This window comes from Malus sylvestris, chromosome 9 (genome assembly GCF_916048215.2).
Source record: "Malus sylvestris chromosome 9, drMalSylv7.2, whole genome shotgun sequence".
Lineage (NCBI taxonomy): Eukaryota > Viridiplantae > Streptophyta > Magnoliopsida > Rosales > Rosaceae > Malus > Malus sylvestris.
This window is the reverse complement of record NC_062268.1, coordinates 15772647-15844735: the sequence shown is the minus strand read 5'-3', so window position 1 is coordinate 15844735 and position 72089 is coordinate 15772647. Positions and strand designations below refer to the sequence as shown.

General features: G+C 36.4%; 4 protein-coding genes and 1 long non-coding RNA gene across 7 annotated transcripts; 3 read left to right on the top strand and 2 right to left on the bottom strand.

Moving 5' to 3' along the window:
- Positions 1-30649: 30649 nt before the first annotated feature.
- LOC126583799 (transcription factor MYB1-like) lies at positions 30650-33803 on the top strand. Of its 2 annotated transcripts, XM_050248323.1 has the most exons (4): positions 30650-31325; positions 31382-31554; positions 31750-31879; positions 32871-33803. In XM_050248323.1, the coding sequence occupies exons 2-4, from the start codon at positions 31419-31421 to the stop codon at positions 33463-33465; spliced, it is 861 nt and encodes a 286-aa protein (XP_050104280.1). In that variant the 5' UTR covers positions 30650-31325; positions 31382-31418; the 3' UTR covers positions 33466-33803. The 2 variants fall into 2 exon arrangements, with proteins under 2 accessions (XP_050104280.1, XP_050104279.1); XM_050248322.1 differs by having other exon boundaries at positions 30650-31554.
- Positions 33804-35998: 2195 nt separating this feature from the next.
- Positions 35999-38214, top strand: LOC126583802 (ubiquitin-like protein ATG12). Of its 2 annotated transcripts, none has more exons than XM_050248325.1 (6): positions 35999-36239; positions 36394-36452; positions 37207-37275; positions 37371-37433; positions 37640-37739; positions 37952-38214. In XM_050248325.1, exons 1-5 carry the CDS (start codon positions 36203-36205, stop codon positions 37697-37699), a joined length of 288 nt encoding a protein of 95 aa, XP_050104282.1. In that variant the 5' UTR covers positions 35999-36202; the 3' UTR covers positions 37700-37739; positions 37952-38214. The 2 variants fall into 2 exon arrangements, with proteins under 2 accessions (XP_050104282.1, XP_050104284.1); XM_050248327.1 differs by having other exon boundaries at positions 37640-37743.
- Positions 38215-41175: 2961 nt separating this feature from the next.
- LOC126583801 (transcription factor MYB3-like) lies at positions 41176-42572 on the bottom strand. The gene is made up of 3 exons (XM_050248324.1): positions 42154-42572; positions 41915-42044; positions 41176-41663 (listed from the first exon to the last, which is right to left on the bottom strand). Exons 1-3 carry the CDS (start codon positions 42329-42331, stop codon positions 41306-41308), a joined length of 666 nt encoding a protein of 221 aa, XP_050104281.1. The 5' UTR covers positions 42332-42572; the 3' UTR covers positions 41176-41305.
- Positions 42573-50874: 8302 nt separating this feature from the next.
- LOC126583803 (uncharacterized) lies at positions 50875-52408 on the bottom strand. Its single transcript, XR_007609830.1, has 4 exons — positions 52210-52408; positions 52050-52120; positions 51728-51815; positions 50875-51146 (listed from the first exon to the last, which is right to left on the bottom strand). It is a non-coding gene; the product is annotated as an uncharacterized LOC126583803 (long non-coding RNA).
- A 5371-nt stretch (positions 52409-57779) lies between these two features.
- Positions 57780-61385, top strand: LOC126583798 (AP2-like ethylene-responsive transcription factor AIL1). The gene is made up of 9 exons (XM_050248321.1): positions 57780-58259; positions 58365-58971; positions 59144-59226; positions 59396-59404; positions 59579-59667; positions 59881-59954; positions 60080-60130; positions 60367-60443; positions 60690-61385. The coding sequence occupies exons 1-9, from the start codon at positions 58070-58072 to the stop codon at positions 61172-61174; spliced, it is 1665 nt and encodes a 554-aa protein (XP_050104278.1). The 5' UTR covers positions 57780-58069; the 3' UTR covers positions 61175-61385.
- The last annotated feature ends 10704 nt before the right edge of the window (positions 61386-72089 follow it).

Sequence of the window (72089 nt, the reverse complement as noted above, 5' to 3'; positions counted from 1 at the left end):
CTGCAAGATTCACATGTTTTAACTTTGTCAGAGCACTTTGAAAAAAGTGGTCTGTGGTATCTGGAAAGCTGATGTTGCGTGTGAAGATTTCAGATAAGCTTTATCCAAGGAAATCTGGCTCTTGAAGTTTAGAGAGTGGTGCCTCTTCGATTTTCAAACAAGCAATCATGTCGGGGACCTAGCTCTCGAGATTCGGAGAACGGTGCCTCTTTAATTTTTGAGAAAGCAATCATGTTAGGAGTTTGGCTTTCGAGATTTGGAGAACGGTACCTCTTCGATTTTTGAGAAAGCAATCATGTTGGGAGTCTGGCTCTCGAGATTCAGAGAGCGGTGCCTCTTCGATTTTTGAGAAAGTAATCCTGTTGTGAGTCTGGCTTTCAAGAGTCAGATAGCGGTGCCTCTTCGATTTTTGAGAAAGTAATCCTATTGTGAGTCTGGCTTTCAAGAGTCGGATAGCGGTGCCTTTTTGATTTTTGAGAAAGTAATCCTGGTGGGAGTTTGGCTCTCGAGATTCGGGGAACGGTGGTGCATCTTCGATTTTTGAGCAAGTAATCCTGTTGGGAGTGTTTTCTCGATGTGAGTAAAGGTTGGGCATTTTTGCCAGTCTGCCTTGCCACGGAGCACGGAGGTTAACATACACAGGGACTTTTCAGTTATCAAGTAGTGGTGCTGTTCCTTTACCCTTATGGGTAATGGTAGGATAGTTGGACCTTCAAAATTTATGTGTCTAAACTTTGTCAGAGATCTTTGGCAAAGTTATATGTGGTACCTGAGGAGCTGATGTTGTGTATGGGGATTGTCGACATATTTTACTCAGGAAAATCTGCTTCTCGAAATCTGGAGAGTGGTACCTCTTCGATTTTTGAAACAACGGCCATGTTGCCCTTTCTTTTATAGGGGCACCAATTGTGTTCAAGAAGTACGTTCAGAGAGTTATTGCTTGCAGGAATTTTCCCCTTATTTTTGTACTTCAGAGATTTATTGCACCTCATTTCTTCTTCATCATTTCTGAGAATGTTTGGCCCATCCGACCGTCGTTTTGACTTGAACTTTGGTGAAGAGGCAGCCATGCCTTCTCAAGACAACATATGGCGCACATCCTTCTTATCCTATTCTGGTCCTCTTACCGTTGAGGACTCTGTGATAAAGAATGATATGACCGTTGCGGTGGTGGCCAGGAACCTTCTCACTCCCAAAGATAACAGACTACTTTCCAAACGGTCTGATGAGTTGGCTGTTAAGGATTCTCTGGCTCTCAGTGTTCAGTTTGCAGGTTCTGTGTCTAATATGGCCCAACGCCTATTTGCTCGAACCCGTCAAGTTGAATCATTGGCAGCTGAAGTGATAAGTCTCAAACAGGAGATTAGAGGGCTCAAGCATGAGAATAACCAGTTGCAAGGCTCGCACATGACTATGCTACAAACATGAAGAGGAAGCTCGACCAGCTGCAGGAATCTAATGGTCAGATTTTACTTGATCGTCAGAGGTTTGTGGGTTTGTTCCAAAGGCATTTATTGCCTTCGTCTTCTGTGGCTGTACCACGTAATGAAGCTTCAAATGATCAACCTTCGGTGCCTCCTCCTTCTAGGGTTCTGCCTAATAATGAGGCTTCGAATAATCACCCTCCGGTGCCTCCTCTTTCTGGGGCTCTGCTGACTGCTGAGACTTCTCCTGAGCAACCTTTGTGAAGGTTCCCTCTTGTTTGTTTATTTTGATTCATGTATATGTACATATTTTTAACTTATCAGAGATATCAATAAACAATCTTTGCTTTATTTCAACATATTGTGTTAAATACACCAGGGCCTTCTTCACTAAGTTCTTTGAGTTTTTTCTTTTGTTGAAGCTTGTATGTTAAAGCTTTGTGAGTGAAGCTTGTATGTTGAAGCTTTGTGAGTGAAGCTTGTATGTTGAAGCTTTGTGAGTGAAGCATGTATGTTGAGGTAGTGCTCCCTTAATTTCCCGAGTGAGGAAAACTTCTCGATTGGAGACTTGAAAAATCCAAGTCACTAAGTGGTCGTGAGACTTCCGAGTATCAAGGTGTAGTAGCTTATGGTGGGAGTCCCCCAAGTCTCCGGTCAAGGGAGTTGACGAATGAGGCATTTCCTTTCTAAGTGGTAGCCCAAAACTCCTCATTCATATATAGTTGTTATGAAAGTTGTTAGGCCCAAAGAAAATGAGGGCTAGGCAATTTTTTTTTCTTTTCGAATTTCCGAATTTTTGAATTTTCGAATATTTCAGAAAAAAAAAAAATATATATATATATATATATATATTTAAGCTTTGTAGGTGAAGCTTTGTTGGGTACCATGAATTGATTTTGCTTCACACTATCTTCATCAAGATAGTGTGAAGCTTTTGTAGGTGATGCTTTTGTGTTGAAGCTTTGTAGGTGAAGCTTTTGTAGGTGAAGCTTTGTAAGTGAAGCTTTTGTAGGTGAAGCTTTTGTGGATGAGACAACATATACAAATTTTGAAAATGTGGGAGAGACAACATATACAAATTTTGCTTCCACACTGTTAAGCAAGAGATTGTGATGTAAGCCACACCTTGTAGTAGTCGAAGGTTTGGACGAACCATATAAATTGAATTTGCTTCGAACAGTCTTGATCAAGAGTGTGTGAAGCTTTCTACGAGTTGTAGTTGCCCTTCATTGATGAAGCTTTTGTTGGCACCATAAATTGGTTTTACTTCACACTGTCTTGATCAAGAGTGTGTGAAGCTTTTAAGAATTGTGGTTGAATTCCTTTTATGAAGCTCTTGTTGACACCATAAATTGGTTTTGCTTCACACTGTCTTGATCAAGAGTGTTGGTTTTGCTTCACATTATCTTGATCAAGATTGTGTGAAGCTTTTGAGAATTGTGATTGAACTCTTTTGATGAAGCTCTTGTTGGCACCATAAATTGGTTTTGCTTCACACTGTCTTGATCAAAAGTGTGTGAAGCTTTTGAGAATTGTGGTTGCCCTCCATTGATGAAGCTCTTGTTGACACCATAAATTGGTTTTTCTTCACACTGTCTTGATTAAGAGTGTGTGAAGCTTTTGAGAATTGTGGTTGAACTCCTTTGATGAAGCTCTTGTTGGCACCATAAATTAGTTTTGCTTCACACTGTCTTGATTAAGAGTGTGTGAAGCTTTTGAGAATTGTGGTTGCCCTCCATTGATAAAGCTATTATTGGCACCATAAATTGGTTTTGCTTCACACTTTATTGATCTAGAGTGTGTGAAGCTTTTGAGAATTATGGTTGCCCTCCATTGATAAAGCTCTTGTTTGCACCATAAATTTGTTTTGCTTCACACTGTCTTGATCAATAATGTGTGAAGCTTTTGAGAATTGTGGTTGAACTTCTTTGATGAAGCTCTTGTTGGCACCATAAATTGGTTTTACTTCACACTGTCTTGATGAAAAGTGTGTGAAGCTTTTGAGAAGTGTGGTTGCCCTCCATTGATGAAGCTCTTGTTGGCACCATAAATTGGCTTTGCTTCACATTGTCTTGATCAAGAGAGTGTGAAGCATTTGAGAATTGTGGTTGAACTCCTTTGATGAAGCTTTTATTGGCATCATAAATTGGTTTTGCTTCACACTTTCTTGATCAAGAGTGTGTGAAAGTTTTGAGAATTGTGGTTGTCCTCCATTGATGAAGCTCTTGTTCGCACCATAAATTGGTTTTGCTTCACACTGTCTTGATCAAGAGTGTGTAAAGCTTTTGATAATTGTGGTTGAACTCCTTTGATGAAGCTCTTGTTGGCACCATAAATTGGTTTTGCTTCACACTGTCTTAATTAAGAGTGTGTGAAGCTTTTGAGAAATGTGGTTGCCCTCCATTGATGAAGCTCTTGTTGGCACCATAAATTGGTTTTGCTTCACACTGTCTTGATCAAGAGTGTGTGAAGCTTTTAAGAATTATGGTTGAACTCCTTTGATGAAGCTTTTGTTGGCACCATAAATTGGTTTTGCTTCACACTGTCTTGATCAAGAGTGTGTGAAGCTTTTGAGAATTGTGGTTGAACTCCTTTGATGAAGCTCTTGTTGGCATCATAAATTGGTTTTGCTTCACACTGTCTTGATCAAGAGTGTGTGAAGATTTCTACGAGTTGTAGTGTTTTCATTGTTACAGATGAGAAATGTCTGAAGCAAATGCCCTTGTTGGCACTATAAATTGGTTTTGCTTCACACTGTCGTAATCAATAGTGTGTGAAGCTTTCTACAAGTTATAGTGTTTGCATTGTTACAGAGGAGAAATGTCTGAAGCAGATGCAAGAGGGCTGAATAGCTTGATCTTCGTATGCCATGCACTGAAGTTATTGTTGGCTTGCAATAAGACTTTGATAGTGACTATAACTCTTGTTAGGCATAAGTGCTCCCCTAGTTGAGTTGTCAAGCTTGAGGGTTTTTGATTATTTGTGAATGTTAAGAGTTCACATGTACAAGTTATACCACTCGTCTTCTGGTAGGTGGAATGAATTGTGAGTTTCTTTCATCACTTGGTTGGTGGTACGAATGTGAGTTCCTTCATCACATTTCATCACATTTCATCACCTGGTTGGTGGCACGAAGTTGAGTTCCTTCTTCACCTGGTTGGTGGCATGAATGGCAAGTTGACAAATGATATTAGAGTACAGGTTATACATTTCATCACCTGGTTGGTAGCATGAAGGAGAGTACGGGTTGTACATTTCATCACCTAGTTGGTGGCATAAGTGGCAAGTTGCCAAATGATATTAGACTACGGGTTGTACATTTCATCACCTGGTTGGTGGCATGAAGGAGAGTATGGGTTGTACATTTCATCACCTAGTTGGTGAGAATAAGGGCAAGGTGTCGAGGAACATTGTAGTAAGTGTCGAATGACACAAACTATGTTAAACCCTTTCGAAACACAATTGGCTTATGTATGAATGTGTTGGAATGTATGATTGAACGAATATACTGTGAAGCTGTTCGTTTATTTGTATAGTCTTGTTGACATATACTTAGACTTTGTTTCATGTTGGAAACATTCATGTTGAAGCTTTGAACCCGAGTGTTTCATTGCTAGGAATGTAAGAGGATTAGGACCGAGTTATCTAAATCACCTCTTTATTGAATTCATGCCAAATAGTCTTCATTACATAGGATGCCGAACGGCTAAAGCTTAACACTTGTACAATGTGAGTTTACTTGTAATAATACTTCAAGTGATCAGCATTCCATGGATGGCCAAGGGTCTTGTCATCGGAGCTTCTAAGCTTGTAGGAGCCAAGGCGACTGATGCCAACAATTTCAAACGGTCCATCCCAGTTTGGACTAAGTGTTCCTTCACTCGGGACTCTGTCACAGAGTAATCTTTTCTTCAATACCCAATCCCCCACTTTGAAAGAACGAGGTTTGACCCTTGAGTCATAGTAGTTGGAGATGCGCTGCTTGTAGGCGACATTCCTTAAGTGAGCCTGGTTTCTGTGTTCCTCGACTAGATCTAAGTTAAGGGTAAGTTGTTTGTCATTTTCGCTTTGCATGTAGTTCTGGACTCGGGACATTGCTTGCTCAAGCTCAACTGGGACAACTGCCTATGTACCAAAGGCAAGTGAGAATAGGGTTTCTCCTGTTGATGTTCGATACGAAGTGCGGTATGACCAAAGAACTTGAGGTACAAATTCTGGCCAACAATCTTTAGCCTTGTCCAACCTGGTTTTCAAAGTTCACTTGATTATTTTGTTGATGGCTTCGACTTGTCCATTAAACTGGGGATGAGCTGGGGAGGCAAAACATAAGTTGATGTTGAACTTAGAGCAGAACATCATGAACTTATTGTTGTCGAACTATCACCCATTGTCAGTGACTATCGCATTGGGAATGCCGAATCTACAAAGGATGTTTTTCCATACGAAGTCTTCTATTTTTGCCTCAGTAATGGTTGCCAAGGGTTCTACTTCAGCCCACTTTGTGAAGTAGTCAACTGCAACGATTGCATAACGGACCTTAACCTTCCCTGCAGGCATTGGGCCGATCAAATCAAGTCCCCATTAGGTGAAGGGCCAAGGGCTGATCATAGGAGTAAACGGCTCGGGAGGGGAGTGAGGATTAGTTGCGTAGCGTTGACACTTATCACATGAGCGAGATATTATGATGGCATCTTGGTGGAGTGTTAGCTAGTAATATCCTTGGCAAAAAGCCTTTTGTGCTAGGGATCGAGATCTAGCATGATCTCCGCAGACTCCTTCATGTATTTCCCGAATGACAATTTCCGCCTCTGCGAGCGTAAGGCATCTTAGGTATGGTAGGTTAAAACCCCGCTTGTAGAGTTGGTTATTAATGATCAAGTAACAGGTAGCCTTGTATCGAATCTGCTTAGCTTAGACTTTGTCATTTGGAAGGGTGCCATAAGCAAGGAATCTATAAATCGGGGTAATCCAACCATCTCCCTGTTGTAAGTTGCACATTTCCACAACCATGGTGCTTGGTGCTGCCAACAATTCGACCTGAATTTTTCTCCCAATCTTGTCTTCCACCGCTAAGGTGAGGCAAGCCAAAGCATCTGCATGACTGTTTGTCACTCGAGGAATTTGGATGATCTGATAGTGGAAGTGTTTGAGCAACAATTGTGTTTGTGCCAAATATGCTGCCATGGAGCTATCCTTAGCGTCAAAGTTGTTGGTGACCTGATTAACCACCAATTAGGAGTCACTGAAGATATCAATTCGTTTAACCCCAAGGTGTTTGGCCAAACGTAAGCCTGCTATGAAGGTTTCATATTCGGCCTCATTATTCGACGCCTTGAATTTGAAATGAAAAGCGTACTCCATTGCCACTTTGTCAGAGGTCGTAAGGACTAGTCCTGCTCTACAACCCTGTTGGTTGGACGAGCCATCAACATATAGACTCCATGCTGAGGCTGTTGGTTCTATTTTCTGAGTTTCCGAGGGCAATGAAACCACTTCTTTAGGCGTAAAAACAATGTCAACAGAATATGTGAAGTCGGCAATGAAGTCTGCCACTACTTGGCCCTTCTCAGCTAGCTTTGGTTGGTAGGAGATGTCAAACTCACCCAATGTTATCGTCCATTTGATCATTCACCCCGAAGTGTCAGGACTTTAGAGTATCTGTCAAAGAGGATGATTGGTAAGCACGATGATGGAGTGTGCTTGGAAGTAAGGGCAAAGTTTTCGAGCAGACATGACCAATGCTAGAGCCAATTTCTCAATGTTGGAATATCGTGTCTCCGCATCTTGTAAGGCCTTGCTAGCGTAGTAGACAGGCCGTTCGACATTACCATCCTTTTGAATGAGAACGGAACTTACTGCTGAAGCCGATACCGACAGATAGATAATAAAAGTGTCACCAACCTCAGGTTTGGAGAGCAGATAGGCTTTACTCATGTAGTCTTTGAGGTTCTTGAATGCCTCGGCACATTCATCAGTCCATGTAATGTACTTCTTACTTCCCTTAAGTGCTTTGAAGAAAGGAGCACATCTGTCTTAGGCCTTAGAGATGAACCTAGTTAAGGCTGCCACCTTGCCAGTAAGGCTCTAGATGTCTTTTGAAGTTACCGGTTCCTTCATGTCGAGGATTGCTCTGATCTTCTTAGGATTAGCTTCAATGCCTCATTGGCTTATCATGAAGCCTAAGAATTTGCTAAAGCCTACGCCGAAGGCACATTTGTTGGGGTTCAACCTCATTCGATAGCTCTTCAGAATGGTGAAAGTTTCAGATAGGTTAGCGATGTGTTGGTCAACATGTTTTCTATTGACTAGCATATCATCAACGTAAACTTCCATGCTCTTCCCAATCTGTTCGGTGAACATTGAATTGACTAGTCTCTGATAAGTCGCTCTTGCATTTTTTAGGCCGAAAGGCATGACTTTATAGCAATATAGTCCCTTGTCAGTAGTGAAGGTTGTGTGTTCTTTGTTCAAAGGGTTCATGAGGATTTGGTTGTATCCTGAGTAAGCATCCATGAAGCTCAGGAGTTCACACCCTGCCATAGAGTCTATAAGTCTGTCAATGAAAGGAAGAGGAAAGCTATCATTCGGGCATCATTTATTTAGGTCGGTGTAGTCGACACACATTCTCCACAAGACCTTTTGGAGCAAGAAACTTTCTTTGGTCGGATTTTTCTTAACAAAGACCACATTTGTTGCCCATGTTGGGTAATTGACTACACGGACAAAGCCTATGCCTTTGAGTTTTTCAGCTTCTGCCTTCATTGCTTCGTATCGTTCAAAGTCATAAGATCTTCGCTTATGTCCGGCTTGGTCTTGGGGTCAATACTCAAGCAATGACATATGATATCGGGAGAGATGTCTGGCATGTCCTCGTATGACCAGGCGAAGACCTCAGTGTTCTCTTGCAAAAAAGAGATCAAAGCCAACCGAATGGGTGGTGACAAGGTGGTGTCAATCTTCACCATGCGATCTGGATAATCTTTTGAGATAGAAACATTCTCTAACTCTTTAGCGAGTTATGCTTGCTGGGTAAAAGAGTTGTCTCAAGGATCGTCGGGTTGATTGTTGCCACCGTGAAGATCCAAGTTGGCTTCGTCTGGGCTGGCCTTTATGACTTTGTCATGTATAGAAAGGGTTTCCTTGGGCACAGGCAGATGTTGTTGCTTGACCGAAGTGTTGTAACATGACCGTGCACTAAGTTGATCTCCTCTGATGTAACCATTGCCATAGGGGGTTGGAAATTTCATCAACAACATATGTGTGGATACCGTGGCCTTGAGATCATTGATGCCTGTGCGTCTAAAGATGACAGTGTATACCGTTGGGCAATCAACCACCAGGAAGTTAGCGGTAATGGTAGTTGTGTAAGGGCATGTACCAATGGTGAAAGGTAAGTGTATGCTCCCTAAAGGTTACACAATATCATCGGAGAAGCTTATCAAAGGAGAAATCGAGGGATCGAGCAAGTGTTCAGCTACATTATGTGCCTTGAAAGCTTTAGCAAACATGATATTGACCGAAGCCCCCGTGTCTACCAGGATTCGTCGTACTTCAAAATTGGCTATGTGAGCTTTCACGATGAATGGGTCATTGTGAGGGTAGATGATACCTCTTTCTTCCTCAGGGTAGAAACATATTGGATCCCATTTATGCTTTTGATACTTGCCTCCCATGATGTCTTCCCCGTGAATCACTTGTAACCAGGCCTTAAATCTCGTTCGCTGTTTTTCATGGCTCTGTTGGAAGATTCAGATATGGGTGTGCCGCTACTTATGGAACAAATCACATTCATTTGGCGTTGGTTACGGTTATCCCTTGAAGGATGAATGAGGAATTGATCAATTTTTCCTTCACGTGCCAAAGCTTCAATATGATCACGAATGGTGATACACTTCTCGCCGTCATTGCCGTTATGCTCGTGGTAGCAGCAAAACATGCCCGTGTTCTTCGTGGGCTTGTAACCCGACTGCCTCGGCATTGGCTTCGGTATCAGGTGTGCTATGCTGGGGTAAATGGCCACGCATGTTGGTGCGAAAATTATCTTAACACACAAATTTAACCCTCTTTTGACAATTGTAGTACAAGTATAAGTAGGGATCATTCTGGACCGGGGATTAGGAGGGCTTTGCTAATAACCTCTAAACTGACTCAAAAACATAAAACTAAATTTAAAAACACTTAACAAGACTCACAAGACTCAAAGCAAACTTAAAATACTCAAAACAGCTTAAAACAACCAAATAAACTTAAACTAGACACTAGGAATGACTTCGGACGAAAATTGACTTTTACTTGAATCAAAACACTTAAGAACACAAACTAAAACAGATTTGAAACACTTTGAAACAAGAAACAAAAAGGGGGTTTTGATTTGGATGAAGTTGAAACAAACAAACAAGTATGAAAAATTAGACAGATTGTAAAACAAATGTGAGAAATAATATGATGGATGGGATAGCTAGAGGCTTTTTCTCCACACATGACATGTATGCAAATAACTCGATTTCTAGTTACTACTTCATTGAATTATGAATGACAATGCTCCAAATTAACCGTGACATCACTAGTTAACTCTCAGATTTTCCTTGTTTTATTGGATTGGATGACATCATTCGACAACCCAAAACATTCTTCAAAAGTTACCTACATGACATCATAATAGAGATACAATCAAAGATCATTACGTTTAATGAAAATCATAAACATTGACAAAGCACTTGAAACTATGACATCATGTCACTCATGCTAGGAATTGAACTTAACGCGATCGTTTATAAGCGACCCCCACTACTTATGAATATAAGTTTGTAACGATTATGTGAAACTTTCTTATATTTTAGCATTGGATTTATGCATGCCAATTAAGTGTCGACCCTTAATCAACAAATACAAATAAGTTATCAATCAAATAGTTAAGTCAATTGCATTCACGATTCAAGAGTTCATAACTGGAATTTATCAAATTATATTGCAATAAACATAGTCATGGCTTTGAAATCACCCCTAGCCAAGAGGGGTTTAGCCACTCATATTTACAACAAAACGAAAGGAAATGAATTTAAACATTAGAAACAAAAGAAAGAAAACACCTAAACACTCCAACGATCCAAGTTGGACAGCAAGCACGTCCAAGCACTTTCCTTCCCTTCCTTTGCTACGGCACAAGGTGTTGGTGAGTGTTTGAAGGTTTGTTTGTGTGGAGGAATGGATGTAAAGATGAATGGATGTGTTTGGATGAAGGTTGTATTGAAATGGGGATGAATGATCAAGCAAAAACTAAACTCTATGGCTGCCACACACACTTCCTTTTATAGAAGAAGTGCACCGCAATTGAGGGAAATTGGTGGTGTGTGCAATGATTCAAGGGTGAAAATGAAGTAATGATGCAAAGCATAGGGGGTAAAATGGAGTGGTGTTGCAGCAATGAGTGCATTGAGTGGTGTTTGAAATGATTCAAAGGTGAAAGTGAAGTGATGATGCAAAGCATGGGGGTAAAATTGAGTGGTGTTACAGCTAGGGAACATGAATGATTGTGCACATGGTAGAGAAAGGAAAGAGAGGTGGAATGGTGTAGAAATGAGTCAAAGGTGGAGCAAGACTCATGATGCACGGCATGGGATTCCAAATGTGGTGGATGGTGCATCAATGAGTGCATGTAGTGAAGGTAAAAGTTGTATGAAATCTGATGGGTGAAGGGGGCAAGAAATGTGCAGCAATTAAGTGCAATGATTCAATGTTTTGATGCATGAAATCAGAAATAATGAAGGAGACAAGGGTGGTGCACGGCATGGGTGGATAATGAGTGTAATGGTGCATGAAATGAGTGTAAGAAATCTGGTGCATGAAGGGGACAATGGTGATTATAGATGGCATGGGTGGAAAGGTGAGTAAGTGGTGAATCAATGAGTGCAATGAGATGAAAGGATATTGTGCACATGGTAGACAAAGGAAAGGAAGTGGAATGATGCAACAAATGAGTCAATGGAGGGAACATGGATGATGATGCACGGCATAGGAATCCAAATAGAGTGCAATGGTGGTGCACGACAATGATGGAAAGGTGAATGGTGGAGTGACACCCCTTTGTGGCTAATCTCCTTATCCTTTTTACATTAATTCTTCTTTCTCTTTAACACATTCCTAGCCTCTTTAGTCTTCAATTTCGTCCATCCACCTTGCTACATGCATGTGTTATCCATTCCAAGCCCAAAACTGCTCCAAAATGCATCTTATTGCTTTATAAGGCCTATGGACCTACAAACACACGAAAATAGCTTAAAGTACATAATTAACTAAGAAATAACAACATAAATGCATGAGAACAAGCTAACTCAGTCGCATAAATATGCTCCTATCATATATGGTGTTCAAATGTCTGAATGTCTCATACCTCGGGGTAGGGTCTGTCCTGACACGTGCTTGGCCCACTATGTTGACTGCCTAAGGGCGGGCATTATCGTGGCAATACTCTTGGTTATCGCGATAGTGTCCCTTACTCCTTTTACTAAAATGAGACTGGTTATGATGGAAATCTTTCTTTTTGCCCTGAGGTTGATATGTCTGTTGACTTGGCGAAGTATTAAGTAAGGCAAGGGGAGGCACCGCTGCTATTTGGAAGGTCGATGTCTTCTCATTTGATTAGATCTGGCTTCCACTCCCTACTTGCTGATAAAGGGTGGCTGTAGAGGGTTTCCCTTGATATGTCATTGCCTCGGCGGAGGCATGGTTGTAAGCATGTGCCATCACCTCAGAGTAAGTCTTCCAAGTGTTAGCATTAATCATGTACTTAAAGAAACAGTCATGTAGTCCTACCGTGAAGGCTTTAAGGGCAGTCTTATCATCTGCCTCGGCACAACGGGAATACTCATAGCTGAAGCAGCCAGCATACATACGTAATGACTCGTCTGGCTTTTGGTGAATAGTGTACAAGTCATCCGCAGAGTGCAAGCGATCGGTCTGAAAAATGTGATAAGAAATAAACAGTTTCCTCAATTCCTCAAATGAGTCTACCGTCGCGGGTGGAAGACGACAATACCAGTTTAGAGCTCTGCCAGAGAGGGTGAAGGGGACAAAAAGACTTTGTTCTTCGTCGGTGTGCATCCGGTATGCCATGGTGGACTCAAAGAGATTAAGGTGTTCAATCAGGTCCTCCTTTCCAGTATAGAGTTGCAAGCCAAGCTTCTGCTTTGTCTTTGCTTAGAGGGGGGTGTCGAGGATCCTCCTTGTAAGAGGGCCAGGCCTAAGTTGGTTCCAATCAGGTATCTCAGCTTGTCATTTGGCCTTCAACTTGTTTACTTCCTTAAGGAGCTGTATGATAAGAGGGTCCTGAGTGGAGTCATGTACCACTGGAGCTTTCTTTCGTAAATCTCCATCTCCTCTTAGAAGTAGGAAGGTTTGATCAAGAACATGGGATTTTTCCCTGGACTCGCCGTACTGACTTCCAAGGTATGTTTGTCGGAACATCTCTAAGTCCCATATACCTTCGTGTTTTTCTAAGACTTGTTGCCCCTTCCCCAAATTGGTAACCGGCCTGGGACATGGGAGGGGACCGAGTCTTTCAGAGACCCCTGGGTTATTGATCTTCGAGCTTACATGCATGGGATTGTCTCAACGTTACTTTAGGAAGTCTCGACAGTCGCGAAAGATGGCTTTCGATCCTTCCACTCCTTCTGTAAGGAGGTGCCTTCCTCCACTCCTCCTGCTTCCGGTCGAAGCAGCTAGGTTGAAAGAAGTCTCATGTTGGTCGCCATTTCAATGAGTAACTCGCTCTTCAACATGAATACCCATGTTGAGGGCAAATGACCCTCCGTGTTGGGGGGCACCCAGTTGATGGTTAACTTCCACAGGGGTGATGAGCTCGTGTGTTTTAGTATATCTAGCCTCGTGGAGCATCTCGAAGACCTTCTCATGCTGCTATTGGAGGATCTCATTCTTCATTACTATCTTATTATTCTGAGCCTCCAGCTCATCGACTTTAGCCTGAAGAGCAAACTTCTTTTGTTCCTTCTTTCGTTGCTTCGCACCAGGTGCAAGAGGGGTGTCATTCTGTGTGTTGTGGCTTCATTAGCTCCCCATGTTGGAAAGGGATGTCTGGTCAAAAGAGAGTGCACGAATGGTGGAAACCAGCTTAACAAAGCTAAAGATAGTGGGAATAAGTGTCGTTCCCACAGACGGTGCCAAATGTTGATGAACAAAATCAGTGAGGACTTTGGTACAACAGAAAGTGTTAAGTTTGAGACCTTCACTAGATTGCTCCGATCACTAGTGTGGATAAGTATGTAAATGGATAGGGACATGGAAGCAAACACAAGATGTACGTGGTTCACCTAGATTGGCTACGTCCACGAAGTAAAGGAGTTCTCATTAATTGTGAAGGGTTTACACAAGTACATAGATTCAAGCTCTCCTTTAGTGAGTACTAGTGAATGATTTAGTACAAATGACATTAGGAAATATTATGGAAGAATGATCTCATTTTATAGAAGAGAGTTTCTAGCTTTGTTTTGACATTGACACGTGTCGTGTTGTGATTGGCTTCTGATGTTGACACGTGTTGCGCTGTGATTGGCCTCCTGGTTGGAAGGAAACTCTTCTGGGTCTTTGACGGTATAACGTTGACCGATGCTCAATAGTTTCAGGATTGGTCAAGTATGGTACAAACAAGTGTGATTGTGTAAATCCTAGATTAGATTTTATTCTAGTTATTCTTCCCTATTAGGACTTGTATTCCTTGGAGAAGAAGGATTGCTTCACTCCTTTATTACTATAAATAAAGGCATTGCGTAGGGTGAATAATACATCCTCTACACAACCCTACAAACACATCTCTCTCTATATTTTCTCTGTGCCGCCAATCCCCTATCCTTGTCAGTTAAATATAGGTCACAACAATGCATACTATTTTGCACCATCATAGTAATTGGCAAATAAATTATTACAATCTGATTAAGAATTCTCAAATGTATTTGCAAGCGCATTAAGAGTTCATAATTACTGTGCGAATGAACATATTGATAGAAAAGAATGCATTGTAGGATATACATGCCATGTTTTTATTTGAAATCTATAAAGAATGATATTTTTTTGGGTCAAATACAAAGAAGGATAATATGGCTCAAAATCACCTTATTATCTCAATACATCATTTAATAGTAGATTCAACAAATTTAATCATCTTACATCCCGTAATCTGGTGAATGGCCATTAGATCGATCACACAATGACCAAAATCGTATACAGCGAGGCTATCAAATTGATGCAGATAAGTAGCATTTACATACATGAATTATTGTGATAAAGTTCATGCACGAGGAAGTCCATACATTGCATTATAAAATAATTATGGCTTTCATAGTAGGATAGTGCTATTCATAATTCACAAATCCATTTTTACCTTCTATATACCCTTGTTAATTTTTTTGTCATTAATCTTCTTCAGTTCATTTGATTCAGCAACCGAAAATTAAGAGTGGTGTTTTTCCCCAATTTGAACCAAAAGAAAGTAGTTGAAACCCGAGACCAAAGGAGTGTACGTTACTTAAGGAAGTGTACTTAACGAGGGGCTGTTGAGTAAGGGAGGGGTCGGTATACTAATATAAGTCTTTGTCTCTACCCTAGCTAGAAGAAAGAAAGGGTATGCCTGCGCGTAGAAGACCTAAAAAGCCTAATTCGGATCAGCCTATGAAAAGTAGTTCCCCGTGGAAAGCGAGAGAGCTGTTGATGGAAGAGGAATCACCGGGTACTTCAGTTCAATGGTTGGGAAGCTAAGCTACTTAGAAAGGATTGACCGAGAAGTAAAAACATGTGTGTGGTTAGCACTACCCTAATAATATTCTATGTACTAGGATTATCTAAGAGTCATTGTATAGGGATTAATTGAGTTCATGAATCACATTAATTTTGGTGATGAGTTTGTATGGGATGAGGGATAAAGCCTATAAACCATTGTAGGCCTAGATTTGTCGAGATCAATTCTTCACCCATTTTGAGTGTGGTTTCTATCATTGATTGACATTAGGGGTAGACACAGTTCAGTTTGGTGCAGTTTTGAATGAACCAAAATCGAAAATTTTTGTGGTTTAGTTCGGGGCAGTTTTGAAGCCATGTGATTTTAAATTGTTTTGGTTCGATTTCAAACCATTTACATACAAAATGAAAAAATTTCTCTCTCTCCCTTAACACCATTAGTATTTTTAAGAAAATATACGATTTCAAACCTTATTTCAAACCATGGATGTAAGGTCAAGGTGTATATTCTAGGTCTGGCCTTAATCTAGTAACATCGAAACCATTGGTCCCTTAGTCAGCAAACCATTCTTGGTTATAGCAACACCTACTTTCTAGTTCACCGACCAATTCATCAAAGCACCACCAGCAAATGCCTTCTCATTCTAATAATGTCACTTAAAGCCAGGTTCCACCAGTTCCTTCCAATCATACGACATCTGCTTCACATCAAACTGGCTCAATCAGGTATGGCTTCCAACCACCACCAACTGTAGCCGTTTTCACAGACACATCAACAACAAAAACAAGCTAATCAAACTAGCAGCTACACTCAGAATATGCACCATGACTTTGGATCAACATCTAATATGAGTATTTAATTAAATTTTTTGTTAGTATTTGAGGCGCAGTTCGGTTTTGGTGTAGTATTCAAAGGCCAAAACAGAAACCAAATTGTTTCCTTACATTGCAGTTTGATTTGTAACTGAAACCGTTTCAAAACCGCAAAAACTAAACGGTTTGGTGCGGTCTAATTTAGTTCGTGTTTCGGTTTTCAATGCAAGTGCCCTTATAATTGACACATGTTAATAAACTTCCTTAATTTTATTGTTATAAACTTAACACATATCAATTAATGATAGAGGCTACACACAAAATAGGTGCAGAAGATTTGATTTTTTGTCAGGAAAGTTTTTCGATGTTAAAGTAAAAGAAAGAGTTTATTCTCTTCTGTTCTATTCACTTTGGTGTAGTGCCAAAAAGATGACACATGGACCTTTTTTCTGAAAAAAGAGACAAGAATGCCCTCATTAAATGGAAAGGGTCCACAAAGACTCTAACACGCAGTCCAACATCTATGCAAGCTAGAGCAGCTGTCCTTGACATCACTAAGCTGCCCTGCTCGTGGCAAGGAGGAAAAGTCAAAGGTAATAAAGATATGATTAATTACTAAATTCTATCTTTAATACCTGGTTGAAGATCAATTCAAACAAGTAAGGAATCCTAATCATATCCAATCAAGGATACTTCCCTTAATCCAATGTGTTATTTTGTTTTGTAGGTACAATTTCATTAAAATTGAAAATGGCGGAAATTTACTACCATATTGAGTATTCCATAGGAATCAACAAGGCATAGATTTTCTTTGTTCTTGGCTATTCTCATATGTGAAAATCAACAAACATTAAAGATTTAGAGAGCTAATCTTCCCACCCCAATGTCTTATCTTCCCACTCACCTTTTTATGAATTTTTTAATTACAAATTTGTCCATTTGTAAAATGACTAATAAGAACCTTAATTACCCCATTTTGCATTACTTTTTTTTTATAAAAAATAAAAAGGAAAAGTTTGGGTGTGATAACTCTCACGCTATGTTTAGACAATTTGTCTCCCTTACACCCTAACTCATCCTTCCCATCTCCTTTCCTTGAGAGAAAGCAAAAAGAATGAACATAGAAGATGACATTTCTATGGAAGAAGTAGATGATTATGTTTCCGTCGAAGAGGTAAAAGAGAATTTTATGTGGGTCAACTTGATTTGCCGACATCGTACAATTGAAGCATAACTCTATGACTTTTTATTTGAATTTGCATTAGGTTAGGGTGCAATTTGTTTCACGTTTTCGTATGAGAATTCCTAGAATTTGTTTTCATTAGGTTAGGGTAATAATTCAAGTGAGGCATGTTTGTCACAACTAACATTGATAATAGTCCAACTTGATGTGTTGTCTCCGAAACCTACACACAAATCCCCTTCTTAATTAGCACTATTTTCAACTTGATGTAATGCCCATTTATTTAAGTATGGTGGAATTCGTTTGCAGCAGGTAGATGAATCTAGTAATAATTCAGCATATAGACATATGGTGGACTGTACTAGTGAATTTACAACAAATAAGGTAATATTTGCTTGTCTACACAATTGATTTACTTATATACTCTTGTATGTTTATTCATAATGTGCAATTTTGGTACATAGTTATTCAAGAGTAGAGAAGAATTAATACAATGGGCTCGAGAAGTTGGGAAGGTCAATGGTTTTGTTATTGTGACGTTATGATCCGATCAAGGTGGAAAAGATAACAGAAGCCCTAGACTTACATTGGGTTGTGAAAGGAATGGACAATATGTAAGTCGAATTCACAAAAAAGACATAAAGGATGAGGATAAAAGGAATTCTGTAACAAAAAAATGTGGATGCCCGTTTCAATTCAAAGATAAAAAGCTAGCAACTAATGATGATTGGATATTGATGGTAGTTATTGGAGTACTTAATCACATAGAACAGGCCAATTGGAGGGTCATTCATTTGCTGGTAGATTATTGTCTAAAGAGACTTCATTATTGGTTGATCTGTCTAAAAGTTTGGTGCAACCAAAGGAGATTTTGACTATACTAAAACGAAGAGACAAACGAAATGTATCTACACTGAGGAAAATTTATAATGCACGTCAACATTTAAGGCTTTTAGAGAAAGGTGGGAAGTTCCAAATGGAACAATTGATGAGTAAGCTATCTGAGCATAGGTACACTGAGTGGCATAGGAGTTGCCCAAAGACTAATACTATTTCAGACTTGTTTTGGACACACCCAACTTGTTTGGCATTGTTACATGCATTTCCACATATTTTGATTATGGATTGTACGTACAATACCAATAGGTATCATATGCCCTTGTTAGAAATTGTTGGAGTTACGTCAATGGATATGACATTTTCTGTTGGTTTTGTTTATCTTTCTACAAAACAAGAAGATACTTACGTTTGTGCCTTGAGTATATTGTGAGGACTCATGGATGGTATTGTTATGCCTGATGTTATTGTGACAGATAGAGAAATGGCTTTGATGAGGGCCATAGAACTTATATTTGGTACAAGTAAGCATTTATTATGTACATGTCACATCAATAAAAATGTGTTAGCCAAGTTCAAAAAATTATATAAGTCCAAGGAAGATTGCGATAGATTTTTGGAGAAATGGAATACAATGGTTGCATCTTCTACTGAAGCCGATTTCATAAGGCAGACAAGACAACTATGCAATGAGTTTAGTATGTATTAAGAGATGCTTCAATATATTTTTATCCCTAGGAATTTGGTTGCTCAAATCAGAACCCACCTCTCTACGACTCCTATCTGCCTTCCCTTAATGAAATTTCAAAAAGCTTTATCCATCATCATCTAGGATAACCTCACATACGTGACACACCCTGACCCGGAATGCCCACTTGGACTTTGAATCAAGTTGTGCTGGCTGACAACTAGAATGTGACATAGCCATAAAGTGTAGTGATGTGGAAAATGTTTGTAAATTTAAACCCAAAAGTGCATAATTTTAAGAGTGCGCTTGTGAGCGGGAATGAACCCATTTCACACGTGATGTCAGAGCATAAGTAAAGTACAGTAAGGTAGGATGAGAATTGTACCAACGAAGTTAATCCCAATACCAAGATTTGCCAAGAATCCTTCAACATGAAAGCTTAGCAACTAAAACCTGGAGAGGCGAAACAAATCTTTGTAAAAACCTTTTTGAAAACATAGTAACCCCTCACTGTAAAACTAGTATAGTTTCCTAAATATACATACTACGTATGGTAAGAAAATACTTACCATAGCCTGCAAAATCTCAAGAATTCATTACGACACAATATCTCGTAAATAAGGCATGACATCCATAATCACAAATGCTGACACACGAGTTCATGCAGAGGTATTTGACATGAACATGACAGGGTGTAATCATAATATATGCTCTAGTGCTACAATCACGTGAAGATTGATGTTATTCGTGGTCATATACTAGTCGGAGTTACCTATTGCAACATGTACAACAGGACTGACACCTACTAGGATCCAAGGCGAGCATACGGTGCTAACGTAAATACACGTGAAAGATTGACCCTGGCCCTAGGCGAGCACTAACACCGGGTGCAGCAAACGATGAGTAGATAACAAAAATATAGTAATGTCATAGTGATTCGATGGTTCTAATCAACATACTAACATTCATAGTCATAGGTATACTTATGACATCAAAGATTATAAGCATACATTTGCATCCCGTAGGATCTAGCATATTTCATAAATTCCGTCATTTTGCTAATTCTTATAAACTTTAGTCTAATCCAGGAGTACGTAAGAAATTCTTTTTCAAATTCATAAATGGAAACTATCAATCACACACACACTATAAAAATGAAAAGACCCACTCACCCGAAGTCCACGTTATAACTCCCTAGCACGAATATCGAGGCGTCACGAACGATCGTTGTCTAGAACAAATATCAAATCACATCTCAGAATTCTTATAACATGTAACTTACATAAAACACATCCCCAAGGCCATTCTAGAATGATTTGTAACCCATTGACCAAAAGTCAACCATCGGTCAAAGGTCGACGGTAGGGTCCACAATCCTATTTAACTCGATTTGGAAGATCCGCATCTCAGATTTCCAATCCGTAACTTCCCGAGTTTCAATAAGCTTCTAGAACAACATCCTAAAGTTTTAGAACGATCCAAAAGTCGGATCTTCGCCAATCGCTAAACTTAAGTGGCAGCCAACATTTAGATTTACAAACTTAGAAAACCCATCCAGGAATATCCGTACGTCAGATTCCCAATCCATTCCTAATATCCTTAAATATTACGTACTATTACGTATTAAAATTTGGTAATGATCTAACGGTCGGATCGTTGTTTGCTACACTATTCAAGTGGCGGACCTTAATAGAACGAGATTCAAACGACAGAATTTCGTCAATTGAACTTCATATATGGAATTGGGGTATCAAATTTAGCCTAAGAAGGTCTAGGGGTGCCTCGGCCCACATGCTGCCACACACCCCGACTAGCCGGAAAATTCAACTATTTTTTAAAATTCTCAAATTTTACAGGAATGAAGATCTCAACGAATAAAGCAAGTTTTATACATGTGGCCAAGTCCAATTTGGCCGAGAAAAGCTTCAAATTGCCACGAACCTTCTGGAACCCTAGAATTTGGGTGTTCCTCAATTCGTTTAAATCGTAGCTCCGCAGCCCCCAAACTTGTTTAGGCTTTGATCCAGGCCTCACAAAGAGTTGAACAAGGGTGGTTATCGACGGTAGCACCTGTAGAAACGGCGGAATTGCCACCGACACCCGTGAATCCCATCGATGAGTTTTCCACCAAATTCCTTCTAATTTTGGGTGGAAATGGAATAGGAAAGGCTAGGGAATTGTTTTTAGGTAGTGGTTTACCTTGATTTTCCGGAAGACCGACGAGAAAGTGGCTGGATAGAAATAAAATATATAAAGAAATAACTTGTTATACATAAAATACTCGAGATAGAAATAAAATATATAAAGAATAAATCAAGGTAGAGCGGTTGCATAAAAGAAAATGTCATTATGTCACGATCGGAGTGCAGTGATCCCTCTTTCATGCCTCCAAACTCAAACTTTCATTCTCCTTCAGTGCAATATTACAATATAAAATCCTTTATGAAAACATCAAGTCAACAATAGATATATAGCAACATATCGTCAAAATACGTATATAATAAAATGAAGTTAAAATAATTGTATCGAAATCAGAATTGAAAATAGAAAAAAATTCACCTACATACACGTCGGGTCACGTACTCCAAAGATATGTATGTAGTAACTTTGGGTTATGTTCAAACCATAAATAAATAATAAATAAAAATACTAAAGTAGACAGTCTAATTGTCTACTTACTTAACGAAACCAACGAATAAGTTATTGATACTACAGTCTGCAGCCCACAATATCGACAACTCATTGTTGTCTCAATAAGTAAGTAACAAATTCCATAGGGTGCAATATTACCATCTTGCCCCTCATTGGGAAATACATATAAATTGTCTGATCAAAGTCTCAATCGTGCTCACGCACTAACCTCACGGGTAACATCAACAATAATAATAATTTTTCTATATCGTAATCTCGATCATTCAAATACATGTTCGTAATACTCCTCTGTCACTCATGTACTATGCATAAATCTCCACATTACGTCTCATCGATGTCATAACTAAACCAAACTTGTAACCGTAGTTACAAGAAACTAAAATAAAGATAACTATGTGTTACACCCATGCTAATTGTAGAACAGACAAAATGCAACATGTCCACTTAGGTTTGAGTAGCTCATTTCAGACTAATCGTTAGTTTGAGGGTGAAATGTCGTACGTGACAAAGTTTAATACATATGGCCTTCAAGAAGGCTTCCCAAGACTTGGAAATGAAACACATGTCACAGTGAGATATAATAGTGACACACACATCATATAACCAAACAATGCAGTTCATAACGCCATAGTGAGCAGGTTAATATTGAATTTCCCTCGAGTTTAGCAAAACGATGCCAAGAAGAACAATCAAGAATTTGAGGGTCAAACAAGTCCATCAAATCTAGAATACAAGGTAATTGAAATTAATGCATGACATCTCGCTACAACGGTAGCTTCTAGAACATTCAATCACCAACAGTAAAAATTCGTTTAGTAGAGTATTTGTTGGGTGATTGAAGATTTACTGATCACAACTAAAATTTCAACATCAGAGTGATTCTTCTAGATGATATGTCTGCCCCAGAAACAATACGAAGTGTAGTAGGGTAGACACATACCCGAGGTTGACCAGAATGCCTTCCAGCACAAAGGATAAATATGGAATCACAATCAAAATAGACGCTGGTCTAAATGCCAGAAAAATCTGATAATTTCAAGAATGAGGAATTTTACCAAGTGGTCTAAACATAGTCCCTCTGGACCAACAGAAAATGAGCTAACTTGTCAAGTTGGTCGATGGTCACTGAAACATCATCATAACCCCACATGTACAAGATGCCTCATACCATGAACTTAGGGTGAGATTTCCCATCTTCATTCGAATGCAGAAAGTGATTATAACCACTCGAACAATTTCTTGATGATTTGTAAGTAACGTCAAACCAATGCTCGTGAATTCCAACTAAAATGGAATAGGACTGGTTGAAAGTATTTCAAGGGTAATTAATGTCTTTTTGCACAACCAGGACGATACACGATAGTACAATCGTAGACGTTGTCCTGGTTCTTCCATTGCCATTATCAGAATCTAACTCTTTTTAAGAGAATGTGTATTTGAGAAGTCTAAGCTTAGTAAAAAATTTTGACAAGTTTCTCCACCAAGAAAAGTCATCCAGTTTTCAAATGAAGATGATATTTGTTGACTTGAGGTCATGGGTAAGATAATTCATTTCGAACAGTTCTAATCGTTGGGAAGCAATATCGATACTCCTTCATGCTGCATTTACACAACCAAAACATCCAGAGAAAACGTCGTCGAGGATTTCGAAATGATTAATGTCATTGAAAGGTGTAAAGCAAAGGTGAGGTGAGACAATAGTTCGGTTGTCAAAAACTTTATTCATATCCACATCACCACTAAACCAAATTTCCTTAATTGATATGTGAAGAAAAACACTATAGCTTAGAAATCGCTAACAAATTGTCGATAAAATTGATAAGATAAAAGATATCTCTAATTTCACAACACTTTGTGAGAGTTTCAACTTCCTTCCACTACAATCTTTTTGGGAAAAGAAAAGAACATTGTCCACTGAGAGCATGTCTCCCAAGAAACATACCTGCTCTAATCAAGTTTGAAAAATTTGGTATAAAGCTGACTATTGATATTTAGAGAATTTGTTCTCACTATTGAGGTAGATGAGAAGGTCATCGATAAGACCACTATGAAATCGTCAGGCCATGGAGAAAAACTCGAGTTACAAAGGTTAGTTTGGTAGACCAGTAATTCGAAGTACGGATATTAACGGTTTTAATCATCACCCGATTGAGTTGCTAAAATCTAAGTACGATCATAAGGTTCGGTCTTTCGCCTTCGCAAATAGGTTCAAGGTTTCCTAGATAAGGTGTTTGGTTGGGTAATATCTAATTAGTAAGCTTTTGCAACTAAGTTCTCTCAATGATGTAGGACTTGTTCAAAAGGATGTAAGGAAAAACTGGTATAGTAGGAGAAAGTGTATCGATGGTGTACTTCACTCCACCATTTGGTGATATCCCAGGTAAAATTTTGGAAAATGACGCCAGAGGCGTACGTCCTCGGACGTACCATACTACTTCCTTTCACTACGCTAAGTGCGAATAGGTCTTCATAGCTTTCTCGATACTCAGTTCACTCTAACAGTGAGAAATTAACTTGTACTTCGATTCTACTGTCTACATGTGGAAATGATCGAAAATGTGACTAGTCGGAAATGTTCTGTTTACCTAGCCAGATGATCAGGTAAAAACAACTATGAGTTTACTGTCCTAATACAAAACTTGCTCCTCAGTTTCCATGATTTAGTTTCTTCGGCTCAGGTAGTCACTATTAATCGGTCTATCAGTCGCGCTGCTAATTAACGCATATACGATATTTTGATATTGTTTGCTACCTTGAAACTATGAAACGACATTCTGGCATGAAGGTATCACTTCCAGATATTAGCATGTATCCGGTATCAGAAATCATACCGCTTGAATATTGGTTGACAGTTCCTAGATATCAGACAGTATCATCAATTAGTAGCGCCACTTTAGGCTAATTAAAGCATGCAAAGAATTGGTCTAGTGAGGTGGTTTCATTAATTTTAGGGAAAATACTTACTAATTCAGGGATTTCTACTGACCGTAATTATAACAACTCGTACACATGTGCCTATGCTCGTCAAAATGACGAGTATAGCACCAAAGGAACCCTGGAACCAATATTGGTTGAAATGTTCCTAGGTTATGAATGGAAATTACTAAAAATATCTACTTCGAAATAGGATTCAACGAAGTAAAATTTTCCTCCCAAAAATCCAGAATGATCCTTAATGCGTTTGAAAAGATTAGTGCTATCAGGGACCAAAAGTGATTCTCTCCCAGATGTTCTTCCGTCGAGTGCTACCACTTTAGCAATAGCTTGTCGCTTAAGACATTTCTGGAATCTTGACGAGGTAAACTTTGTAGAAATTCTAATTTATGGTATGCTAACGGGTACTGCCAAGGAATCAAAACTACTTTTGGTTTCTTATCTCGAAAGGGTTGGTAATGATGACTGGTGGATGGTAAAGTCTTCAGTGGTACTCAATTACCAACATATTGGCCCTGCTTCAGGGCCACAAACTCGTCTCTAAGTTGGAATTTTCCTTGGTAGAAACATTCTTTGTCTAAATTTAGATGCAGTCACCAAAATGTTCTTCTAAAAGGTCGATAAGTTATCTGTGAAACCTAAAACTTAAGAAAAGCTAACACATTTTTCATGATTCGACAAGGTGGCAAGATTCAACATTTAGGCTCAAGAATCAAGAATGCTTACATCACGCGGGTGATGAACACAATACTGCCCAAACTTATGCTCTAATACCAAACTGACACACCCCGACCTAGAATGCCCACTTGGACTCCGAATCGAGCTGTGTTGGCCGACACCTGGAAGGTTCGAAGCCATAAAGTGTAGTGATGTGGAAAACGTGTATAAATTTAAACCTTAAAGTGTCTAATTTTAAAAGTGCGCTTGTGAATGGGAATGAACTCATTTCACACGTGATGTCAGAGCATAAGTAAAGTACATTAAGGTAGGATGAGAATCATACCAACGAAGGTAATCTCAATACCAAGATTTTCCAAGGATCCTCGTCAACAAGAAAGCTCAGCTACTAAAACCTGGAGAGGCGAAAAACAAAGGTGATTGGGCGTAAAAACAAATCTTTGTAAAAACCTTTTCGAAAACATAGTAACCACTTGCTGTAAAACCAGTATAGTTTCCAAAATATACATACTACATATAGTATGAAAATACTTACCGTAGCCTTCAAAATCTCAAGAATTCATTACGGCACAATATCTCGTAAATAAGACATGACATCCATAATCACAAAATCTCACATAAGCAACATATCCTAATGGGTGCTCATCGATACATGCTGACACACGAGTTCATGCAGACGTATTCTGGCATGAACAGGAATAGGTGTAATCATAATATACGTTATAGTGCTACAATCATGTGAAGACTGGTGCTATTTGTGGTCACATACAAGTCGAAGTTACCTATTGCAACCTGTACGATAGGACTGGCACCTACTTGGATCTAAAGCGAACGTGAGGTGCAAATGTGAACATACACGTGAAAGACTGGCCCTAGCCCTGGGTGAGCACTAACACCAGGTGCAACAAACGATGAACAGATAATACAAATATAGTCATGCCATAGTGATTCGATAGTTCTTATCAACATACTAACATTCATAGCCATTGGTATAATTATGGCATCAAAGATTATAAGCATACCTATGCTTCCTATAAGATGTAGCATATTTCATAAATTCCTTAATTTTTCTAATTCTTATAAACTTTAGTCTAATCCAGGTGTACATGAGAAATTCTTTTTCAAATTCATAAATGGAAACTATCATTCTTATATATATACTATAAAAAGGAAAAGACTCATTCACCTGAAGTCCGCGCTACAACTCTCTAGCACGAATATCGAGGTGTCACAAGCGATCGTCCCCAAAAACAAATATCAAATCACGTCTCAGAATTCTTATCGATAGAACAGTAACTTACATAAAACACATCCCCAAGCACATTCTAGAATGATTTGTAACCTATTGACCAAAAGTCCACCGTTGGTCAAATGTCAACTGTAAGGTCCACAATCCTAAGTAACTCGATCTGGAAGATCCTCGCCTTGGATTTTGGATTCCTAACTTCCCAAGAGTTTCAATAAGCTTCTAGAACAACAACTTAAAGTTTCGGAACGATCCAACGGTCAGATCTCCGCCAAGAATGAAGATCTCAACAAGTAGAGCAAGTTTTATACCTATGGCCAAGTCCAATTTGGCCGGGAAAAGCTTCAAATCACCATGAACCAGCCTGAACTCTAGAATTTGGGTGTTCCTCAATTCGTCAAAATCATAGCTCTGCTTACCCCAAACTTGTTTGGGCTTTGATCCAGGCCTCAAGGAGAGTTTAACAAGGGTGGTTATCGATGGTAGCACCTGCAGAAACGACAGAATTGCCGCCGACACCCGTGAATCCCGTCGGGGAGTTTTCCACCAAATTAAAACCAACTTCCTTCTCATTTTGGTTGGAAATGGAAGAGGGAAGGCTAGGGAATTGTTTCTAGGTAGTGGTTTACCTTGATTTGCAGGAAGAATGACGAGAAAGTCGCCGGATTCCATGAATCCCAATAGGTCAGGTGGAAGAAAAAAACCGGGCAAGGGATCCGGTGTCCCTCCCCTCCCCTCCTTTCTCCTCTCCTTTCTCCTCTTTTCCTCTTTTATCATTGGCCGCCTTCTTCCTCTCTCATCTTCCCCTTGGCCGAATCTCTCTCCTTTATCTCCTAGAACTCTCCCCCCTTTTCTTTTCTTCTTTCCTTCTTTCATTCGTCCTTTTCCCTCAACTAATATTAAATAATAATGTAATAACAAAATAATGTTAAAATAATAATATAATAACTATAAGAAATATATAAAATAATAAATAGTAATCTTTACAAAAGTACTTTTCGGATTTGTAGTTCCGTAAAATCTTCATCGTAGCCCCAACTTCGATTATGCTTGCGCCTACGCATTCATACCGTCAAGTACTTCGTGAATACGGTAAGATAAAATAGTAACTTGCATGCGTCACTAAATGATGGTCAACTAAAGTCAATGATCTAGCCTCTAGGGCATTTTCGTCAATTCACTCTTTTGTCACATACATACGTTCCTTGCAAAAAAACCCTAGAGGTTCGGGCTTGAGAGATGGTTTACTTGAGTAAGCTTCTCCATTTTCAATCCCAACCAAACGTGTACATCATGCTAAAGATTAGAAGATGTTGGTTTTTTTTTTTCTAGAAGATTAGAATAGAGTAATATTATTTGTGTATATTCTTTTTTTAAGGGAAATGTTTACCTCTAATTATATATACATATAGGGAATTGTTATTAGAACTCCAAAATTCTCATTCCACACTCCTAACTTTCTATATTTGGAAAGAAAAATACACTTGTGAGGAGCGTATAATGAGATTTTTGGAGTGTCAATAACACTTCCATATATATATATATATATATATATATATATATATATATATATATATATATATATATATATATATATATATATGTATGTTAAGGGTTATTTTAGGAATAATAGTGAGTAGGAAAATAATTTTTTTATTTTTTAACTTTTTATAGTGGGTGTAAATATAACGTGGGTGAGAAAATAAAACAACAGGGTGTGTCATAGCTTGTCCCGAATGTATATATTAGTTTGTCGTTGATAGCGTGGAAATGACGATTTTACCCTTGAGTGTTGAGTTGTGTGTGTGTAAATGGGCTATGAAATTGGACCAATCATTTTAGGTCCTAATCATTTGGATTTAATTAAGACTTAGATTTTCCTTGTTTTTGGTTGGTGACCCAAGTTGGACCACAAACACACCCATACTAACCCGTTGACCCTCTCTCCTTCTCTCCCTCTCGGATTTTTTCCCATTTTTCGTACAAGTGTACGGTCAACCTCTCAACGAGCTTCACCAGTCACGGATCAAGGCTGTGAAGGTGACTTTCTTACTCCTTGCGAGCTCAAGAACTCATCAATACCCTTAGTGGGTTTTAAGTGGTTTTGAGACTTAAGAAGGTAATATTTTTACTTTACTAGCACATTGGATCAATTTTGGAGTGGTTTTAACGTTAGAACACTCGGGTTTATCGAGTTGCAAATTTGGCCGATTTTCATAAGATTTTTTCGGCGAGTTTCCGTTGATTTTAGGACCATTGAAAGGTACGATCATGTTCTACTTGTTGAGGGCTTCATTTTGGTATAAAATTTGTGAAATTTGGTGTAGAAATGAGAAAGATATTGAAGTTTAAAGTTTTTTCCAGAATCCGACGATAGCAGCGGTAGCCGGTACTGGACTTCGGCGAACCAAGGAAGAAGGAAGGGAATATTCAGTCAAAGTTGATGGAATATTCTTACTGCATCAGGTATCTTTAACGGTATATTCTAATATTTAACAGAATATTCCCTAACGATGTTAGGGAATCCGTCAGTGTGCCAGGCAAGTGCCTGCGCGTGGGTGGGGCGAGGCGTCTGGCCATGCCTTGGCCAGCACATGAGGGCGCGTGGGACATCGAAATTTTTTTCTAAAAATATAGGGATGTTTGTGGGGTTGAGTAGGTCACAGTGGTATATTCAAAAACCCCATTTGAGCAATGTATGAGAAGTGATTACCTAGTTTTGTTTATGTGCTTAAAAAATAACGTTTAAATAGTTGTTTCGCATATAGGTGAGACTTATTTTGAGGACGAGTGTAGTCAAGCAAGGCTTGGGGGTTACGACCTTTCCACATATCAGTGAGTGGGCTTTTGGTTTTCAGTATATATATATTTATTTATTTATTTCCCAGAAAACTTAATTAAATGGTTTTGATATTTTGAAATGCCATGTCAAATACTCTTTATGTTTAATTGTGCATTATTATAGTTACATACATATTGTTGCTCGACACTGTGGACGCTTAGGTAAGTTTCAGGTGAGTATATTGATGGTAGTGAGTACATTAGTGCTGAGATATATTTCGAGCTTATTATCCTGCACCCCGGTATTAGTACTCTGACCGAGGACAGGAACTAGCCTTCACGTGATCGTTCACCTCCCGCACCACATGCTCACCTTAGATCCAACGTAGGTGTCAGCCTGTCGTACAAACCACTTCAGGTGGTTCCGACTCGTAGGTGACTTGCGATACTTTGCACAGCCTTCACGTGATCGTAGCACTTGAGCGTATTTATTTACACCCAGCCTGTCATACATACCACTTTAGGTGGTTCCGACTTGTATGCAGAGAACTAGTTGATGAGTTATAGACCCAGCCATACAGGTCACGTTATGTGACTCCGGCTTGCAAACTATTTCATATTGATTGATTTCACCTGGCTTACTTATTTCTTTCTGAGATTTGACATGGTATATTTGGTGGATTTGCTATTTTGAATATAATTTTGAGATATAATCGTATATGCTATTTTTTGGGAATTATACAAGTTTTACGGTGAGGGGTTACTACTTTTGATAAATGAAATGGTTTTGAAAAACTTTGTTTTTTCCCACTCACCTCTGTTTTGCGTCCCTCCAGGTTTTAGGTAGGAGTTCTCGTTGGTGGCTCACGAGGAATTCACGGCAGCTCTGACAGATTATCACTAATGTAGGACCATCTTTGGTATTGTATAATTTGTAACTATCCTACTGGACTGCACCTAGGATACCTACGCTCTGGTTATGTGTAGTCACACTTATTCTCGTCTTTCACCTTATATTATCTAGTGTCTTAGTCAGTTTGGTTTCTATTTATTCGCAATTCTTTATATCGTTATTCTTCCGCACTGCGCCCATAGCTACGTCACCCTCACGTGACGGTCAGCATGCCTCGATCTAGGTCGGGATGTGTCAGGGTGGATCTAGCAACTCTCTTTTATTATGTTCTAAAATTTGTTCCATTTTTCCTATATTATCTTATGCATCACAAACTCACCAATGCACTGGGTGGGCAATGATTGATTTTTTAATGTAAAAATGTGATTTTTCATTAAAATAAATATTACCATGAATTTTTCGTTAAAGTTTCAAAAGAAAACTCTGGATAACTTTTAAAATTCAATGATAGAGTTCAAAAAACCGGATCACACGTTTAAACAATAATTTATTGTACCAATTTGAAAACGCAACCAATCACAAAAAACATAAATTATCTTTTTCAAATGACCATCAAACGTTCATGAACTTCACATGCCCTAAATGATGTCATGCATGATGTGGTCAAATTGTGTGGTTGAGAATGGCGACCATTTATACAGTGAAACAAAGGGAGATGCGGCCACTCCCCATTAAAGGGATGAACAGGCCCATGCTTCCCAATTCAAACACCAATGCACACTCTTCCAAAAAAAAAAAAAAAAAAAAAACACCAATGCACACATGAATAAGGATGTTCCGCACATGTTGGGGAGCTGTTTTTTGTTTCTTTTTCAACCAACTTTCAAGGGCGAGTGAGAAAGTTAGTTACCATTAAGCAGCCCATGAGAGGCATTCAGGTCAATCGAATTTATATATGCTTATTTTATTAATTTTTATTTATTATTTTTATCGGGATTTAACGGTCCTTTCAGCTGTAGGAAAATGAAATGCGGATGGAAAGGTATCATTCATGATCACCACTCATAATTACAGAAATGCAGGCATACATAATAATTGAGCGTATGCACAATTTAATATCTTTACTTATCTTGTACTATATAAATAGTTTAATATATTTTAATACTAGCAAAAATGTTAGGCAAAAACAAGGTTCCCTAAATCACATGCAACCTACACACTTGAATCATGACCCTTCTTTTTCTTTATGCGTCGGAATATTTTAAGATCCAATTGCCCTTAATGATATTGTGAATCGGTTCCCCTCCCAAAAAAAAATTATGCATGCCTCAGTATATACATATATATATATATATATATATATATATATATATATATATATATTGAGTCTTCCACGCTCTCATGATCTACCCAGAATAAGTCGGTCATTAGTATTGCCACTAGAGAGCCACACTGAGAGAGAGAGAGAGAGAGAGAGAGAGAGAGAGAGAGAGAGAGAGAGAGAGAGAGAGAGAGAGAGAGGGAGAGAGAGAGAGAGAGAGAGAGATTTTAGGGTTCCTTAATTCTATAGGGGCGGCTTATAGATGGGAAGGAGTCCTTGTTGTTCAAAGGATGAGGGGTTGAATAGAGGAGCATGGACAGCTATGGAAGACAAAGTACTGACTGAATATATCGGAAATCATGGTGAAGGGAAATGGAGAAACCTTCCCAAAAGAGCAGGTGAGATACAACCATACATATATCTGCGTGTGTGTCACTCATGAACCCTTTCTTACTAGGGGTCTCGTTCCACTATAGCAAAATTTGCACAATTAAAACATATAATTGTGACAAACAGTTGTTCATTCCCTGTACGTATATGTTTCAAAAGAAAATGTAGATCACGTAACGACATTTCATATATGGGTTTTTCAGGGCTCAAGAGATGTGGCAAAAGTTGCAGGCTGCGATGGTTGAACTACCTAAGACCTGACATCAAGAGAGGAAACATCACTCGTGATGAAGAAGAGCTCATCATCAGGCTTCACAAGCTCCTGGGCAACAGGTAATTATTATTTTTTTTTTTTTTTGGGGGGGTGTTTATAATTAGGGAGACTTTGGATACGGTCCCTAGTTATGAATAGTCTTTGACTGAAACCTTGTTGGTTTTCAATTTTTGATCCAAGTCCCTGAAATTAATTGATAATTTATTTCTATGTACGTTACTATATTTTTTAAATTAAAAATTAAAATTTATAGTTGTTTATAGTAATGAGATTTTAAATAAAAAACCATAATTTGTGGGATTAAAAATATTAAAATATAAATATACTATTGTGTGTGTGTGTAAACATGGGTACATTCATAAAAAATAACCAAAAAATTATTGTATCAAAACATGGATACATTCTTCAAAATGGGTACATTTAGCAAAAATAAAAATGGGTACAAATAAATAAAAAAATATGGGTACAATACAAATAAAACTTTAAAAAATATGGGCACAAAAAGAAATTAATATATGGGTACAAATTAAAACTGAAAGGAAAATTGGTACAAATTAAAAAAGGGTTGCAAATTAAAAATGGGTACAAACTAAAAATAAAAATATATGATAAAAAATTTAGCCATAAATATAAATATACTAATTGTAATATTTTTAATATTAAATGAATATATTTAGAAATAAAAAATATTTTATTATTGAAATAATTAATGATATTATTAATACAAAGGACCTTGATCAAAAATTGAAAAGTAATAAGGTTTTAATCAATAGAGTAGTAAAAATAAGGATGAAAACCTAATTACTCCTTAACAAAAATTGTGCGAGTTTTTCTTCGTATTAGTCTGGAATACACGAATTTAAATTTTGACCGTCAATGAGAATTTACTAAACTTTGACTTTCAATTGAAATGTCTCAACGTGAAATAACATAATGTATTGAGGTTTTTTATTTTTGTCGACTCATTTTGAGTTAGGTTCTCTACTTTGGTAATTTCGGATCCACTGCCCTTATATTATAAAATTTTTTAAAATTATCTTATCTGTGCAGATGGTCTTTGATAGCTGGAAGGCTTCCAGGCCGAACAGACAATGAAATCAAGAATTATTGGAACACTACAATTGGAAAGAGAATTCAAGTTGAAGGTCGCTCATGTTCTGATGGAAATCGTAGACCAACCCAAGAAAAACCAAAACCTACGCTGTCACCTAAACCTAGTACAAATATTTCATGCACCAAAGTGGTCAGAACCAAAGCATCAAGGTGCACAAAAGTGGTCTTGCCCCATGAGTCCCAAAAGTTTGGTTACAGTACTGAACAAGTGGTCAATGCAGCACCAACACTAAACCAGGCGGTGAATAATCCAATGGTGGGGATTGATGAACCTTTGTTACCAATGTCATTTTTGGACGATGAAAACAATAATTCGTGTGAGTTTTTGGTGGATTTTAAGATGGACGAGAATTTTCTATCCGATTTTCTTAATGTCGATTTCTCTGTGCTCTATAACAATGAGGGAGCTGGTAAAGCTGCTGCTGCTGCTACCACTGAAGACACGAGTAATAAGTTGCATGGCCCAGATCTCCGATCATCCAAAGCTCCTATCATTGAATCTGAATTGGACTGCTGGCTCGTAGATAATTAATACAGATCATTAATCAAATAATATATCTTAGTTCAACCTTCAAAACCCTAATTAGCTTATTATATGCATAATTCCCTATTAATTATGAGAAAAATACTTGTAATTATTGTGTCTATGTTTGTGTACGTGTGACGATGATGATGTTGACTTTGATTATCTGGTAGTCAATGGGAACAACGGCCCAAGTTTTTGATCATTGAGAAGTCTAGCTACTATATTTTATGGTGATCTACAGTAGGAGGCTGTGTAAAAAAATAATTCCTCAGAATTCTCTCTCTCTACTGTATGTAGTTGTTTGTTGCAATAAAATCAATGAAAGAAATGGGCCAGTTTTAATTTATTCAAGTTGTCACATCTTCTTCTCCTTCCATTTCATTAACGTAAGACTAACAATTTTATACCTATTATACATATGGTGCTTTACCACAATGGCGATATACATATTATACTATGGTGCTTTACCGCATTAGCGAAAAATAATTGTCACTACAGAAAAAAAAAATTATTACAAGATGAAAAAGCTTCATTAATCAATTAAAAAAATAATTGCATATAAAAAATATTAAATACGAAGATTAAAAAAATTATATTGTAAAATTGAAACTAAGTATATACAACTAAAAAAAATTGTTCGTTCAAATATATTACATAAAAAAAAAAGGAATTGTACACGTTCAAAAATCTCTTGGGCCTGAGTTTGATTATTTAGCCCACTCAAGGTCTTTCACAACCAAATAATCAAGAGGGCTAATGTTGCTGCCCAAAAATGTCACATGCAAACTTGACCAAGCCTTGAAGCCCAATTGTCATGCAAGTCTCTATTCAAGCCCAAATATAATGCAAAGGTGCGGGATTGAGGAAGAAATATATTTACGAACATGCCATGCTACGGTAATTAGACCGGATTACGCCATGCCTATTTATCACGCTAATCACTATTCATGCTAAGATAAGCCCAAGTCACATGAATTGTGGTGTGGATGGTTACAGGAGTTCATTGGGCCTATGTGGAGTCAAGATTATAAAAGACTTTGGGTTGCTTGGGAGCCAAAAGTCCAAGCCCATAACCTTTGTATTCCACGTGGGTAAGTTTGAGAGATAACTAGCCTAGTTTGCCTCTTTCCCTAGCAAGCCAACCTCTTAGTTAGGACTAAACTAGATTCCAACATTAAATGCACTCTAAGCTCAGCAAGTCAGGCATTTAATGATTTCCCTTCCTTGCTTGCACAAACAATCAACGAGTGAAAACTATGAGGCGCGTTGCCTAAAGTAGCGCCTACGAAACGCTAGCCCAAGAAAGCCGTGCCTCGGGAAGAAGCAGAATGCAGGTTTTAACAGTACAGATAACTTACAACAAAAGAGAAATAGTATAAGAGTTAGGGAGAAAGGAAGGGGAAGACCAAGCCACAAAAGGAGATCCCCTTGAAGCCTAGAGAAGAACCCTTCACTTACAAAAGGAAGGGGAGAGCCATTAAGCAAGGAAATGGAGAACAGAGACAGAACCAAGAAATACCACATAAGAAATTCCACATCATGCCTCACTTGAGCAAGCCATTATTTACTTAATCATGTCATCTTCGAGGCATCTATCTAACCGGGATATTTCCTAAGACAAGCTAACTCCTTCGAGATATTCTGGGACTTAGTACGAAACCAAACCAAGGGAGATAAGAGGACATTCTCAAAGCTCAAATCCACATCAACCTAAAAGTTCCCCAACAGTTGCTTTTGTCAGAAATGATTGGTATTTAAAATGAAAATTTTAAAAATGTCAAACACTATTTAGATGAAATATAAGAGTTTCTCCGATATTTAATTGATATGCTAGAAATATCGAAGAAATCTATAAAATTTAGCAAAAATTTAAAAAAATTTCCGATACATAGTGAATTTAGACTTCACCCTCCTCTTCATATCTTTTTCTGAATTTTCGAACATCAACCATATTGAAGAAATTTCAAACACTGCCAATAGCATACCTATATTAAAATATAGTAATTATTTATTTATTGTCAGAATATTATAATTAATTAATTAATGTGTCCAAGCCAATGAACCAAACTTAAAGAGTAAATTGTACAAATGGTCCCTCAACTTTAATCAAATTGGAGCAATGGTCCCTCAACTAAAAATCCATTACCATTGGTCCCTCAACTTATCAAAATGTGTAGCTATAGTCCTTTTCATCAATTTTGTCAAAATTTTGTCAAAATAAGCTATGTTGGAATGACTATTTATATAATTAGGGTCCCTTAACTCATCAAAGTGTATAATTATGGTTCTTTTCGTCAACTATGTCAAAAAATTTGTTAAAACGAGTTATATTAGAAGGACCATTGCTACAATTGGGTTAAAGTTAAAGGACCATTTCTCCACTTGAATTAAAGTTCAGGGACCAATGGTAATGGACTTTTAGTTGAGGGACCATAGCTGCACGTTTTGATAAGTTGAGGGACCAAAGGTAATGGATTTTTAGTTAAGGGACCATTGCTCCAATTTGATTAAAGTTGAGGGACCATTTGTACAATTTACTCAAACTTAAACAGATCGGGCCGAGTCGACGAAGCTCCAAATCCAATAGAAACTGTATCGGTTCTAGGAAAGCCTCTTTGAAACCCCATTTCTCAAATTCCGGTCCCAACAGAATCGAATTGAAACTCCCATTTTTTTGACAAAGTTCAATTGAATTAAACTCAATTACCATATATTTGAGGCGTTCGATCGGAGATCGTCTGCAATGGCTACCACGGAGTCTCCGGGTGCTGTTAAAAAAGGTGAGACTTTTGGATTTCTTACGAAAACCCATTAATTCTCAATGATTAATTGGGGTTTTAAATCCTTTTAAACTGTTTTGATCAGTTTAGATATTGGGTTTTCTGTTCTTTGATCGATGGTGTTTTTATTTTCTGGGTTTATAATTTTGTGCAGTGGTTGTTCATCTGAGAGCTACTGGTGATGCTCCTATACTCAAGCAATCCAAATTCAAGGTATTCCTTTTTGTGGTTACAGACTTACAGTAGTGTTCATGAATCTTGAAATTGTATTCCAATTTATTTTATCATGGTTTATGATGAAGATTTTTTGTTTCAATAACATTGTTGGAATTCTTTAGATTTGTTTAGGGCATTTGTATTTGCACTGCTGATTTATATGAGCTTCTATATAGAAATCTGATTCGGTATGATCTCCATATGGGATGTTGAAAGTGAAATTAACCCTTTACTTTCTATGAAATTTTAGATTTCAATCACTACGTTTGAGCCCTGCTTCTTTTAATTTTACTTTTTTGTCTCTGGTTTTATGTTTGTTGCTCTTGCTTGATTACCAATCTGGTAGTTCTTTCTATGAATTGAGACATGCTAGAATTCTGGTTAATTCATAGATCTCTAGCCATACTTAATAGCCTTAGGCATGTGAATGTGATAAAAGAGTAAGTTTTAGCCATATCGGTACAATGACAGGAAAGGATTAATTTTGCATACCGTATTGAATGAAAGTTTGTAGTATAATGGAATATATCTTGAATGATACTTAATGATGGGAGTTGATGCATTTTCATCTGTCTTGCATTGTCTCTGCAATGGATTAAAAGAAACAATAGATATTATGTCGGGACATCTAAATTCAAACAGCTGCTTTTTACCTCTTCTAGAAATCTTGTGCCACTGGCACTTGAAATTTTTTTTTCTGTTTTGTTAGTTTTGTAATGGGATATGAAACTCAGTTCTCCTCAATGGATAGATTCTTGGAACCGACAAGTTTGCTAAAGTGATTGAGTTTCTACGAAGGCAACTTCACAAGGAGACCTTGGTAAATGATAAATGATCTCATCATTGTATCCTTAGATAATTGTAGTAGTAGTCGATAAGTTTTGGTGTCCTAATCTCATCTTCCCGGTTTTGCAGTTTGTATATGTAAACAGTGCATTCTCGCCAAACCCAGATGAATTGGTGATTGATCTGTATAATGTAAGTTTGTATAACTCAAGAAATATTATTATAACTTGATTTTTAAAGTTGTGTGGTTCAGTTTATCAGTTCCAAAATCTTTTGGTGGAGGGAAGTGATAAATTGCATCATTTGTTAAGTGTGGTTAAGATTCTAGTGATGTGTTATGCTCAACCTGTTTAGGATAAATGCAGGATTCTACTAACTTGTCTTTATCAACATTGCAGAATTTTGGTTTTGATGGTAAACTGGTGGTTAACTATGCTTGCTCCATGGCATGGGGCTGACACTCAGGTTCGGGCTGGCACAAATATAACTATTCTTAATGTAAGTAAGTATGCAGTTTATGCATCAGTTCGGAATTACTTTTCTGTATTTTTTTTTCTTAATAAGTATTTTATTTATCTCGATATTATTAGATATGTCCTCGGGATACAATACCAAATTAGCCTGAACAATCACTTCTCTTCCTCTCCCAAAAGATAATGATCTTTTGAGTGTTCTTTGATCACTGACTTATATGAGCGCTGCTTGTTCAGGTGAACACAAAAGAGTTCATTCTGCACAAGCAAAGGGAACGTGAGTTTTCGTCAATTGAAACTTCTGAGCAGGTGGAGATACGGTAGAAAAGACCATAGTTCAAAACCTTTTCTTTTTGTATATATGCTATGATTTTCTATTGGTAGGGATGTAACTTTTGTTAGTTCTCCATCAATATCCAAAGATGTAATGTCAAAACTGGATTCATACTGTTACTGTTCATCAACTACCTTTATTCCATATTCGAAAGTATTTTTGTCGATCTAAGAGCATCCTGAAGTGATGCTGCAAAACAACCAAAACTATATTTTTTAAGAGTCGAACTCAAAAAATTCATCTTCAATTCAAGAGTCAATCTGGAGAAAAATAAGAGAGAAGGTTGTTTTAGAAAATAAGTGGATTGGGTTTTGAATTGCCTTCATAGTTGGAATGAGTTTGAACAAGAATGGTTGTTCACATTTTGACTTCTGAAGTAAACGTTTCGATTCGAATTTAATCAAAGTTTCTATATCGTTTGGAAAGAAAAAAATATATAATCAAAGTTTGCTAACAGATAATGTTGTTGGAGATAAAAAGCTAATTTGAGTAAGTTAAATGGTTTTTAATTACAATATTCACTTGCTAGTTTAAAAGCATCTCTAAAAAGATAAGTTACTACTTCTTCAAGTTAGCAAATTGGGATTCACAATGTATTTTATTCAAAAGTATTGTTTAATAAATAGTATGAAAATAAAATTTGGGGTCTCATAAGATAAGATAAAGTTAAGATATGAATATTTTCAAGTGAGATGAAATTTAAGGAGTTGGTTGAAAAGTGAGTTGAGTTAATACATTTTTAAATAGCATAAAAGTGTCAAATGAGTATGCAAAGGACTTTTAGAGAAAAAAATTGCTGCTATTAGTGATAATTTGGACATTTTGAGATCGACGTCCAACCAGCTAATGGATACAAGTGGGAGAAAGATATTTAGAGATTTCTGTATAGCAGGGGCTTAATGGCAATGGTCCTAAAAATTGATGGAAATTTTGTATTTTTCCTTTGGTTTGGGATAGGTGAATTACTTGGTCTCTGAATTTCAAACTAAATTGAGCAGTGGCTAAAAACTCAGTGCAATACAAGTTCTAAGAAATTGACCGGAAGGTTTGGCCTTCCCTTCGGCAAAAGATGACATGAGATTAAGTGATTAAAAGCGTTTATTCTTGTGTTCGATATTATGTGTTCAATGAAGGAGAGTGTGGGTTTTTTTTTTATTATGCATTGGTGTATACAACATACTAAATTTTTTGGCCGTTGGATCTTTTGCTTATTGCATCATTGGCTACACGTCTAATCCTTCATTCATTTGGTGCATACCGTACACTAGAACATAAGATAATTTTCTAAGCTTTTAGATATATAGATTGAAACTTCTAATGCACTTGTAGAGAAGTTATCGCTATGTATATTCATACTTACAAATAATTAATATGAATTCATGTGTGACAGAATAGACAAATCGACTTTATAGGAACTGATATTATATCTGTGAAAGGTATAATAAACAAATGTGTGGGTGTACTGTTTGTCTGCCTAACAATTTCTTCACCTATGTATGGATGCAACATGAACAATTATTCAGGCTGGAAGGACCACATCTCTTTCAGCATTTCCCGGGAGAAGGACTTGCATAGCACGAGTTTATCGTCACGTGACGTTCCGTGCTAATAATACATGACATGTATTAGCTTTTTTCTACATGTCCTTATATTGGCACAAAACGACACTGTAAGAGTAAACCTGTGTCATACAAGTTGTTCTCACCATAGCTGAAGCTCAATTTCATGAATAAACTTTGATTGCATGGTGTCCAAATTATATATACTCATACATAGGTCACCCCATTGTCAATGACTTTCAACATCAACGAATAGAGGTTATGATATGAACATCTATAAGGTAATCACCACTCACTGACCAAAGGAAAATACCACAAACCTGTATTGTAATGAAACTTGAAACTAGGGGCTTATTGACCAAAATATCTAGAGGATTAAAATTCAAATATAAACAATGAGAATGTTATCGTATGTCGTGGGCATGCGGAGCATTTCAGCTATTGAATGACGCTCAACTGATGACTAACACTTCTCCATAATACAAATGAGATATTGTTATTTGGATATTCAAGTTTGTTTTGGTGTCTTTTAACACTACTATATAGACTAATATAATAAAATTTTGTATTCTCTAATTAGTCTTCGACTTAGTAAATATAAGCATGAATCACGACTTTACCACTAGTTTTTGTCCGTGACGTGTGTCAACTTAATTTAGATCGGAAAACAAATAGCAAAACACACTGTTTTTTCATGTTAATTAACATCTCATGGTTGCAATTTTCTGATGAATAAAAAAGAACAAATAATTGTGGAACAAGTTAAAGATTTGTCCCAGGAAAGTCTGGCAAGCAAATGGTAAATTTTAAAAGCATACAGAGATGCAGCCTTCTGTCTTATCGTACATCACAGATTTATGCACTAACAAATTGTCCACAATATAATATGGACAAACTCAGTTTCTCTTTTTTCGTTACTCGCTATCTTTGCTTTAAATCCTCCACTATTAAAAAAGAATCTCTAGAACCAACTGGGAACTACATGACAAGCCATGCAGTGATTAGGCTTCTGTTCATCGTCTTTCAAATGCCTTAGATTACTATCTTTCAACTTCCTTCTGCAGGTTCACTGTTATCCACTTTACAAATATTTTACATGTATGTCTGCGTGTATATATTATATATGGACGCAGGGAGAGAGATACACACATATATATATATATAGAGAGAGAGAGAGAGAGAGAGAGTCTTGTATGTTTGTCCTCTGTATTTGTCGGAGGACGAAACTAAGTATTTAGAAAAAGAAAAAGAGTTTGCGAAGATCATTCTCCTTTCTTCTACCTCATGTTGGTATCGGATGAAATTTGGAAATTTTTACGTCCACATAAGAGAGTGATTCTACATTTGGAGGAGTGCTCCCACCACTACACAATGTAAACCATCCATTTTTTTTTCTTTCGCTTTTCTTTATACAAGCTCTCATTGTGTGATCGTCTTTATACAAATAAATATAAAATGAAATTGAACCAAAAACAGAATTGATAAACTAATTCATATCGTCGACGATTATTTAATTACCGGAAATATTGTATATATTTGCCAAGTATGTATGTGCAGAAGAAAGGGCAGAAGTAAACTCATCTAAGTTTATATTGATGTACAATAGTTTCAGCGCACCGTCATGAACTCCATTAGCTCACAGACGGTGAAATTATGACATACAACTATTGATTAATTAGCATGAAACTGCACTATTGGTCAGTTAAACCATCTGCCATCATCTTGTCCAAGGAACTTGCTCACCCACTCCAAATTCAAAAGCCCCTCACTGGAGAAATCAAAGAAATCATCCACATCAATATTAATGTTGGAGTTTTGATCACCTCCTTTAGATGCAGCACTTGTAGTACTAGTACTAGTAGCACCCTCTTCCGATGACGAATCTTCTTTCATTTGTACACGATCCTTCTGATGATCTGTGGAGATCATTTGTCTTGTTAAATTGGCTCCATTTTGCTTCTCCTTCTGGTTCATTCTCTTGCTCAAATGAGAATTCCAGTAGTTTTTTATTTCATTATCTGTTCGACCCGGCAATCGCCCGGCAATCAAAGACCACCTAATAAGAAATTAAAAACCCATAAGAGAATGATCAATTTTGTAAGTAAATCTGACATTGGCAAGGACTATAGGATAAGGCGAGCAAAATTATATATCAGGGCCAAGTCATCGAACTGTCTCAACAGTCTACCTCCTGCTCTGAGCGATTAGAGGGATCCTAGACCCCAATTGAATACCCCCTAATCCTTCACACACTATTTATGTACTTTAAAATTTTGATGCTAATTATCGTATGAAATCAATGGATACCTATTTCCAAGAAGTTTGTGAAGCCTAACGATCAAGTCCTCTTCTTGCTCAGATATGTTGCCTCTCTTGATGTTTGGTCTGAGATAGTTCAACCATCTTAGCCTGCAACTTTTACCACACCTATTGAGGCCTGGATCAATCAAAATTAAGACACTTTTAAGCTCTCGATCATTATTCAATAAGTCGAGTACCTGCTTAATTTAATGTTAAGTATATATGATACACACACACACACATACCTGCTTTAGATGCAATTGTCTTCCACCTTTTTGCACCATGTATTTCAATAACCTCAGCCAGTTTCTGATCTTCTTCTGCTGTCCATGCTCCCCTGTTGACTTCCCTTTTTGTGTTTTTCATGGCTTCAACTCCCTTCACTTTCCGTCTATTAATGGAGTCTTTTGTCACAGGATCCATTGAGCCACTCAGAGAGATAGAAGGAGATTGTGTGAGGCTTTGGGAATCTGCGTTATGCAGAGAGGATGCTATTTTGGGTTTCTGTCATCTAACCTTCTTGATGGAAGAGAAGAACCCAACTACCACTTAAAAGTCTCTCCCACTCTCTCTCTTATAATCTCTCTCTCTCTCTCCCAGGTTGAAAAAAAGAGACGTAATATTTTGATCATGGAATTGATGATTGAGCGACAAGAGAGCTATAAAGGTTGATGCTACATTGCACATACTAATACTACAAAGGCTGCCAAATATAAAAGTGTTTGATATAAATAATTTACTTAGTGCGCAAAAAGGCATCGAAAAGAAAAAGAAGAATTTGAGGTGAAAAGGGTAAATACATAAGAGAAATGTTAATGGGGCTTTTTCAAAATTAAGATTCTATAGACCTTCTTTCAATTCATAATAACATTAATTCTCGTGCGTAAACATGAAGTGACAAAAATTCTATAAAAAATTATACCTTTGAGAGGTTCTTAGCATTTCTCAAGATACAAATAGATAAGACGACTGTGAGGAAAGTTAATCAGATCCCATGTAGGAAGAGGATTGTCTTGTTGTGGATATACGTGATTATTTGGCAAGCTGCACAATTTCTTTTTGCATGTGCAAGTTGTGGTAAATAAAATTAATAAGAAAATAAAAGGGCATGCAGTCTTTTAATAAAAGTTTTACGTGACAAAAGGGATAAGGATTCTCTTATGAGCTTAAGAGGCTGAGCTTCCTGAGCAAATCATACGGCATGTTGGATCAAAATTCAACAGTTATAATTATTATAATTTTTAGATTTGTTTTCTGTTTGTAACCGTTGAATTTTAATACAACGGTCCGTGTGATTTGCTCAGAAAACTCAGCCTCCTAAGTTCATGAAATGATCTTGATCCAAAAGGGAATAGTAGGGGGACAGATAGACAAAGGAGATGAATACAATTTTAGGGTTTATAAGTAGCACTTTTGTCTTTGAAACAATACGTGCTGTGCTCTTTCAGTATCCAGAGCCCTAAAAAACCATAAAAATCTTAAGAGTGAGTTGCATGAAGAAGTAATACGATTGGTTGGAGCACTTATTTCTCAGGGTGAAGGCCTCGAGTACTGGTCTTTGTGTTTCTAGGGTTTGAAGTAGACCAGACTGCACATGACCCTCACGTAAATAATACTAATTTAATTATTAGTTTGCTTAATTACTAGTTAATTACCTTTTATGTTATAATTTGCATTCAATATTGTAAATTGAACATATGCTTTGACCACAACAATTCTGACTCTTTTTTTTTCTTTGAACAATTGCCTAAATGTTAATTTTCTTTTTCTTTTTATTGCATAAAGGGATCCTTAAATAGAAAGTATGTCTGGATTGGTTGAACTTGCTTTTAGGTGTGTGTAAAAAGCCCTCTCTATTTGTTTATTACCTAATCGTATTATATAATAATATTTTATTGCTCAATAAACGTGCTCGTGATCAAACCAATTTGACAAGAATATATATATTAACAAAATAGGAATTAGGTTTCAAGTAGTTCTTAATTCAAAGATTAGGTGAAAGAAATATATAGGAGTATTATATGTGGACCAATGACAATATAGCTGACATATATGATCCCTTGATTTGCATCTGATTTTTTGTTGTGCACTTATAGTTTGGAATTTCATGGCATGCTGGATCTTCTGCATTTTTTTTTTTTTTTTGTCAAACTAGATCTTCTGAAAATTCAATGCCACACATCTAGAAATGTGCATGTGTGGGTCACCTCTTTTCATCTACTACACTAAAAATGTGCATATGCAAATTTATGAGAACAACTTACTTACATGGAGAATACATTCATCACATCACTCATCATGTAATCTATAATGTGTGAGATAAAGAAAGTTGATATATCTCCATGACGGGTCAGTGGTCCTCCATCCATGATGTGGTACCATTTTACAACTTAGTTTAATGGGAAAATAGCAATTAATTAGTTTCTAATCAAATTTTGATTAGTTATGAAAAGATGAAAGGAATGTAGAGTTCAATGTAACAACATTTTATAATAAATTTTTAAGCCTAATAAGCCCAAACAGAAAAAGAACCTTTTAGCCTAATAAAAATGTACGTTATAATTATAGATAAAATTTACGTGTATTAGAGATTGTATATATAAGTGTGTTGGTCGTATGCATTACTCTAGAGTCTAGACATTATAATCAAGCTGCAAGACACGGTTTTCCCAAGATTATGTGCAGAAACATTTTAGCCTTATAATCCATTGCATCAGCATTCCAGTGAACCCTTTGGTTACAAGTTGAAGTCTAAGCATATCCTGCTTGATTTTTGCCCGTGCGTATCATCAAGTGTCATCTACAAACTAAATGATTGTGTTCTTTAAAATGTATTAATTCCAGATGAGCCACATGACTTGGGAAACAGCGATCGATGCAGCAGCAGCAAAGGTGGTGGATTGACAAACCATACGACAAAACTAGTCAGTGAAAATCACTGTTCATGAAATTAATCTTTCTTCATACTTAAACGACACTTGTCAAATTTATCGATGAGATATTACTCTAGGAATTGGATCCTCTGATCACCAGACAACACAGACCGTTGATTTTTTATTTAACAATTATAATTATTATAATTTTAGGGAGATCTTCTTGTTTGTAACTATTGGATCAAAATCCAAAGGTCCATATTATTCGGCCAGGAGGATCCCAAGGCATTGCCTCAGAGAGGATCCAATTCCATTACTCTATCTACCAACATCATCCTCTTTAGATTCTTTTATTGAGGATCCTAGAGATCTGAATCTAGTACGTTTGTCGTACATAGTGCGATCAATTTTTATCAGGTACTGTTTGTGTGTTAATTTTAAATAAAAATATTTAAAATAATTTTTGACTGCATAATATACGATGAACAGACATAATTCGCAGAATTCCGAAATCCTCACAAAGATGATCCGGTGAGGATCCGGATTCCTCTATGTAGTAAGGTGTTGTGAATCAATAGTATATAGCTTCTATTGGAATATTAATATTATGCTAGCAGAGTAGGAAGCTAACTGTGCCCATTACCATTGCTCTTTACACATTTTTACAAAAGCTGTATCGCGAATTAGATTACAAATGGCCTATAGTCGGAGAATATATATGGGGACAGTTCTTATAACAAGTGAATCTTTTTACGGATTTTTTAGTATGTACTGGTCTACTAGAATGTGAATCTTTATATTCCAAAATTTTTAGCCGCACACTTAACACTTCATTGATCTTGTGCATGTCGGAGCATAATAAATTTCTTATCGTTTTACAGTACATTTTGCTAACTTGTGTTGGAGTTTTGTTATTGTAGGCAAAGTATGAACGTGAAACAACTTAATTTGATATCGAAAATGTACAATGAACTTTTTCGCATGTGCGCGTGAGGATAAAGAATGAGTTAATAATTAAAGGAAAATAGTTATACACTAATAGTGCCAAAGGTGTTTTGAAAAAACCTCACACATGGATGGTTCAGTTGAAACTAAGTAACTTTGTGTTGGACCTAAACGGTTAAGTTAGGAGCCATAAGGGTAGCAGATCATATTTAGTACTGAGAGTCAATCAACAACTTAAACGTATTTTCATAATAATTATACTAACATCAATCCCTCATACATGTAAAACTGTGATGAGGCAATTTAGTTAAAACAACTTTCTAATCCAAGGTGTGGTGTGCATGTGTGAAGCTTGGGATTCTTACAAGCCAAACAAAACAAGTTGGCACGGAAAAATGATAAAGAAAAATAGGCGTGCATCAGAATTGGATATGTACAGGGCGAAAGAAGGTAGTCACTTTGTCAGTGCCAGATTTTTATATGAGATTCAGAGATTACCCGATTAATTAATACCTATTCAACAATATTTAGATGCCCTATGATTATGGAATGAGGATAGCAAGTTGGCACGTCCACATTTGACCACAATTAGGGTTTGTATTTTCTTTAATACATATAATATTAAGATAAATTACATAAAACTACTTTAACTATTAGGTCATTAACAGTTTCATACCTTGTCTTTAAAAAGTTTAAATGTCATACCTTATCTTTGAATTTGTTGCAATGTCATACATTCCGTCAGTTATCTATCAATTCCACTATTAAATGCTAGCGTGGAATGAGACAGGGTCCACTTTATATTAATAAATATTAAAAAATTAAATAAATAAAAAAAGGAAACCCATATTCCATCCCCTTCATCATCTTTATCTTCCCATCCCCCTCCCCCCCCCCCAAAAAAAAAACCTTCCTTCCAAACCCAAAACCCTACCCCCACGCCCTCGCAAACGCCCCCCCCCCCCCCCATTTCTCCCTCCTGAGCCTCCCACCCACCTCCCTCTCCTCCACTCTCTTCACCTTCCCTCCCATTCAAAATCTAACAAACAAATGAATAAAAAATAAATAATAAAAAAAACCAGTTGAGGTGGTCCGACTTCAATGGGAAGGAAGGGTTGGGTAGGGTGCGACGATCTGGACAATCTGGTTGGGGTTCTGGGTTTGGAAGGAAGGTTTTTTTTTTGGGGGGGGGGGGGGTTGGGGGGTGGACGGGAAGATGAAGATGATGAAGGGGATGGGGTTTCGGGGGTTGGGGGTGGGGGTGATGGGATTTGGGTTTCGTTTTTTTTTTTTTTTAATATTTTATTAATTTTTTTAATAGAAAGTGGGCTCTGTCAGCATTTAACAGAGGAATTGACACACAACTGACGGAAGGTATGACACTGCAATAAATTCGAAGATAAGGTATGACATTGAAACTTTTTAAAGATGAGGTATGAAACTGTTAATGACCCAATAATTGAGGTAGTTTTATGTAATTTACCCATAATATTATCTACACTAAGATGCGAGAGAGACGACTAAGCCTCCCATTCATTGTTTATTTGTGTTTTAATACCATTTTTGCACAAAACATACACGCATGCCCTTCTTCTTTTAGCCATTAAAATGAACAAACTATAAGTAAGTCCACCCCTAAAGACTTTGCGCCAACACCCAGCGCATTTATCCACTCAAATGAACAGTAATATACTTCAGTGAACAGTAATAGACCAAATCATCTCCACCCCTAACAAAAAATAGCCTAGTCAATTTTATTAAAATATTATTATTTTTTATTATAAAATAATAAAAATAATAAATTTATTATATTTAAAAATAAATTAAAAAAATAAAAAAAAAAGTCAGGAACCTCCACGGTTCCACTAGAACTCTATACTCTCCCTCTACATCCCCAAACGCCAAACGCCACTCCCGACGCCAACTCGCTTTAACCTCCCTCTGCATCTCTCTCTTTCTCTCTATTGGGTGGAGCTTTGCAAAAACCCACCACCCTGTGCAATGATAATCCCACCGGATTCCAACTTTCCTTCCGGTTCACAATATTCCAACAATTTTGCCTATCAAATTCCCTATCAATCCAACCCCACTAACCCAATTTGATCTTTTCCTCAACCGGTGGTTCCCTCGGCAGTAGCTGCCGCGGATCCAGCCTGTCACCTGCTCATCACCGACCTGTATGACAATTCGGGCTGGTACCCGTGGACCCGTGTTAGATTCCGAGGTCAGACGCATTTTGGTGAAGGCCCCGAAATCTCCCTCCGCCCCAAAATCAACCTCAACCCCGAGGAGCTCTGCGACGTGTTGATCGTGTGTGAGGTTGATGGCCCGGCTGACGTCAGATGGCCCGGCATGTGGGTCTATCAATTTTAGGCCGGTCTTTTGCCTGGCTTGGGCTGGGTGCCAGTCAAAATGCTTGACTGGAGTGGATAGCCTGGGTGCCAGGCTGGTTTTTTGGCTGGGTGCTGGCCTATCAGTTCCCCGGTGGAACTACTCTAAAGGAGAATTAAGCTTCAGAATTAAAACAGTTATAACAAGTGAAGAAAAAAAGCCTCAGTCATTCTTTTGTTTATATTAGGTTGGATACACAACATACTCTTCTCCAATAACTAAATTTGATTGTCCAAACAGTTAGAGAAATGTGTTAAACAATGTAAAATTGAACGTAATTTGACAAAAAGAAAATTCAATAAACAAGTGAATGGTTTCATTACTAACTACACGTAGTCTTTTATGATAAAAATTAACATTTAATGAGTATGAAAACGGTTTAAGTGGGGAGCAATATCAATGTTGGATCATGTACAAATAGATTACTGGTTCAAAACTCTAAAATTTTAACAAACAGTTGGATCATGTGTTGCCCAATCCCAGTACAAAGGAGCCTATATTATTCAATACCCTTTCCTAGGAATCCAGTTAGGAGTCCAGTTATGGGCTCCATTACGAGCTAACCAAATCAAGTCCACACCAGGGCCTAAGCCCAGGGAGATTATGACCCGACCCAGGCAAAGCCTCCATGTGGATTTATAAAATGGGGTGCGCTATCCACACACCCCATTTTACTTCTCACACACTCCTTGATAATTTATGTCCGTTGATCTACTTCAATTCATCCGATTCGACGGCCGAAAATTAAAAAAGTGTGTGAGAAGTAAAATGGGATGTGTGGATATCACACCTGTCTCTATTGTTGGACTGTTCTTGGGTGTTCATAGAATCAACCATGATAATTCCAAAGGTTGATGATCTGGAGGGGCCGGGTCATTCCACAATAGATCATTGTACAATATACATTGTCTTTTAAGTGGACCTCTACAATCTGTCAAGTTTCTTTGCTTTTTGAGTGCACATTTAACAGTTAATTTCTGACAATTTATATCATATAGGAAAATTAATGAAAAAACCTTGAAAACTTTGAGTTTTAACGTTAAAGAAAAAATAAAGGGTAAAGTGAATAGGACCAAGATTGATTTTTTAGTGTAAAAATGTGGTTTTTCGTTAAAATAAACAGTACCGGGAACTTTTCGTTAAAGTTCCCCTAAAAATACTACTTAAGTCTTCTATTTTATCCCCTTCACTGCTTGCAACTGTACAACTAATGACACTAGTTTGTAATTTTCATTCGATTTGGATACATTAATGTTGTAGAAATTCGATTGTCCACTTATTAATTTGGGTAAATATAAAGGAAAACTAATTAAAAGGGTTTGAAAACTTTGAGTTTTAATGATAAGGACAAAATAAAGGGTAAAGTGAATAGTACCATGATTGATTTTTTAGTGTAAAAATGTGGTTTTTCGTTAAAGTGAACAATACCAAGAGCTTTTAATTAAAGTTCCCTAAATATAATTGAAATATACATTTAATTATATATTTTGATTGACCTAAAATCAAATGACTCGAGAAGCCTAAAACTTTAGCATTAAAGAAGCCGAGCAACACATAATTAGGCCATAACCCTTTGTGCGGGCCAATAAAAGCGGGCAACATACTTAAGCGCTATTGAGAGTTCTAGGAATCTAAACAAATATGGCTTGACCATCACAATTGTTTGATGATGGGGAATCGGTTCATTTGGGATTGAGCATCTCCAATGGTGTAGGCAAACAAAATAAATAAAATTGTACAATCTATACTATAATAGTTGACGTTAAGAGTTGCCAACCTGATTGTCTCATTGAAAAAGTGTCACTCAATAAAATAGGTAAACAAAGTAGGTAAAATTTTATTTTTATTTCATCTTTAACATATGTGTTTATCATTTATCTTTGTCTTCTCCACATGGAATACTTTATTATAAGTAGAGATGTGAGACCCCATTTGACACGCCCCGATCCCGATATTCCCTGAATACCAGGATAGGCACGTGCTGGCTGACACACGAGGGTGACAAAAGCCATTTGTGGAGTGCAAATGCTAAGAATAAGGAATAGATAAGACTTATAAATATAAAAGAATCAAGAATAAGCATTTAAGGAACGTGTTCAGAGCATACAACTAATTAGAGTACTAGAGGAAATAATATAAAATTAGATGAACAAAGGAGTGGGTCCGATACCGAGAGGACTTGAAGATGCCGATGTAGAAATGCTTGGATGCCGGGATTGTATGCCTTGATTCTAAGTCTTGAAGATGGCGCAAAACAAACATGAGTTGACCAAGTTGATATATATATAGTAAAACAGTTATCAATGTACTAACCCCCAGGTTTTATGAAAACACATATATAATGATAAACATAGGTTTTCCGAAACCTAGCATGCTGTGCAATGTCTCAAAAGAATAACTTGTATATATAATAATCACTAGTGAATTGTCTAATAACCCCCAAGCCCCATGCCGACTCACCGTCCCTGTGCTAAATAGCCAGAGGAAACAGACTTCAAGCCCTATGCCAACACCAAATCGTCGCCCGGGACGAACCAGAATCTATCTTTACGTCCCGTAGCGGAAATGACCACTAGGTAAGTACAAAACCACTAAACATATATGTCACGACCCAAAAAGTAACGCGACAGCGCCGCGAATCTTAAAAAAACACATAAGAGTTGTATGCTTCAAACTTAGAACATGACAATTCTTATGTATCTTTAAAATACGCAAGGCCTCTAAAATTTACATCAAATATATATACCAGAGTTTAAGTGAAAACCAAAACATTCAACCCATTTCTTAAGCAACCTTTTTACAACAGAAATTCCAAAAGTTCAGTTTACAAGCCAAAGGAGTGATAGGTTTAGACATATATATACATACATATTTACAGAAGCAAAGAGGATAAACACATACAATTTTCACTGAAACCAGAAAATCAATATTTACATTTCAAAAGTTGCTTTTCTGGTTGGAAGCTTTTAGGTTGACAAGCTACAACCGCACACCTTAGTCCAACTCTTCCATTATTTCTCGCACAGCACCTGAAAATGTAGGGGTGAGCATCACATACAATCATTTGCCCCCCCTCGGGAGGCACCCTAGCTAGGTTTGAAAATATATATCTTTGTACAACGTATTAAGGAAATAATTTGCACAACAAAATGCTTTGGCATGAGTTAAAATTCCTTTTATGCTTATAATTAACCATAGTGGGATCCCTGCATTATATTTGTCCTGACAACCGAACATGCGGCCAACTACCATACCTAAAATAATTTCTCAAGTAATAACAACACAAGGTAGGGTAGCGAGAGTGTCCACTTACAACCTATACCACATAGACACAAGTACCATTCCCTTACGGTTAATGGTACGAGTTCGTTTGTATAGGACCCTCCGAAGGTTTAGGGGATCGAAGCCCAGGGTAGTCACACAGCTCCCTTCACTCTCAGGTTGTCATGACATTTAGAACAACATAAATCATATGCTAGAAAAACCAAACTCCTTTTTCCTAACATGCAGTTCTAACCACAACAAAATTCAATGCATAGCTTGCACGCATCCATATTTACATACATAATACATATCGAAAATCACTAACCAGGGTGTGAGTCCCCCCTACCTGATATTCCAAGCTTTAGGTACTAACTCGTTCCACAAGTTGTTCACTCTTATCTCTTGGTCTTGCTTAAGCCAAGAAAGCGCCTATTCTGAAAAAGAACATATCAATATACAGTTCACATGCACCAACATAAACCAACACATCTCAATTTCATCTGCACAGTGCATGTATAACCCCAAAATAACCAATCCAATCTGTATTCATATAAACCCCAGTTTAATTCACCTTCTCCATAAAACCCATTTAGAAGCCATATATCCAATGCCAATAAACAGCCAAAGCACACTTAAATTCTAAAACTCCAGAACTAGTAAAATTTTACCTTAATCTTCTCTAATTATGTTGTTCGACCAGCTTTGAGACTTCCAGGACTCTCAATTCAACCATATAGCACTTCAAACATGAATTTTCCCAAAGTTATTAACTTGAAATCCCCAACTAAAATATAATTTCGAATCTGCAAATAAGCATTGAATTCTTACCTTTGTTCGTAGAGGTAGATTTCTTGATCACAGTGGTGAAAACGGATTCCCATTCGGATGTCCAAAGATGACCCGATGGCAAATTTTTTTTTTTCTTCCTTCGACACCCAGAGAAAACCCATCTATTTCTATTCCTTTCTGCCCTTTTTGTGAGAACAGGGCACCGAACCAAAGATGAAGAAATCATCTTACACATACACGTGGTCTCCACTCCTTTTGTCTCTTTTTATTTTTTTTATTTTTTTTATTTTTATTTTTTATACACACCCACTTTAACCAAACCTTTACAAGCCCAAACAACTAAATATACATTTATGGGGTTTTACAATATATATCTTGAAAAGCAACTTCATAGTATAAGTCATCCATCATCTATACTATAAAAAGGTGTTCGAAACATATTTTAAATATCATATTGTCATCCATCGGATATTCTATAGGAACATGAGTTATAGGAAAAATAGTAATAATTCAAAATAGCCTCAGTAATCATGCTATCTTAAAGCGTTTCATAGAACAGAATCATTAAATCATATTTTTCCATGTATACATTTCTACTATTAAAACATGCATTTTTAGAATGAGTCAACTCACAGTACTTCACCACCGAAGAGCCATGCAACTAGCGAAGACAGAAATGCCACTATAATTGCCCCTAATCACATAAATGGCTCAATTAATAAAACTATATAATAGCAATAGAATTTGGGAAAACGGATATTGGAAATAGATTCAAAACGTCGAATTACCCTAAGAAAGGTCCCAGATAAATTTCGTAAACGTCAATAGAATATTCCCTAATGGAATATTCTCCATAAAGGGTTTTGGGCCGACTAGGGTTTAGGGTTAGGACTTGGGTTAGGTTTAGGTTTAGGATAAAGGGTTAATGGGTTTAGGTTAATGGGTTAGGGAATTAGGTTGATAAAAGGCCTAGGGTAAATAATTGGGTTTAGAGTTTTTAAACTAAAAGGGTTTATTAGGTTAGGGCCCTAGGTTTTAGGGCTTAAAGAGGAAAGGGCTTAAAGCCCTGGTTCAAAAGGCCCAAAGGCTTTTAGCCTAAGGGTTTCTGTGTTCAACAAGGGAACGGGCCGAAGGCCCTAATTTAAACATAGCCCAAAGGCCTTTATAATTAAACAATTCAAATTAAAACAAAATAAAAGGAAAAAGGGTTTGGATTGGGCTCGGATCTAACGGGCCTAAAGCCCCAGTTCTAAATGGCCTAAAAGGCCTGGGTTTTCTAGAATGTGGGTAGCCGGACCCATTCGAAAGAGAAGGCCGGATTCGGCCGGAATTTACACAAACTTTAAACGGCCATAACTTTGTCAATACTTAACGAAATCAAGTGATTCAAAAACAGAAATCGTAGCCCTCGAAGAGACGAAGAGAATGGTACCTCACACCACATCTAAATCGCTGTGTTTTGACCGTAAAATGCCTCGAAAGCCTCGGAGATCGCAAAAAACTGGGTAAGATTCAAATGAGTATAACTTCTTCAATACTCAACGAAATTGAGTGAAACAAAAAGGAAAGTTGTAGTTCTCAGCGAGACGAAGAGATTGATATCTTACAGCCCGGCCAAATCGTCATAGTTTGGCCGAAAATTGCCTCGAAAGAGGCGGTCTGCGTCGGAGCTCGTGTACGGGGCTTCATGGTTCGACTTCCAAGATGCCAAGACTATGGTTGAGTTCGTAGCGACGAGATAAAGACGATGGTGAAGTTGAAATTGTGATTTGATGATGATTTTAGGATATAGGTTATGGGTGTGGCACGGTGAAGTAGAAGAAGAAAGAGAGTGAGAGACAGTGAAGGGAAAGAGAGGGAAGAAGTAGACCAAAAAGGGGATGAGCTCACCTGGCATACAATTTAACACCAAAAATAATTTTAAAAGAAAACAATATCCAAAACAAAATGAAATTACATTACTTTTAGGAGTGGGATTTTACACCATTTACCTATAATGTTGAAAGTACGCAACATTAGCTACTTTGTGGGTGTAGGCAAAATTTAAATACACCTTTTGAACATGTTTTTGCCTACGCAACCCGTCAAAATAAGCTTGTCTACTCCTTCTAAAAAACATATTTTTTAAAGGCGGTTTTTAATATGACTAACGCCTGAGTCTTATGATGAAGCCCGACAGTATATACAATGATCAAGTTATATATGCAGAAGATTGAACCACAAAGGGGGCAACTATGTAAAATTAATGAGTGGTTATGTGTGTACCCAACTTTCATCTCTAACACTTAATTTATTTTTATACATTTATTTGGATATCCAAAATAATCTACTAAACTTTCGAGGATACTTTTATTTTACTTTTATGAATTTATTTTTCACTGAACACCTAGTTTTTATTTTCTTTGGACACCCATTTTTCCGTTTCGAATGCCTCCATACCTTCCTTATGGGAAGGAGTATAATCTCTCTCTATTTGAAAAGTTCCAGAGAAGCACGACAAAGTGAAATTTAAATAAGTACGACAAAGTTTTAACAATCGAAAAGTTTAGATAAACATGGCAAAATAAATTCAAAGGCCATATAATCTCTCTTTATTTGAAAATTTTCGGAGAAGGACGACAAAGTGAAATTTAAATAAGTACGACAAAGTTTTAACAATTTTAAAGTTTAGATAAACACGGCAAAATAAATTCAAAGGTCATATTTTCTAATAGTTCAATTTATTTTCATGACTTCGCTCCCTCCAAAGGAAGGTGGTCTAATCAATTGAGGCTAGAATGATTACTACATGACATGCATCCAAACACATTATATGTTAAGGGGTGTGCTATCCACACACCCTATTTTATTTCTCACACACCCCTTGATAATTTATGTCAATTGATCTTCTTCAATAATCTGATCCAACGGTCAAAAATTAAAAAGGTGTGATATGTAAAATGGGGTGTGTGGATATCACACCCCATATGTCAATTGTTTCATTTGAACGATTGATGAAAGGTTGCAAGCCATGCATAAAGCAATTTCTACGTGACAAAATAAATGTTCATCTATATCTATATTATTAAGAGAACACTCTTTGTCAACTTTTTTCCCATTTTTTTTCTTATTTTGCCCTCACTTTTGATTCATACTATTGACAAAAATAGGGCAAAATAGTAATTTTGTACCTTTGACAAAATGACAATCATATCCATATTTTTCCTATTTTACTTTTTTTTTTCATAAAATGACAATCGTATACTTATTTTTCCAATTTTACCCTCACTTTTGATGCACAATATTTACATAAGGAGGACAAAATATTGACATAAGGATGGCAAAATAGTATTTTTGTACCTATTAAACTTTTTGCCCCTTTTTTCCTATTTTGCCCTCACTTTTGATACACAATATTTACATAAGGAGGGCAAAATAGTAATTTTGTATCTTTTGAAAAAATAACAATCATATCCCTATTTTCCTTATTTTACCCTTACTTTTGATATACAATATTTACATAAGATAACAAATATGCACTTATTAAGAGAAATTGTCTCACCATCATTTTTTCATCCAGGTAATTGAAATGATGATGTTTTTTGGATAGTTTGAATGAACTGAAGCGGTTGCGCTTGAAGAGAACGCAGGAGGAGGTGGGCGGAGGTGGGCGGTTGAAGAGGCTTTAATTTTATACCTTTTGACAAAATCACACTCGTTAATAAAAAACAAACAATAAAATGAAATTGTTCACACATACAGAATGTGTACTCATCTTTTAGTTAACTTAGAAAACAAAGAGTCTCGGAAGGAAACATATACTTCAAAACAAAAAAAATATTTGCTCCAACCTAAAGACAAAGAGGAAAAACAAAAAATTCTCTACCGCTTGGGTTTCTCATTAAGATAGGACGATTATTCTAAGGAAACTTTCATGAAGATGGTTTGAACTAAATTTATTTTAATAAAAAAAAACATGTTATAACTTTATTTAATGAAAAAAACTTAAATTTAAAAAAAAAACTCTTAAATTTTAATAAAAAGACAAAAAAAAAAAACTTAAAGTTTAATGAAAAAAGACATAATTTTAATATTAAAAAAAACTGACGCATGGATCTGCACGCCCCTCACACAAGTTGTTTATGAAACTTATTACACTATTTATAAAATATATTACACTGTTTATGAAATTTAGTGGTACTACACTATTTATGAAACTTAACGGTACGACACTGTTTATGAAACTTAACGGTACTACAATGTTTGTGAAACTTAATTGTACGACACTGTTTATGAAACTTAACGATACTACACTGTTCGTCCAAGATTTTCAAGTTCTTTCACCAGAATGCAACGAAAAGATAAAAAAAAAAAAAAACATGATAGAGATCAACATCCACACCGTTAAGGTCATGCATGGCTAAAAGATGTAGTTCTGAATCGAACGGAACCCACTTCAATTTGAAATTTAAATTTAGAGGAATAAAATATGCTTGGATTATGTCAAATGGTTATGCAACTGAATGATTGGTTGGGTGCTCTTTGCATGCGCCTTTAGTTAGGTTTTTATTTTGTTATTTTGTTTTTTTTTTCTTATCCATATCATTAAATAAAGTTATAACATGATTTTTGGTTAAAACTCAAAATTTTGAAATCATTTTCATTAGTTTTTCTTTATTCTAAAACCTTGTAAAAGTTAACAAAGATATCTTTCACCATAAAATATTCCAAATTTGCTTGTGCTTCATCTAGTTAGAAATTTTTATGTGTATGTTACATTTTCACATGTTATTTAATTTACTCATATTATTATGCATGTATTTACTTATTAAAATTATATTGTCGGTCAATTATATCTATTTTATGACATAATGTAACAATATGACAATCCCACTAAAAATTGATGTTGTTTACGGTTGGTTTGGTATTGTTGTGCTTTGAAAAAAAGCTGCTGCGAGAATAAGCGGTTGTGCTGTGAGAATAAGCGGCTGTGAAATAAATCAGCAGAATGTTTGGTAAACTTTTTTGTAAAAGTGCTTTTGGAAAAAAAAAGCAGTATGATAGTAGGTCTTTTCATTAAAGGAGCACTGTAGCTCCGTATGCTTTGAAAAAAAACCAGTTTTCCAAAGCTGCAAATAGCAGCTTCAGCTTTTTCCTTTGATTTCAGCTTCCAAAATAAGCCTTTTTTTTTCAGTTTACCAAACACCTAAAATACTTACAGTTTTTTTTCATGGGTGCTTTTTTTTTTAAGCACCTCACTCCCAAACCACCTCTTAAACCGTTCAAAGTATTTGTACATTTTGACAGAAAAAAAAAAGTATTTGTAAATTTGATTTTGAACTTGTTAGACAAAAAATAATAAAGTAATATTAGGAAGACTCAATTTATAGATTAAATTTTAAAAACTTAAAAATATAAAAATTGATCATTGGTTTATTATTTAAATATTAATAAACGTGTTCATTTTTATTACTAATAAAATTTTCTACATGTCGTAGCCACCACTGCAGGAATATGACAAAGAAATGAAAGAGGGGAGAGGCACAGAGTCCAAGGATTTCAATACAAAACAGAAACAGTGGTAAGAATATAAAGACGAATGGGACTTCTGTAGTTTTTCACAAATCGGGTTTTAGGTCTACACGTCTATAAAGCCCCATAGAGAGGAACACCCTCCCCCCACAAGGACTAATGAGCCCTTCCAATCCATCATGACTCTGAAGAAGTAAATCTATGGAACAAAAAAAAAACGAACACATACTTTCATATCCTAGCTAGCAAACTCGTTTCTCCCCCTTGTTCCCCATAACACTGCCACAAGTCCCACCTTTTTGAAAGCTCATAAACTTCCCAAAAACCCAACTATTTTAGAGAGAGAGAGAGAGAGAGAGAGAGAGGTGTTTTTTGAGTGGAGTTAGTTATGAGTAATTGGTTGGGATTCTCTCTGGCTCCACACTTGAGGATCCATGAAGGATTTGGTGGGAGGGAAGAAGAACAAGAACATGTAGGAGGTGGAGGCTTCTCTTCTGAAATGACCATCATGCCCTTGCGCTCTGATGGTTCTCTCTGTGTTTCTGCTGACCCTTTCAGCCGCTCTAATGGCTCTGAAGGTATTGCATATAAAGTAGAAGTTTTTTATAATTATTTTCTGGGTTTTCTCTTTCTGTGCATTCTTTTTTTTAGTATTTTCATATGATTTGTATAATTTTTGGAAGATTGGAGATATGAGAACCAAATGGGTGCAACAAGTGAGACAGCTGCAGACCCAAACGAAGACGGTCCAAAGCTTGAAGATTTCTTGGGCAGCTGCTACTCCAGCTCTCCTCCTCCAACTGATGAACCCAAAGCCTACAACTTCCACACCCAGCAAGACCAAAACCAAGACTCACCCATCTCCCAAATCAACGTCAACGAGTCTCCCAACTTCACCACCACCACACCCAGCAACGGAGAAATCGAACCCAGCAGAGATCACTTTATCAATAATCAACCCTACACCCATTACTGCAATACCCTGAACCCAGCACAAAGCCTTGTCCCTAGTAATGGCATGTACAAATCTTGGTTGGGCCAAACGCTGCCCTTTTGCGATGAGAAATCATTATGTGGTGGTGATCATCAGTCCGCTCTCTCACTCACCATGTGTCCAAGCTTGCAGAATGGTAATAATAATAATAATATGGGTGTAATTTCTCATCAACAAATCCAAATAGTAGATAACAAGAAAAGGGCTGTTGGGAAATCTCCTGCTAGAGAACCAGTTCCTAGAAAATCTCTCGACACTTTTGGTCAGCGTACTTCTCAGTACCGGGGTGTCACCAGGTACAGACCAACTATTTACTTTCTTTTCCTTTTCTTAGATTTTCTTTGTCGATACAAGCGATGGTGGATAGCCGGAAATTGAACTCGGAAGCTCGAGTACAGAAAGAATGCTACTATGAAAATATTTTCCTTTTTTTATTAACTTTTTTGTTTTTAAATTTATCTGTTTTAGGCATAGGTGGACTGGGAGATATGAGGCCCATCTGTGGGATAATAGTTGCAGAAAAGAAGGGCAAACAAGGAAAGGAAGGCAAGGTGAGAAAATTGTTATTAAAAGTATTTGGTTTTCTTTTTATAAATTTTTTTGGGGTACGTTTGTTTGTAAGAGGAATATACTAACGGTCTGGTTTTTATTTTTTTTCTTTTTGTTTTTCCATGCATTTTGTTATGGGGTTGGTCTTTCTTCACACTATTGCAATTGCAGTTTATCTGGGTAAGTGAATCTTTAGCTCTGAGCCTCTGATACCAATTTGCATGTATTTTCTGTATTCAGTTTTTGGACGTAACTTTTATTAATCGATTACATTAAAAGATATGCATTTTAATTTGTGAATTTAAAAAAAAAACTTCCATATTATTCGTTTCCCCTCTGCAAAACGATCATCAGGCGGTTATGATAAGGAGGAGAGAGCTGCTAGGGCTTATGATTTAGCTGCACTCAAGTATTGGGGTTCAACTACTCATATAAACTTCCCAGTAAGTTTTGGTCTCTACCACTCTTAAGATTTGGTTTTTATTTATTATAAAGCGATCGTTGTAAACTAAGTGAAAGGAGAGGGAGAGATTTCGACCCGTTAGTTGTTGAATAAATTCAAATATCCTAAAAACTGAAACAATTCACCAACAAATTATCAAAACTATTATTTGTTTTCTTCTGTAATTTTCGTCCTGTCTCTTTATGCTGATCAGCTAAGTACTTATGAAAAAGAGTTAGAAGAGATGAAGAACATGACAAGGCAAGAATTTGTAGCCAATTTGAGAAGGTACATACCCTTTTACTATTTTCTGGACCATGATTTTCTTTTTCGAATTTGTAGCATCTTTTATATATTTATTTTAGTTTGAACTTTTTCTTGGTCTGAATGGCATCTTTTGATGTTGGTATTAGGAAAAGCAGTGGGTTTTCAAGAGGAGCCTCTGTATACAGAGGTGTGACAAGGTATGGCACACAGCAACTTTAATAATAGAGTTGCCATTATTTACTGCAATTCTTTTTTTTTTTGCAGCCTTTTCAATTATCATAGTCAATAATAGGCAAACATTATTAAAAATGTCCATATGATATCAAACATTTCTAAATTTTAGTACATTATTAAATTCCAACCTCATCCAATTTCCTATCCTTTTTTTCCCCTCAAATCTGTCAAAACCAAATTATTTTCTTTGTCCTGACAGACACCATCAGCATGGAAGGTGGCAAGCTAGGATTGGCAGAGTTGCTGGAAACAAAGACTTGTACCTTGGAACATTTAGTAAGTTGATTTCACATAAATTAAAAATCCCTTATCAATTTTGAGGACTCTCTAGTACGTTGTTTCCTTATTTTATACGCTGAAATTTATTACCATTAAATTCGAGTTTTGGAACGAGAATCTAACAGTAAATTTTTTTAGTGTTCATAGAATACAGCGCAACATAATATAATTTTGTCAATGAATCGAATTTATATACGACATTTTGAATGATTATGATGATGTTCTTGGTGTCGATTAATTTAGGCACACAAGAAGAAGCAGCTGAGGCTTATGACATTGCAGCAATCAAGTTTAGGGGCACAAGTGCTGTGACCAACTTTGACATGAGTAGGTATGATGTGAAGAGGATTTGCTCAAGCTCCACCCTCATTGCCAGTGACCTCGCCAAACGTTCACCGAAAGACTCAGCTCCTCCGGCCGCAGCGATCGAGGACTTCAATTCCTGCGCTTCGTCTACTTCTCCACATCCCCTTTTGGCCATCACAAGTGGTGGTGAACCTTCTGATGACTTGGCTGACATGATGTGGAACAATGCAGCAGAGGATCATTCAAACACAAACGCACCATTGGGTGCCTCAAGCCCAAAAAGTCATGAGTTTGGCATTGGAGGAGGTGATTATTCTCATGCTTATTTCTCAGCAGGAAATAATGGTGGGACTGATCACAGCAGGCTTGGAAATCTTGGTTTGGTTCAACAGGTTCCTATGTTTGCACTGTGGAATGACTAATCATTGTGAATTAGCAAAAGTAAGGAACACAAATTAGTCTCTAGGAATTGGTTAATTTGTGGTGGAAATTACGGTAGCTAGCTAAGTTAGATTGTAGAAATGAAGAGCAGAAATGTAACATGGAAGTTAATCTGGGTTCATGTTTTGGTGTTACATCTGATTAACTGTAACCGATATTGTTTAAGAACAAATTAACTGAAATTAGTGGTGACTCATGTTGTTCTGAGATCTGACTATAGAATCTAGCCAGCTGACCATAAATATCCCTTGAAAATAAAATACTTAATTAAGAATTTAGGGTTTTTTGTTGTGTACTCAGTAATTTTATACTTCCGAGTTTTTAACTGTTGTATTGTCGGTAAATATATAATATGAAACCACGGTTATTCACTTCTTTCGGGGGCCAAGAAGAATCACATAGGGTTTCGAACTCGAGACCTCGGGGTTTTAGTTTTAAGGAAGTTTTGTAATTCGTTCTTTAATACTGTTCTACCAGCTCGTGGTGTCTTTTTATTATTATTTTTTGAGTATATTGATATTTTAACATTAGGAGGAAGAGGAGTTTGGCTAAACCATACAATGAACAACTTAATTTGCGATCGAATTTACCATTCATGAGATTCGAACCTATGATCTTTTGTTTTTAAATGAAGAGGAATACCAGTAGACCGTATTGAATGCTAGTTTCTTTTTATTATTAACTAAATTGTCTTATTTCATGCCTAAAAAAAATCCAATTTATCTTATTTTTCTATTAAATTGATATTAGTTCGATCTGTTGAGCGGAAACGTGGGATTTCCAACGTTACAAAAATTTAAAAATTTTGGGCCGCGCCACGTGGTACTTTGTGGAGCTTCAGATTCTAAAAATTTGAATACTTCAATTGCAAGGATTAATCCAACTCTACAAATTACCCAAAAAATTAAAAAAGAAATTATTAAAAATATTCAAAAAACTTACAAAGTCCATACTTATGAATTCTTATAAAGTTTAACTCAATTGCAAATTAAACATTTAAAATTAAACAAAAATCTACAGCGATAATTATACATAGAGAAAGATGAAAAAAAACATTAAAAGATAAAAAATATATTGAAAATAGTGATCGTTTTTGTTCTTATCCCTTCTCCTTTCAAACTGAAAGACATACACAAAAATAATTACTGTTTTGAGTGGAGGGTAAACGCAATTTTATTGCCTTCGCCCTTCATCAATTGATATAATGCTCTAATTAGGAGACTATTGCTATAAATTTAGTCTATTTATTTTAACGAAAAGAAACAGAAAAAAAAAATTATTATATCATGCTGTGTCACTTGGAAGATTGAAGTAGACAATTCGAAGTCCTTTTTTTTTTTGGTCATTCAATTCGGAGTACTTTGGATAGCAGTTGAGTAAACTGTGAAAACGATGGAAGCTATTAGATGAAGACCAACTTGACAAAAGTTCTTGTAATAAAGAATGAATTAAGTTTTTCTTGGGAAGGTAAAAGCGGTGACATCAAATATTTGTTATTCTTTGAGAAGAGATTTGACTTACTTTATCAAAATATAAGTATATTTAAAACGAAGAAAAAAATTCTTCTCATGGCTCATGTAACATAAGTTCTACTAGGTTGAACATTGTAATTTTTCACCTTGAACGATGTTTATTTTTCGAAATACGTACTAAATAAAATTCGTGATGAATTTAGTTCTGGCAAGTAGTGTCTTGAAATAAAAACTTTATTTGGTCACAACACAAGCAAAGTAATGTTGTAAAAGCTGTTTCTAAGATTAATTTTATTGAATTTAGGCCTCAAAATCGTAGGCAAACTCATGCAGTGGAATTCTTTCTTCTTGGGCAGCAAAAGCGGTGCGTGCATGGCGGTTTGCTAAAATACGCAGGTTACGTAGTACATTATGACGGAAAAGGTCAAAGAAGTGGGGGCACGTCCCTTTGACTCGCGGAAAAGAAAAAGAATCCAGCCAGTTTTTCCTGATAAGCTGAGACTGAGGAGGTGCGGTGCCTTAATTTGCGTGCCCTTTGGCATTTTCTGATGAACTGTGCAGCAGTGCGCCTCTCTCTATCTCTGGCAAAAGAGTAATGGTAAGATGAATAAGTTTGTAGAAATTGATAATTGAATTATTATTTAAATATTAATAAATATAATTATTTTTATTAATAATATATTATTTAGTTAAATTTATCTATAAATTTAGTATCTTTAAATTTTTAAATCTGACCATAATACGATTACATATGTTATACGTTATTATACAAATAAAAAAATTAAAAATTCTTATATAATAATACAATCTAGTAATTTGATTCTAATGGTATTACTACTCACAAGTAAGTAAGAGATTTTATATTTAATTTTCGTTAAAGACGAATTTAAATGATTTTATTACTAAGTATTATAAGGTTAAACTCACTTTCCCTTCCCTGCTTATAAATCTTATCGATTGTTAAAAAAATAAAATAAAAAATACATGAGATACTGCACATTGAAAAATCTGTTCGGTCGAAGGGTCTGCAGGCATGCAGCCAACTAACCCATCAATCAAATCTAAAGACAGGTCAACAAGTACTTCGCTTCAATGAATTTGGATCAATTAAATTTCGTTTTTAATACCTGAATAAAGCCTAAACGGGAGGACGTTTTTAATGAGATATTTTTGAAAGAATAATGCTAGTTAGGCTAATTGTTGGGACAAATAAAAAATTATACAATGTATTATTAATAAAAAATAAACGTATTAATCATATTTAAGTAATAATTTAATTATAAATAATCTATTCATATTACTCTTTAGATTTGATTTAAAAAGTTGACTTTCTTAATATTACTCTTTTTGAAAAAGTAGATGAAAATAGTTTTGAATATTGTTCAAGATTATGGACTTTACAACAAATTGAATATAAGTTTGGCAAGTGAAAGCCACTTAATACTATAGTTTACTAATTTTTATTTTATTTTATTTGTGAAAGAAGTCTTATGTTTGATTCTCGCCAAATGTACATTTGAACATTATTGCTAGTCTATTTCCTACTATGTTAGTGTAAATAATATCGCTTGTTTAAAAAAAAAAATTTACTAAGTGTAAATCCAAGAAGAATTAATTGTAAAAAAAGTTGGCTTAGTTTTTAAGGCTTCTTTTCTAAAATTTAGAGTTCATTTAGAAGTGATTTTAAAATGACTAAAAACGATTTTGGTGAAAATATTTTTTTAACCAATTCTTAGTACTTAAAAGTGTTTTGTATAAAAAACACATAATTAGTGCTTATTCAGAAAGCACTTCAAGTGCCTTTAAAACCCACAAACATTTTCTTTAAAAACACTTCTAAAAGTGTCCTTAGATGTCAATTTTTATACTATTGAGTTGGAGTTTGTTTTGCCAGAAATCTGTAGCACGTGCTTTTAAATTTTAGAGAGTATTTTGAATTTTTTTAGGGTGATTTTGTATAAAATCAATCAAATGTTATGATATTGACAATATATCAATCAAATTTATTTCAATTATAAATAGGTCAATAAGACGTTAAGCTACATTAAAACACCTTAATCAAATGAAAATTACTATTCATGCCATTGTCATTTAAAACACCCAACCTCTTCATATGCCTCATTGTAAACCGCGTAAAACACTATCAGACTTCAACCTCTATCGCCTTGCAGCCATAAAACGCCCTCAGACAACAACCTCCACCGCTTCCCACCACCTTCAACCTCCATTTTTTGGCCTCACAACAACTGCCTTTCAACTTTGTGCCACTCCGAAGGATTTCATACTTTTGCCCTAATTTTGACGAACGATTCCCACTTGCGCTTGAGAAATCACGATCAAGTTATTTTTTTTCTTCCTATTTTCTTCTTGTTCTTCAATTCTAATGTTTTAGGTTATTTAAGTTGTGTTTTTAAGAGATTTGGTGTAATTTTGCACATTACACCTTTTTTGGTTTTGAATTTGAGCTTGTTTGGATATTAAAATCAGTTTGGGCATATTACAGATTTAGTCTATTTAGATATATTTGCTAGCTCTGTGTATGTTTGTTTATTCATGGTGGTTATGTCGTTTAGCCTAATCACCACTCCTCGTGCTCTTTTTCTTAGGTTATGTGCTCCATTTCAAATTCTAAGTTTTGTGGATTCAAACACTGCAACGCAATGTCTGTTTCCTATTCTACGATTGTACATTGATATTCAAAAAGTTTTGTGAATTCAGACACTGTGTTCTAGTGTCTGTTTCTTGTTCTGTGATTGTACGTTGATATTCAAAAGTTTGTGATTTACGCAGTGTCTGTTTCTTGTTATGTGGATTCAGACACTTCGTTGCAGTGTTTGTCTCATGTTCTTTGATTGTGCATTGATGTTCAAATAGTTTCCATGGATTCAGACACTACGTTGCATTGTTTGTTTCTTGTTCTGCGACATGCGGTTTAATTTGATGCAAAGCGAAGAACTTTACTAGGGCTTGACATCTCGCAAATACTCTTGAAATAGAGGGGTGCCTTCGGGTACACGGACACATGTAGTGCATGGCTGTCGTTAACTCGTGCCGTAAGGTGTTGGGTTAATTCTCGCAACGAGCGCAACCCTCATGTTTAGTTGCCATCGTTGAGTTTAAAACCCTAAGCAGATTGCCTGTGATAAGCCAGAGGAAGGTGAGGATGATGTCAAGTCATCATGTCCCTTATGCCCTGGGAGACACACATGCTACAATGGTCAGGATAAAGGGTCACGATCCTACAAGGGTGAGCCAACTCCAAAAACTCGTATTCAGTTCGGATTGTAGGCTGCATTACAATACAACTTTATACACTACAATACAATACTCGATAATATGGTAGAAAGAAATATCTGAATCTTTCTACAATACTATTGTATCTCTAGTCTGCCCATTTCATTTAAGACACGAAATTTTTATCCTTTTTGATATTCAAAAGTTTATGTGATTCCGATAATGTGTTGCAATGTCTGTTTCCTATTATGTGGATTCAGACACTGCAACGCAGTGTCTATTTCATGTTTTGTGATTGTGCATTGATATTCAAATAGTTTATGTGGATTCAGACACTGTGTTGCAGTGTCTGTTTCCTGTTTATGTGATTGTACTTTGATATTCAAAAGTTTATTTGGTTTCGACACTGCGTTGTAGTGTATGTTTCTTGTTCTATAGATTCAAACACTTCATTGCAGTATTAGAGAGAGAAGAGACAGTGAAGAGGAAATAGTTAAGGCATGGTTGGACATAACATGTGTTAAAATATAGAGAGAGATAAGGAAAGATGGATAGAAAAGTCAAATTCCAAGTATTTGTAATCACTTAAAGCCATTGTGACATTCATCATTAACCTAGGCCTAATTAATAAAAATATATCATTGATTAAGTCTAAAACAAAAATATGTCATTGATATATGTTTAAATAGTAACGTTTATTGATTTTTGGCTAAATTATTATTTTTATTTATTATTTATTTTCATTTGGAAGTTAGAGTTTCCCAAGAAGGTGGAGCTAGAATTTAAGTGTGGGGCACCAAAAAATAAAAAATAAAAGTGTAAAAATTATATAAACATCATTCGAAACAAAATTACTAAATTACCAATACATGCCACTTAATATTATGATCTAGTAGTTTTTTTCTTCATTGGTAAGTGAGGTATTCTATATTCAATTCTTGCTAAAAGTAAATTTTAACCACATTATTGCTAGCCTATTATGAGGTTTAACCCACTCCCCTAACCACCGCAGACCTACTCTAACCCTTGGAGTAAAACTCAAATTTTAGGTTCTAAACTTATCACAACTTGCTACAACCCTAGAAGCAAATATGAGTTTTAACCCACAACTCATTTCTGAGGCAAATTTAGGTAAGGATTTCTCATGGGTTAGTAGGACTGGGTCACCATATATATGTATTTTTTTTTTAGTTTTATATTTATAAATTTATTGAATCCAACGACTAAGATCTAATATGATCAAACCCAACGGTAAGAAAAAAAATTTAACGGTCCAAATTTAAATCCAACAAGTAATTAAAAAAAATTCTTTTATGTATTTCATATGCTTTCGTAGTATTCCACGAGTTTCATGGTGTCGGTTAATGAATTTTCAATATTTATTTGAATCTAAATATTTTTAGGTTAAAAGGTTCATAAAATTAAACTAGGATAGTCTACATAATTTTTTCCCCAAAAAAAAAGTTCATTTAAGAAAAAAATTATCCTAAATTCATTTTTAATAATATCGGACAAAAAATTTAACCCAAAGGAATTGGAGGAGAAAATATGTTTCTGGGTTAAACCTAAATTTTTTAATTAAAATTTTTTGTTTTAACTCCAGGGTTTGAAATGATCCAAGTATAGATAATACGTTTGTTTTAAAAAAAAAATCTCCAAGACATTATCAAAAAGAACTCATAGAGAAATCTATGAATCAAACAAGATTTTTATTTTTTATTTTTAAGAAGCAATATTATCTACACTAAGCGGGTGGGGGAATTGACTAAACCTCACAATGGGTGAGTCAAAATATTGTGGTTCAAATTTGCATTTGGCAAGAATTGAACTTAAGACTTCTCACTTACAAATGAAGAGAAATATCACTAGACCATAATACTAAACGACATGAATCAAACAAGAATTATACTCATTGTCATAATTTTTTAAAGGAAAAAAGATAAATTAAAATAAAAGACAAAAATACATAAAACTGAGCTCAATCCCCAAATAGAAGAGTATATTCAATAAAGAAGGGCTTTGACGTAGTAACATGGCAACTTTTCTCAAGATTTGTATTAATTACATTGCATTACTGTTTTGCTAATATGATATAAACAACTTTTAGGATTGAGCATTCTTCAAACTATTCAATATTAATAGCACTTTCATTGTAGGAAGGCCCTCCATGACAATTGGCAATTGAATCTCCTTCACTGAATAGTAACTGTCTTTAATGAACAGTAATTGTCCTTTGTATTTCCACTCGTAAACTGAATAGTCATGGCAACATGCAATAAAATATAAGTATTTTTTTATTTTATAAAATAATAAAAAATAATTTTATTTATAATTTCTGATAGGATTTTTAACCGGTCTCATTACCCCATGTGTCATTATCCGAAAGTAAAATTTTTTGTGATGGATTTTCGATAAGATTTTTAACTAATCCCGTCGCATCACGTGCCACAATCTGTTTAGAATCTTTGACGATAGATTTCCAATAAGATTTTTAACCAATCCCATAACGCCACGTGTCACAATCTGAGTGAAATCTTTGATGATAGATTTCGATAAGATTTTTAACGAATCACGACGTACCACGTGGCATTATCCACAACCTAATCCTTTATTTTTTCTCCATATAACCCACCATTCATTCTAATAAATCACACACCAAAATCAAAATCTCTCAAAATCTCTATCCTTATTCATAGTTTCTCTTTCCTTCTTACACTATCTTCTTCAATGATGTTGTAGGAAATCAATTAGCAAGAGAAAGAATTGTTTAAGCAAGGGGAAGAAATGTTCAATCTCCAAGAAGGAGAAAATGAGATGGAAGACGAAGAGGATGAGGAGCATAGAAGGAGAGATGACGAAGTAAGAAGCCAAAGAGCCTCACAATCCCGTCGAGTCGTCCAAGTTGTGGTTGAGATCTTCAGGCCCAACCATTCCGCAAACATTGATAGAAGCAAGCAACAACGAGGTAATGATCTCTTGGATGATTATGTTGTCCATAACAGTGCATTCCCTGATACGTACTTTTGACGTCGTTTTAGAATGCAACGACATTTGTTCAACAAAATCATGATTTCTATTTGCAACCATGATTCTTACTTTGTGCAAAAGAATGATGCTTTTGGTGTCATGGGTCTTCTGCCTAAGCAAAAAATTATTGCTGCCTTGCGGATGCTTGCATATGGAACATCTGCAGACCAAGTGGATGAGATAGTGAAAATGGGGAAATAAACCATTCTTAAGTCCTTAATGAGGTTTTGCTTCGCAATCGAATTTATCTACACCAAAGAGTACCTCCGGAGACCTACGACAATTGACTTGCAAAAGCTTTTGAAGAAGAGTGAGATGCGAGTTTTTCCTGGCATGATTGGAAGCATCGATTGTATGCATTGGACTTGGAAAAACTATCCAAGTGCATGGCAAAGAGCTTATGGGGACATAAAATGGGCAAAAAGTATCATTTTGGAGGCAATGGCATCATTTGATACATGAATTTGGCATGCTTTTTTTGGTGTTCCAGGATATCAAAATGACCTCAATATCCTTGCCCAATCTTCAGTGTTCAACGAGGTGTTACAAGGAAAAGCACTGAAAGTCACGTACTGGGTCATTGGACATAAGTACGATGGAGCATACTACCTAGCAGACGAAATTTACTCAAGGTGGACATCGTTTGTCAAAACAGTGCCACATCAGCTAAGTGAAAAGAAAAAGCACATCGTAAGATGTCAAGAGGGGTGTAGGAAGTATGTGGAACGTTGTTTTGGTATCCTCCAAGCTCATTAGGTTATTGTCTGGGATGCTGCCAGATTGTTTGATTTAGAGTCACTTTGATCCATCATGATGACGTTTACCATTCTTCATAACATGATTGTGGAAGATGAGTATGATTATGATGTCATTGATGAGTTTGAGCCAGACACGATGAACAATTCCAAAACATAAATATATTGTGCTCATGACGCCACCTAAGAACCCATGCAACACGAGCCATTAGAAATGGATGGACGTTAGAATGAAAGTCTCATTCACCGATATATTTCACTCCAATCCTCATACTATCACAAAGTCAGGCAAAGTGACTTGATATAGCACTTGTGGGAATTGAAACATGCTCAAGAAACTTAAAAATAAGTTTGTGGTGGAAGAAGAATGCTCTTAGTTTTTTTGGTGTGTTTTTTAAGTTTATTTAGTGTGTTTTTTTTTATTTGGTGTGTTTATGTAATTTTATTTGGTGTGTTTTTATGTAATTTTATTTGGTGTGTTTTTATGTAATTTTATTTGGTGTGTTTATGTTCTTTGAATAAAGATTCTCTTAGTTTAAATAAAGTACCAAATTAAATAAAGATACCCTTAGTTTAAATACTAAATTAAATAAATACGAAATTACATAAAGTACCAAAATAAATAAATATGAAATTACAACACAAAGTGATTGAAAAATTATGGGCTCCGATTATACAACAAATTCCTTAGTCCCTCGTGAATGGAAAATCATCACCTAACCAATTTGTGGTGCTAGGACCATCACCACTTGCTCTCTCTTCTCTTGCACGCCTCTTCCGCAACACGTCAGTTTTCTTTAAATTCCAAAAATATTTAGAATTCAGAAACATCGTATCTATAGGCTCCTTCATAATGTCACGATCTTGTTAAGCCCTTCTTTCTTCTTTAAGTTCTTCCCTTTCTTGCCTAAGTAGCTCTCTTTATCTCTCATTGGCTTGAAATAATCTTTTAGCAACTGCAGCTTTTGCCTCATCTGTAGCCTTATCAGCCTCAAATTTAGCCATTTCCCGCACCAAAGTCAATTTATCTTAGCGAGCAAGTTCTTCCATATATTTTGCTTAATCATTCTTGGAAGAACTCCATTTCTGTTTGAAGCCTTCTTACCTTGAGGCCTAAGTGGATAACGGGTCGATCCCAACACTTGTTCAGGGGTCGCTTCCGACACTTGTTCTGTGTCACTTTCATGAACATGCGAGTTGTGATCTGGCATATAGTGTAAATGGGTGTTGTTCATGACAACTTCTGGACTGACTGACACAACTCTGATGGGACAATCTTTGACAATATTCCAACATTCCCACCGGTTGAATGATTTGTTTTTGTTTTTGGCATTATACCAAGCTTGCACTTGAAGTGTCCACAAAATGCAGGAGCAAAAAAAATTATAATCAAAGTAGATAATGTAAATTTGGGTATAGTACAAACAAATAAATAATGTATTATTACCTGATCCACGTAATTTTCCCCACTTCGAATATTAGTACTAGCTTGTGCCAAGGCGTTTCTCCAATGGGTAAACGATTGGCTAAGTATTCTCCAACGACTTGAGAGCGATTGTTCTGTTCTTTTGCCACCAATTTTCTCAAGAAAAAGGGAATGAATATTGCTCCACATTTCTTGCAACTGCATCTCATTACCCGTAATCTGATCATGAGTAACTTCAACCCAGCTAGAACATAAAGTAACATCTTCAATAAGCGTCCAATTCGTACCTGCATCATTCACCATTTTTTTGGAAACAAAAGTATATAGAAACTTTGAGATAAAGATTGGAATGTGGTTGAAAGTATATGAGAAAATATGAAAGTGTTGTGTAAGGTGGAAGATAATGATAAGGTATTTATAGAAAATAAAATATTTTTTTTAAATTGTTTTTAAAAATTTAAATAAATTTTTATTAATTTTTAACAAGTATTAATTTTTTTTATTAACTTAATTAATTTCGACTGTTGGATTACATAAAATTTGAAATCCAACCCTCCAGATTGTGACACGTGGCATAACAACAACATATCAAATTTTTTTCCCTTTTTTTTATTTTTAAAGTTGAAAAACGTGGACCGTTGATCTAGAATCGAACGACTCAGATTGTGCCATGTCATATAGCCGTTGGGGGAGTTTTGAAATTTTTTTTACCGTTGGAAATCAAACGGTCTAGAAAAAAAAAGCTGTTAAAATCCAACGGGCGAGTGGGTGCCACGTTGCACCTAGTAACGGTAACATATTAGAGTGTAAACCGCAGGCCCCACCATTTGAAATCTTGTTAGTGACGCGCCCTCACGCGTCTGACGCAAATTTTTTTATAACATGGCTGACATCAGCTTTGCATCACAAAACCCTCAGACACTCGGACCTTGGACTCCCACCCGTCCTCTCCCACAGGCTCCCCTTTAGCCCAATTACTTGC

Bases quoted from the DNA above. Each gene is read 5' to 3' on its own strand.
- LOC126583802 (XM_050248325.1), top strand. From the start codon at position 36,203: ATGGCTACCACGGAGTCTCCGGGTGCTGTTAAAAAAG. The intron at 37,276-37,370 runs GTAAATGATAAA...CCGGTTTTGCAG, and splicing joins AACTTCACAAGGAGACCTTG to TTTGTATATGTAAACAGTGC. The intron at 37,434-37,639 runs GTAAGTTTGTAT...TCAACATTGCAG, and splicing joins TGGTGATTGATCTGTATAAT to AATTTTGGTTTTGATGGTAA.
- LOC126583798 (XM_050248321.1), top strand. From the start codon at position 58,070: ATGAGTAATTGGTTGGGATTCTCTCTGGCTCCACACTTGAGGATCCAT. The intron at 58,972-59,143 runs GTACAGACCAAC...TATCTGTTTTAG, and splicing joins CAGTACCGGGGTGTCACCAG to GCATAGGTGGACTGGGAGAT. The intron at 60,444-60,689 runs GTAAGTTGATTT...CGATTAATTTAG, and splicing joins CTTGTACCTTGGAACATTTA to GCACACAAGAAGAAGCAGCT.
- LOC126583801 (XM_050248324.1), bottom strand. From the start codon at position 42,331: ATGGATCCTGTGACAAAAGACTCCATTAATAGACGGAAAGTGAAGGGA. The intron at 42,045-42,153 runs GTATGTGTGTGT...TGATTGATCCAG, and splicing joins GACAATTGCATCTAAAGCAG to GCCTCAATAGGTGTGGTAAA. The intron at 41,664-41,914 runs GTATCCATTGAT...ATTTCTTATTAG, and splicing joins CACAAACTTCTTGGAAATAG to GTGGTCTTTGATTGCCGGGC.
- LOC126583799 (XM_050248323.1), top strand. From the start codon at position 31,419: ATGGGAAGGAGTCCTTGTTGTTCAAAGGATGAGGGGTTGAATAGAGGA. The intron at 31,555-31,749 runs GTGAGATACAAC...TGGGTTTTTCAG, and splicing joins AAACCTTCCCAAAAGAGCAG to GGCTCAAGAGATGTGGCAAA. The intron at 31,880-32,870 runs GTAATTATTATT...TTATCTGTGCAG, and splicing joins CACAAGCTCCTGGGCAACAG to ATGGTCTTTGATAGCTGGAA.